Source organism: Drosophila rhopaloa, unplaced genomic scaffold, assembly GCF_018152115.1.
Source record: "Drosophila rhopaloa isolate 14029-0021.01 unplaced genomic scaffold, ASM1815211v1 contig_115, whole genome shotgun sequence".
NCBI lineage: Eukaryota > Metazoa > Arthropoda > Insecta > Diptera > Drosophilidae > Drosophila > Drosophila rhopaloa.
Window position 1 is genome coordinate 19,701,290 of NW_025334990.1, and position 71,548 is coordinate 19,772,837.

The 71,548-nt window shown below is 39.0% G+C and overlaps 6 protein-coding genes across 7 annotated transcripts; 2 read left to right on the forward strand and 4 right to left on the reverse strand.

Moving 5' to 3' along the window:
* Positions 1–19,242: 19,242 nt before the first annotated feature.
* Positions 19,243–19,644, forward strand: LOC108043443 (male-specific sperm protein Mst84Dc). Its single transcript, XM_017122154.1, has 2 exons — positions 19,243–19,338; positions 19,388–19,644. The coding sequence occupies exon 2, from the start codon at positions 19,406–19,408 to the stop codon at positions 19,559–19,561; it is 156 nt and encodes a 51-aa protein (XP_016977643.1). The 5' UTR covers positions 19,243–19,338; positions 19,388–19,405; the 3' UTR covers positions 19,562–19,644.
* A 10,482-nt stretch (positions 19,645–30,126) lies between these two features.
* On the reverse strand, positions 30,127–31,197 carry LOC108043442. The gene is made up of 3 exons (XM_017122153.2): positions 31,059–31,197; positions 30,681–31,005; positions 30,127–30,623 (listed from the first exon to the last, which is right to left on the reverse strand). The coding sequence occupies exons 1-3, from the start codon at positions 31,169–31,171 to the stop codon at positions 30,300–30,302; spliced, it is 762 nt and encodes a 253-aa protein (XP_016977642.1). The 5' UTR covers positions 31,172–31,197; the 3' UTR covers positions 30,127–30,299.
* Positions 31,198–43,397: 12,200 nt separating this feature from the next.
* Positions 43,398–46,496, forward strand: LOC108043440. Of its 2 annotated transcripts, XM_017122149.2 has the most exons (5): positions 43,398–43,889; positions 44,935–45,126; positions 45,182–45,452; positions 45,516–45,672; positions 45,754–46,496. In XM_017122149.2, the coding sequence occupies exons 1-5, from the start codon at positions 43,805–43,807 to the stop codon at positions 45,853–45,855; spliced, it is 807 nt and encodes a 268-aa protein (XP_016977638.1). In that variant the 5' UTR covers positions 43,398–43,804; the 3' UTR covers positions 45,856–46,496. The 2 variants fall into 2 exon arrangements, with proteins under 2 accessions (XP_016977638.1, XP_016977639.1); XM_017122150.1 differs by lacking the exon at positions 43,398–43,889 and having other exon boundaries at positions 45,052–45,126; positions 45,210–45,452.
* A 2,830-nt stretch (positions 46,497–49,326) lies between these two features.
* LOC108043441 lies at positions 49,327–49,852 on the reverse strand. Its single transcript, XM_017122151.2, has 2 exons — positions 49,787–49,852; positions 49,327–49,729 (listed from the first exon to the last, which is right to left on the reverse strand). Exons 1-2 carry the CDS (start codon positions 49,799–49,801, stop codon positions 49,541–49,543), a joined length of 204 nt encoding a protein of 67 aa, XP_016977640.1. The 5' UTR covers positions 49,802–49,852; the 3' UTR covers positions 49,327–49,540.
* A 13,816-nt stretch (positions 49,853–63,668) lies between these two features.
* On the reverse strand, positions 63,669–64,101 carry LOC108041892 (ejaculatory bulb-specific protein 2). The gene is made up of 2 exons (XM_017119943.1): positions 64,031–64,101; positions 63,669–63,976 (listed from the first exon to the last, which is right to left on the reverse strand). The coding sequence occupies exons 1-2, from the start codon at positions 64,043–64,045 to the stop codon at positions 63,788–63,790; spliced, it is 204 nt and encodes a 67-aa protein (XP_016975432.1). The 5' UTR covers positions 64,046–64,101; the 3' UTR covers positions 63,669–63,787.
* A 1,092-nt stretch (positions 64,102–65,193) lies between these two features.
* On the reverse strand, positions 65,194–66,459 carry LOC108041888 (ejaculatory bulb-specific protein 1). The gene is made up of 2 exons (XM_017119941.1): positions 66,431–66,459; positions 65,194–66,370 (listed from the first exon to the last, which is right to left on the reverse strand). Exons 1-2 carry the CDS (start codon positions 66,443–66,445, stop codon positions 65,357–65,359), a joined length of 1,029 nt encoding a protein of 342 aa, XP_016975430.1. The 5' UTR covers positions 66,446–66,459; the 3' UTR covers positions 65,194–65,356.
* Between the last annotated feature and the right edge of the window lie 5,089 nt (positions 66,460–71,548).

Sequence of the window (71,548 nt, forward strand, 5' to 3'; positions counted from 1 at the left end):
TTCTGTCCAGCTCGCTCTCCAGTGGGGGTATGAAGTATCTATCTTAAACTAAAGCGAAGCGCAACAGCTCCTTTCGCTATGAACAAATTTAATTCATCTAACAGCAAGCAAAATATCTCCAAAGCCATAAATTAAACATTTGACTTGAACCTAGAACCGAAACTAAAAATTACAAAACAAGCAAGAAGACAAAAAAGTTTCTGTTGTAGTGAACGACGAATTATAAAATACCTTGGAATGTTTGTTCGCTACTACTAATGATGCTAAAGTATGCTCGTTTAAGATGCTAAGCCATATACGGTTTTTAAGTCAGAGAGGACTATTTCTTGCCAAAACATACTTTACATGCTAGCAATTTTGGATTGAGTTGCAATGAAACAGTCCCCAATTCCCATTCAATAGCTTTACCCTTAGCAAGAGTATAGAAAGGTTGATGGCAACAAATTGCACGTCGGCGTATAAGAAAACACCTCGCTATGCCTGGAAGCAACAGAAAATGTAAAAAGTGCAGACTCAGCCAAAGTAGGTGGTAACGCTTGCTAAATGATCAATCGACGCGATCAAAAGGCACGTTTAAGGCTCTTATTGGTGTAGGCGGAAATATTACTCACTGTTGAGGTGATATGGTTTATTACGTAAGTAAGTCCATTACTTTAGCTATTAATGATTTAAGTGAAACTGAATTCCGGTCTAAAATATTTCACCCGGTTGCTTATAATGTATTTTGTCAAACTTAACATTTAATTGATTCTGCCTTTTTTATTTGGTTAATTATAATATATATTTTGTTGCCCAACATTTTGTAATTTATAACGTCAAACAAAATGCCAAAAATCTTAAAACATTTAATTAATTCTGCCTAAATCATCAGCGAGTACTTCAGATGGATAACCTGTGCGGGCCTTATTCACATTTCATTTTCGAGGGAAGAAAAATTAAAGGAAATTAATTTTCCCAAATGGCAAGCTGATTGATTAGCATAGCGAATGATGATGATGATGTTTTAAAGTAAAATTATCAATTAGGCATTAACGGTTAGAAGGGGACAAAGACCATTGATTTGTGTGAAAAATCACAGAGAATCCTTCAAAGCTCAAATGGAAACATAGATAGTCATCATTTGCCTGGCGACTGGGATGAATTCGCGTCGCAAGTGTAATGACTCTGAGTTAATTCCAGAAATAAAGGGTTGGCAAAGTAATTGCTAAAGGTGGGTTTGTTATTTTAAAGATGCCAGAAAGGCAGAAACCAGAGGGAAATATCCACCATAGTTCTACCCAACACATCAAATTAAATGGCCGAGAAGATTAATCGATAATTCAGACAAGAAAAGTCCAACTCCTAACTATTGTCAACAAATAAGGGGGAAAGTTAGTGTGGGTGTCTGGAAAGATCACAGGTTTTTAACCCTTTCACTATATGTCTCAGTACATAAAAAGTCAACAGATAAATAAGCGAAACCGAGTCACATCGGATAGCAGTGAGAGAGACTACCGCAAGACGCTCAAAAAGTCACTCATACGCTCTGAGGGCCCACTTGGATTTTCTCTCTCACAAGAGTGCGCTGTCTCTCTGCCCCACTACACAGGCACTAGAGTGTTTTCCTCACAGACAGAGCGTCGTCAGTTGGTTTCAACTTCCACTGGAATGTGCTACGTGTAATTTCCCGTGCTGCCCCACGGCTCCCTACTTCAGATGATTCTCCCGTCCGATGGCATATTTTGTTTGTGGATATTTTGTTTCCTCTTACAAATGCACAGATTTTCACCATTCTTTTTTTTGCGCATTAAGTTAGATTTTTAATTTATTTTCTCTCCGCCTCATCTTGCCTCGGTAAAAAGGGCTCGTTTCGTCTTCGCCTCTTTGCCTCGTTTGCTGATGGAAACATTTCCGTTTTGTATTTGCGCAATTTGCTTTTAGCCGCGTTTTGTCGCCAAAATCTGCATAGGAAGTCGTCAGAATAAGAGAGGCTTATTACCCAGGGCGTTTCTTCTGCATACGATTATTATTTATTTTTGCGATGCTGGTAGTAAACATGGGATTATGGCCATCTTTTACTATTGGAAGTCATTGTAAATTTAGATGGCCGATGTCCTCTGTGTCTTCTAATGTTGGAGTGCTCAAAGTGATGGGATATAGAAACTAAGGAACAGAATTTGAATGTTTTATATTTTTCAATTTTTCAATTTTAATTTGGAACCCTCTCGTTGAGGACTGTGGCCGATAAGAGTTTACTATACTTTTACCCTTCAAGTCACTTTGTGGAAGGTTACCTCAGGTCTTGTGAGTTCCCGCTACCTCTCGCCATCATTAATCGAGTTTTGGCGTGCCCCTCAGTCCCTCTCCTCCACCCCTTTCTGGCAGAAATAAATTGAAAAACACATGCAGCTCCCTAAGATATATGCGTGTATATATGTTGGCACACTCACATATGTATGTAAGCATATTTACCAGTGTACGAATCAGGCTTCGTCATCGTCATCATCTCCGTCTCCTCTCCGGATCCGAGCTCCCCGCTCCCCACTCCCCGCTCCCGCTTCCCTTCCAGCTCCACCGCCGGCCACGTATGAGAGTGTGCAATGCGAGTTGAATTCGTCATACACGCTGCGTCGACGCCGACGTCGACTGCGGCTGAAGCGCCAGCAGCGCTGCCGGCTGCGCAGCTCGGCTTTTACTCCGTATTCGCTTCATTTTTTTGCTCCACGCTTTTTTCGTTCCAAGCTCCAGTCGAGGGAAAGAGCGAGCGCCAGGGATAGAAAGAGAGAGCTGCTCACACATAGATACACACACATACAGAAGCGCCTGTTGTTGTTGTTGGTATTTTGCTGCACACGAGTTGCCGCCGTAATACATATAGAGGTATATATATGTGTGTGTGTGGGTGTGTGTCTGAGTCTTACATGATTTTTATTTCCTTTTTCTGTTGACGTTGTTGTTGTTGTTGTTTTGCTCCCCAGTTTTTAGACTCCGCCTTTTTTGTCGTCTGCATGTCTCTGGTTGTGTGTCTTTGCCACCCCCCTACCCCCATTTTCAGGGGCCACCTTTCGGCCCCGCAGTCTACTGTTGTGGGATTTTTAAGCGACGTCGACGTCGCTGCTTGTGCTAGAAGGCTGGAAGGGGTGGAATGGTGTGGAATGGGGTGAAATGGGGAGGTGGGTGTTTAGACGGTGGGTGGTGGGGCAGAGGCTGCCTGGTGAAAGAGTGAATGTATGTAAGAGACTGTTTGGTACTGGGCTTCGGTTTCGTTTCGTTCCATTCGCAATTCGTGTGATTTATTCTCTGTACTCGTTGCGTACTTATGCTCACTTGCCCTGTATATGTGTGTGTGTGTGATTGTGTATGTGCGTGGCTCATTTTAACTCTCATTCATTCGTTTTGAACTTAATGTGTAGCTTGGACTCCGACGAATGGGAAACGAATGAGTTCTGCCTGGTAGCTTGTTTAGGTTTATTTAGCACACGAAATCATACATACGACAGCAGCTTTATGTACTCGTACCTTTCCCTCCTACTTTCCCTATATACTACATGCTGGTACATTGCACACGTATTCTCGCATGTGATTGACTGAAATGGCTGGTATGTTCTTGTGTGTTCATACACGTGATGAAGCAGGAGAGAGACAAACGTATCAGTTATGTTGTGGATAAATTGCGCATACGACATGGTGGTTATACTAAATGCTGTGCGAACAGCTCATTTATAAAAACCGGGTTCAGCCGCACTTATGAGCTATGAGCATTGCAAAAAACGTATTTAAATAAAAGCGATAGCTCAAGCAAACCTCTTTAATTGCCGTTTTCATCTGACCAGTACTCGACACTGTGAAACTACTCTCGTATTCGTTAGAAGGTACAAAGGATGAGAAACCCTTTTCACCGAACCCCAAAGGCCTCACAAAGGCTTCAAATTATTTTAAAAGTACTCGCGAAAGAAGCAGAGTACTCCACTTACAGAAATATGACAGTCAAAGGGTTCTACAAAAGCAGTGCAGTCCTTTAAAGAACTTGCAAATGAAAATGGCAACGAATGAAATATCAAATAATAGCAAGAATGCCGTAATGGGACCGAAAGAAAGTTTAATTTAATTCAAGTCAAGGCCAAGTCCTGAACGGCATAGGGTGGGGTACAATGCGGAAGTTAAAGCGCAAAAGAGCTGGCGTCGCTGCCACAATGAGGAGCTGGAAAACGGGTCACTTTAAGGTCATTCACACTTCGGTCCAGGTCCGGCACTGACCTCGCGATGGCGGCTACTTTATTACTTTAAGATTTTTCCTTGACTTTGAACAACAGTTTGCCTGGATGGCTTTTTTCTTCGTTTTGCTCTGCACCTCGCCGTCTTGCCCAAGTACAATGGACTCCCAGAAAAAGAAAAAGCGCAAGTTTTCTCAAGGTTTTTTTTATTTTCATTTTCGTTCTCTACTCTGTGCTTGGCCATAATGACCAAAAGCCACGTGAAGTTTGCTGGAGGCGTTGCACTTAATGATTTTAAATAAATCAGGGGAGTTCTTTAAGTCTAAATCACTTAAACACATCTTTTTTTAGTTCGGTATTAAAAAAAAATGTTATCCCTGGTTTTTTTTGAAAACGATTAGATAACTGATCTCGTATTGAAATTTTATTGACCCAAATGAAAAATTATTATTTAGAAACAACATAAAGCTATAGGGCGTACCAAATTTTCTCGATTACCAAAGAAGCTCTAACCGCAAGCAAAGTTCTGAATTCCAATCCCAAGCTCACCCTGAGCCCAAGTCATCTGAACAGCAGTTGGCTGCCATTAAATATTCAATTGAAATTTTCTCCGAACTTCCTGTGCCCGACCTGCTCATCCACCATCGCCTTCCGATTTCGATTTGTATCCAAATGTCATTTTTTATTTGGGATCTTTTTTTTTATTTGCTACATTTGCAAGCAGCCTCCACTACGATATATACCGACCCGGATAGACAGCAATATATATGCGCTCGTGTATATATGTATGTAGCTGGGGGCTGCCCATTTGGATACGCAACTCCATTGACAATCCATGTTCCATGTGTTGCACAACGGCCAATGAGAATCCTCGAAGCTGTCGCAGAACTCGCCGCGTCGCCGGATTTAGTTCTCAATTTTTCCCATTTCTATGTCACTCATGCGACGCACGAGTATGGACCCATTGGTGCCTTGAGTGCTTGGAGCTGGACCGCTTGGAGGCTTAGTGGTTAGGGGATGGTGGGTCGTGGGCGTGAGACTACTCTATACTGGCATCGGGGAAAATAAAAAGTTTTTTCAATTGATTTTTGCTATTTTTTGTCTCTTACTTCTGCATGGCACGTACTTCTTTTATTCTCTTTCTCCTTTGCCCAAGGAGTTTGAGAAATTGGTTAAAATCAATTGGATTTGGTGGCAGAAACTTTTTGAGCGACAGCAGGCCGAATCTGGACGATGGGTGGCATTGCTATTAGCATTTTCAATCGTCTCAGAAACGAGGGTTGTGAATGGATTCTGCACATGGGCCTATGGGTTTTGTTTTGCCTGTCTAGTAGCGCATTAATCGGGATTAGCATAATACTCAGTGAATGAAAGCAACTAAAGATGGTACGATTGAAAGTAATCTTAAGGGGAACGATTTACTTCGGGAGTTGAGAAATTGAGTTCGACTTATAATCGCTGGTTAAGTAGTAGGCAACTTTCTTGCACTGGAACCTAATAACCACCAAATATCATTTAGTAAATAGCACGTTATTAAATCAGAAAGTTTTTAAAGTTGAATCGACTCACAATTACCTTTCCCTTGGGCCAATTCGCTGCCATGACAGTTAATCAGTCTTCCTGGTCGCTAATTTGATCGAAAATCGCACAAAATGAACATCACTTTCACAATTTTTTCTATCTCCTTTCTCCGTCGATACACTCTTTCTCTACTTATTCTAATGCAAATGCGATTAAACCGTTTATCAAATATTTCCTGGTTACCTTGAACACCAAGAGCGACAATAACAACAAAAGGCCCGAGTACAACAATGGCAGAGCCAAAGAATCACAACACCACTAAATCAACAACCACAACAAGCCACCCTCTCCCGCATAAGGAAGCAGATAGGAAAATTGGCAAACTCAGGAAAATGCGCCACGCAGAAGGAAAAATTTGCAAGCCGAAAATCAGATTGTGTAAAGTCGAGTTAAGTATCCTTTATGGGGTTCGTTGAGCAGGGCACAGGATTAGGATATGGGTAACATGTTTGCCCAATACTTGTTGGGTCACACCCCTCGTCCTCGTCCTCGTTCCCGTTCCCTCCCCGTCTCCACCCCCGCCATTGTTGCTGCTGATTACGTAATGGTTTGGCACTTGATGATTGTTCTGCGGCGGCATGAAATTGATGTTTTTGCCAATTTTGCAATTGAATTGCAATCAAAGCGATGACGTGAAATAGAAAACCCCCGAGTCGCAGGGGTAGATGCTCACTTCATCGGGGAAGGGAAGCAAGAGAAAGTCCTGTCCTCTGCTCGTTCGCCGTTTGCCAAAACTCTGAATACGAAAGTGAAAGCCAAACTAAATTAGGGTAAGCCTGATTCTTTCCTTCCCTGTTTTTTTTGCAAACATAGAAAGGCCGTCGAGAGGGGGACTTCAAGAGGAGGATGGCTCGTCGTTTAGTTTATTGGCTGTCTTTTGTGAGGGTGAGGGTGCATGTTTGTTTACGTGCAGCGGGTGTGCGAAGTTGCGTGTCATAAATTTTTGTTCCCAGAATAAATTTGCACGCCGACAAAGTAGAGAGCTCTCTTCCTAAACGCCAACCACCCCCCTCCCACGGGGCAGCATGCGGCGCCTGTCAACGGCTCATGGTTATAAAGGGAATTGCCCTGTATCTCGGAGGTATTATTATCTGATTGTCATACAATCCGGCTCTGCAAAGGGGCCTGGGTGGAGTTAAGATTCATTTTGTGGAAAATCGTACATGAATTAGAATACTTTAAAGAATTCCACCTGCTAAGCTATTTGTCAACTAACTCATAAATTTTAAACTATTTTGGGTCAGTTTCCATTAGATTTGCAAAGTGAACCTGGCTAACAATAGCTGGTAAAAAGGCAATAAAAGTGGCGAAAAGGTCCACGCCGCTTCCCAGACCGAAGAGAGCAATGCGATCAAGTCTGGCGGACAGACTGACAGGTAAACCGCGATCTGAAGGCAAGTGGCGCTTCACAGGCATTGCCAAAATGCTTAGTCGAAGGTCCCTGGTCCCACTGCAATACAGAAACGATTATCATCCATTATGAGTAGTTTCCATGGCGAGTCCTCGCCCCCTCTTTGGACCAGAATGCGCAAGAGCTAACGTATGGCATTCTTATGAAAATGTTTGTTTTACTACGTGACCGATAATTCCAACCTCGGTGCTGCTGCTGCCGCTGCTGATCCTCCAGCAGCGATACACACGCGAGCCCTCAAGAGTCCAAGGGGCAGCTTTATTCTTGTTTGGTGTCCAGATGATCTACATGAATGCTAAGGCACTGCAAAGGCCTCGTCTGCTGCGGCAACACGTTGGGCAACAAAGTTCAATTAAGTTGACCTCCTCACCCTTTCCCCTTTAAATCATATGCATTTGCATTGGTCACGTTTCGGAGCATGTAATATTTTAGCCCTTCTTTACATCGCTTGCTTTTATTTTTTTATTTCACAAATAAGTAAGTAATTAGGATCCCAATTTCGGGGACTAGAAAAGAAGACTACCAAAGACTGGAATCGCATGCAAAAAACACAAAACACCAGACAATAAAATATTTTATCTACTTGCAAATTATTATTAATACATACAACGTATTTTATTGCTGGCTAATTCCAGCTGTTTTTTTTCCGCGTAGTCCTTTTTGGGCTTTTAAAGCATTTCCGCTTATTTCCGGATGCTTAATTTAATGGCTGTGCTGATTTCGCCGACTTCTGCTTTGCACACCTTCCCTTTCCTTGTTGTTCTTTATGAGGGGCCGTACCATTCGACCTAGGTCAACCTGCTAAAAAGTCAAACAACTGAACGGCTGCGAAAACCGGTCTGCCGAATTTGGTTATGATTTGCCACCTTAATTGATTTGCGGCCGCTGCCAGGAGCAGCCGAAACGACAACAAAAGCGACAACAGCCACAACAACTTTGAGTAGCCTTTGGCCTGCCGCCCATCACCCCTACGGATAATCGCACCCCTTTACGAATTCTTTTATTATGATTGCCCACCTTTTGTTGCCGCTACCGAAACTGAAACTGACCTCTACCGCCGACCCGTGTCCATTTATTTGTTCGTGCGGTCAGTCTGTTGTCGCTCGTCGACTGCCCGTCGTCGTCATGGACATTGGGTGACCTTTGCTTGTCACCGTTTCCCCGTCTGTTTGTTGCCCTCCGTTTATTTTTGAATCGGTCTGGTGTTGTGGGTCAATTCCTGATTAAGTTGTAATTTGTAGACGAAATTAAAGAGTTGAAGAAGGGATTGAAACTGGTCCTTCCAGACCGGTTCCACAAGGAGTGGCAGTCGGATGTGCGCTAAGTGGTGTTAAATACCAGCTCGTGATACATTGGATGTAATCGAGAATGAAGCAGGCCCATTTACGGTACCCATGTGTATGTAACATTAATAAGCACCAAAGGACCGGTTTGTTTTTAAAATCAAGTGGTGCCTTACGTTCTGTATTTATAAATCTACATTTTGCTTTAATTTGATAAGGTTAAATGGTGCAAATAGAGCAATTCGAGATAATAAATGCAAAAACTGTAAGCAGAATGTTTAATTTGATAGCGGAAAGGTTGATGTGACTGCCTGCAAATAGGGTCGAAAGCGAATATTCCCTGCCCATCAACAGCATGGCTCTGTTCCAATTTGCACGAAACGTGCACCGAGCGTCTGTGGGACGATTAGACCGTATAATGTGGCCTGATCCAAATATGCATCGTAAATTGAGCGGCTCCAAAGGCAAACTCCAGACCAGTCGCAGAACTGGCCAACTGGCTAGTCAAAGGGAATTACTTTGCCTGTGGTTGCCGTTCGTGGATATGTGTGGCATATGTCGGTAATTGCATGTTGTAAAGCTGCCCGTATCTGTATCTGTATCTGGCTCTGATATTGCGACTGTGGCACTCGCCACGTTTTCGTTCCCCTGCACCTCAGCAATTGCATCTGAGTACGCATCGAATTCGCTTAAATTTTTAATAGCTCGTGAAAGCAGACAGTACGTGAAAACGTTAAAGTTTCTGAAGCTAATAGAAAACTGCGGGCTGCCCAAAACAGCAAACGATTTATTATTTGCATTCCGGAGGAATCTATCGGAGTATCCTCTCTGTCCTTTTTGGCGGCGTGCCCACGCCCCTTGTTTGACGAAACCCACCAAGTGTCATGTTGACACTTGACAGTTTAGCAGAATCGCAAGGCAGAAACCGCTAACAAGGGTAAAGGCAAACATCAGCAGAGCATCAGCGGAGAGAAAACAGTTTTTCCAGTGGTTTTTCCGCGACATTGCGAAAACTCGCAAAATCCCAAGCACACGTCGAGGGGTGTGGGGGTTGAGGGTGGGCGGTGGTGTCTTGTATGTGTGCAGATTTTGGTTGGCTGCACACACTTTCTTCCCTTCCATAGGATGTCAACAGAACCCAAGTCCGGGAGCCAGGGCCAAGGGCGCAAAACTCTCCCCCGTTGCCCTTTGCCAAAATGTTTTTATTGGAATTTTATTTTATTTCATTGGATTTTGATGGTTTCATTGTCTGTGCCGGGGTCCGCAGTAATGGAGTCACTGCGGCCAACTCACTCCGACTGCCTTCACGCAGCGATGCAAGCGAAATGCGTATGCAAATTTTGTTCTGACTTTTTCGATGTTTTGGCAAATACCTCAGGGTTCGGGGGGTTTTAATGTGCCACTGCTATGAAGGGGTGGATCGGAGCGCGTGGGTGGAAGGACGATGGTGGCGTTTTGTTTGTTGTTATAAAAAATTACACACGCACTCGCCATGCGATGCATTGCTTGACATTTACTGCTAATGAAGTCAATTGCTGTCATTTATCTTTTTTCTGTGGCAAGGAGTCGCCTGAGAGTTGTGGAGGTGGTTGCTCTTACATTCACTGCACGATTTGATACGAGTGAGTGTGCATGTGGAACACGCTCCAAATTAGCAGAGATTTAAAAATGCCGGACAAATTAATGAGATATTTTCGAGATGGGAATATATTGACACGGTTACATCGTCTTTAAGTATAGAATGTTGATTTCTACGGATTCACTGGTTGACTCCTAATTTTTTAATTTTGTAATCTAAATAAACGGCCAGAATACCGAAAAAATTAACAGGAGTTTCAGTTTTTTAATCGAAACCCTGGGGAATGTTCAAATGTTGGAATGTCATTGGAATACATCGGCTTTTGCAAAAACCCAAATGAAAAATAAAATCAAACTGGAATCAATAGTTTAGGCGCTCAGCTGCAAACAACAGTAATATTTTTGGGTAAATTGGAATATCAATAAAAAATACATTTTACCAAATCAACCTAAAATTGATTTTATAGGTTTTCAGCTGCACAAAACAGTAATTTTCTTACAACAAAAAACACTTAAAAATGTGTTTTAAATACATGTTTTTGATGCCCAAAATCCGGGAAAAATCCTCTCAATTTTTTGGTTTTTTAATCAAAACCCTTGGATATAATGGTCAAATCTTGGAATGTCATACCTAGTTGGATTCGGTACAACATTTCCAATCCATTGGTATTCTTAGAAAACAAATTTTATTTTGTGCCAGTTTTCGCCAAAAATCACCCCTTATGAAAAATTGGAAAATCGGTTAAAAATAAATTTTACCAAATCAACCTGGTATTCGATGTATAGGTTCTAAGCTACACAAAACAGTCATTCTGTTGGCTATGCGTCTTATTTTGGCAAAGTTACAACAACAAACCCTTAAAAAATATGTGTTTAAATTCATCTTTTTGATGCCCCAGATCCGGAAAAAATCAGCTCGACTTCTCGGTTTTTTGATCAAAACCCTTGGAAATAATAGTCAGATCTTGAAATGTCATACCTCGTTGGATTCTGTACAAAATTTCCAATCCGTTGTTATTCTCAGCTAAACATTTTTTTTTTGGCCAGTTTTTGCCAAAAATCATAGTGTTACCCCTTATAAAAAATGCGAAAATCGGTTTAAAAATAAATTTTACCAAATTGACCTGGTATTATTTGTATAGGGGCTTAGCTGCACAAAACAGTCATTCTTTTGGCTGTGCGTCTTATTTTGGCAAAGTTACAACAAAAAACCCTTAAAAAATGTGTGTTTAAATTCATGTTTTTGATGCCCCATCCGGAAAAAATCAGCTCCATTCTTCGTTTTTTTTTATCACAACCCAAAAATTGGCATGCACCTCATAAAATTTTAATGTTGCAAGGTAATTTCAGAAAGTAAGCTACTCATGGGCTAGTTCCATTTTTAGTCGTTTAGTCGCGAATTGGTAGATTGAGGTTTTAAACTAAACTCAAAATCGATATAGTAACAGACGGACATGGCTATATCAACTCGACTAGTCATGCTGAGTAAGAATATATATACAATATATAAACAAAGCTCTGACCAAAATTCTAATACCCCTTTGCAAGGGTATACAAATTGAATTTTAAATATTTTAAATATTTAAAATTCAACATAAATTTAAACAAAACTATTTAATTACACAGGATATATATACAATTTTTTTGCACATTGGAAATTTTTTATATTTCATTTGTTATGCATAAATTTAAGAATCTATCTTTCCAATGGTTTTAAGGGTTTGTGGCCTTAACTAAAAAAATAAATTGTAGAAATCGCTATTTCCCGTTGTTGGAGCTATTTCTCCATTCGCTACTATTAGAATTTCCTGCTCGTTAACAGACCTGCAGTCTATGTGGGCGTGAAATTACCAATCACTCGGATTAATTGCCCACTGATAGCAGAGGCTTTCATACTACCAATGGGCTTGCGGGGCTCACTTTGTGGGCTCAAGTGCGCGTGCTCAAATAAATCATTTCCATGACTTGAGTGTCTGATCCATTGGCGATCTCATTTCAAGTGCAAAAGTGCCGCAAACTAAAAAGTGGACTGAGAAAAAACAGTTGTGGGTGTTTGGAAAACTCGAGTCATACTTAAATGGCTCTAATGGAAACAGAAGTCGTGAAGAAGAGGTGAAGGGGAACTCAATACTTGAGGGTCGTATGTGGTTGGAGTGCAGCCCGTAAGATATTTTAGCAAGGTAAAAACAGGTCTCAAGAAAACCAAACGTCTGGATCTGGACTATATATAGGAACGATCGAAAACTTAATTGAAAAAAAGACATAACTTAATTTTTTTTTTTAAATATACTCAAAAATCAATTTATAGTCGTTTTGTATAATGTAACTGTTTTGTTTTATATAAACTTCGGCTTGCCGCAAATGTTTTCAGGAAGCAACTCTAACCAGCTTGAAGTGCAAAAATCACTTGCAAAGTGTTGCCGAAAAATAGCGCACGAACACGTCGAATTATATTTAAGAAGCTAAATGACCCCAGGGTTCCCCTGCTAAGGCCCAGCGATCACAGGATGGACACAGAGTAAGTATTCACAACTCAATGCCTGCTTAGGCCACGATGATAATGACGATGGTGGCCACAGCCATGGTTAGGGAACTCCGCACTAACAAGTCTTTCTGCAACTGCTTCCTAAGACTCGCCTTACCACCTGCCCCTTCACCTCTTTGGCACCGCATATGTCCATAACGCATACAAATATTATATTTGAGGCTGGCGAGTTCATGTTTCGTGCCAGGCAGGCATCGATGCCTCCACTCTGATATCATTGCCCAGAACGTTAGCTGCGCATGCGCAACTTCCACTTTTAGTGATCGTGGAGTTGCGAATAGGTGGGAGAAACAACCGCCTGGGCGTTTGGGCATACCTGCGTAGCTTTCGTTGTCTGACTATCGTTTTAAGTGTTTGCTGTGTTCCCGAGTGTTTTAGCAAATTCGTTAAATTGCACGTAAGATCCTCTGATAAAATTTCGTTTTATGCCGAATTAGCTAAAATGTTAACTGGAATTCCAACACTTTTTAAAATATGTTTTGTTAACTGCGGTTTCATTATTTTATCACCTAAAAATAGAAACAGACACTTTTCCTAGCCACCTGATAGAAAATCCTTAAAGATAGGTCCTTAAAAGGGGCTGGCTTGACTTCACTTCCCAAACCATTATTTGCTTAAACTGCAATAAAAATTAAGGTGCATGAAGATGGATCGAGTTCCGTAGATGAAAATAAATTGGCATTTGGACAGTGGTTCATACAGTGCAATGAAATCAACCAGAATACGATGCCGGTATGTCTCAGCAATTCATTCCACAGTGGCGAAATTGAAAACAAAGAAACTGAATGCGTGAGGGGCAGCAACGGGAATTAAGAAATCCTTCACCTTCGCTTTATACAAATGACGACCCAAGAGACCAAGGAAAAAACACGCTCCCAACATTAGCTCTGGGATAAGTTTTAAGAAGAGTATATACATACATATACATCATCTACATAAGCAGGGAACATCCAGAGTGTGTTTGAACAGAGCCCGAGAAAGTAGCAAAGTGTGGAGGTACGTCAAAACAGCAGGGCGAGGAGGAAATCATTTACATGTGGCTGCGACATTACAGAAACGTGGAGGGATGATTATTAAATGGGTGGCATGTTTAACTATAAAACGCACGCGACTAGGATGAGGCCCAGGGTGGGTTGGGTGCGAATGAAGGACAGCCGAGGTTTGCGTCGGGCACCCGGCTGGATGCTGCCAGGGAATGGGTACAGACAGAGGGCTCTTCCCAAGTTCGACTGGATGGACACACACAAGGACTGCGGGGGAGACTGCGTGAGGGTGGTATGAGCAGGGCTGGGCTGGGAGCTGAAAGTGGGAGTGGAAGTGGCCCCTCAAGTGGGTCTGGAGAGGCACAAGAAAAAGCAGGCACTGAATTATGCAAAAGATTTACGCGCTGCCTTCCGACGGCTCAGAAACTTTTTTTGGGCGTTGGCAGATTTCTGGCTGACATTGTATACAATTTTTTAGCCGGACGCCGCCGTGGAAATAGCCTATGACAGTCATACACTCACAAACCCCATTTGCTGTGCGCTGCCAGTTGGCAGATACACTGGGTATGATGAGGTGCAGTCTGTGACAACTAAGAAGCTGCAAATTTGTAGGCTACAAAGCCCAGGATTACCTCAGCAGGACCCTGGCCAAGTGGCAAGATGCTTTGCAAGCATTGGTTTAAAGCTTATGAAGCAGTTAATCATTTAAAGTGGGCTTTGATATCCTGAGCAAAGCATCGCAACCATTGAAGGTACTTGAAGCACAGCCAGCTTTTGTCTAAAAATTGTAATTTGTAAATCTTGTTTAACTCCTGATTGCTATCTAACAAATAAATGCTCACTTATTAGAAGCTGTTCACGATCCTTTCTTTGAGTCCCAATAAATCACCTTCCAATATTTTCATTTTACATTTTCCCATATCAATACTAGCCGGCTTTTTCACGAGCAATAATCACTCAATTTAAAAGCAATAAGGCGCCTAGCAGTCAAATGGCAATAAAAATCAATATTTGAACTCTCCGCGTACAACTGATGGCGAGGGGCACAGACTCGTGAACCGAAAATCGTAGGAAATAAATCGCATGCGATAGAAATGAGCGTTGAATTCTATTAAAAGGCAGCCGGAGAAGTTAACCGAGGGGAATATGCAAAAAGGCCTTTGATCGCAGCCGCATGCAGAGAGAATCCCCTTTGATCCCGAAGACGGACACACGACGGCAGGTAGAAGAAACCACAGGGCGAAAATCGTTGAAATATTTCAATTAACTTAAAGTGCGCCGCCGCAGTGGAGGATAGAGTAAGAGAACAGCGGCTGGCGATGTGGAGTCGGTCTGGGGTATTGGAGAATCGGGACTTGGCGTCGACAATAAACAATGTTTTGACAAATCGCTGAAAATTGAGTGCGCAAAATTATTATTTTCAATTTAAAAATCAAAAGCAGGCAGGAGGTGCGCGCGGATCGGATCCCGGAGCACTGTGGCCACGCCGTGTGTGTTGTGTAGCAGCCCTGCAACGATATATGGGTATTAAATTTTGCCGCCTTGATTTTGCTCTTGGCGGGTATCAGTGGAAACTCGTGTTCCTGGCCCAGTTGAAGACTCTGTACGGCTGTGAATGAGGCTGGTTGTCGAATAGCGAATATCGAAACTCTGGGCTGTGCACATCTGACCGCTTCTCACTCGCCACCTTGTCGGCTGTACCCTGGCCTGCTAATGATTCCAAATTAAGAATTTAATATCGAGGGATCGCCTTGACTCACATGGCAATGGTGTGGGCTGATCAGGTGGCTATAAATTTTCAGGGAAACTGCATGGACTGCCCAGCTTTTGGCTTAGGCCATTACTGCCCAGCTTTTGGCTTAGGCCATTACAGTAAATCAGCTAAAACAATTCCGAAAGCTGGTTAACCATTAGCGAGTGTAAGGAACTCTTTTAGCCGCCTGACCTTTGGAATAGTTTCACGCCTGGAAGGCAGCAGAAGTTACTTTGGCAGTTCTGTTGCGGTGACGCCTACTTCAATCAAATTTTTTGATTGGATTGTTTCGGAAGCAAGTCGTCATTAAATCAAATATCATAATTATATAAACAGCTAACGTGCGGGAGAAAGGTCTTTCGGCTGAGCAACGGACCAGCGATTTTGATTAAAATCAAGTATCTAAAATCTTTTGCGTTAGTACCTGCGGGGCATTTTGCAACTTTAAACGGCTCTGCAGAAACTAGGCTCTGAATGTTCACACATTCACTGAGCAGAAACCATGGCTGCAGCCGGAATAGGAGTGACTGCCAAGTGGCAGCAAATCAGTAGGTAAACTGAACGTTAACGTTAACCTGATTACGGTTATTAGAGCCTATAAGAACGCAGGCGGGGAAGCGTTCGCCTGGCCCCTGCGTCTCCCCGCACCCACTGCGGGGGAAGGAGTGGAAGGGGTGTAAGGAGAGGGGTCCGGTCAGGACGAGCCGAGCCGAGCTCTACTGATCCGTGGCGTGAACTATTGAAGTGTAAGAGAGTACACATTATGCTGATTATAATCAGCGATGCCAGCAAAGTTGAATGATTACGGCCGGGCCGGGAAGAGTCCGAGCAAATCGGAACCAAGTACAGCTCATTAGTTGGAAACGGTAAAGAGCAGAGCGACCCATCCAAGAAAATCGATAAATTTAAAGAAAGAAAGAAGACAACAAAATCACCGCCTCGTTTTCCTCTTACGCCGAGCACATGCTAATGAGTGGAATGAACTCAGAATGCGGATTGTCCCGAGTCCGACGACTCCATCCTTGGATTGAGAGAAAATCCAGGCAAAATGAGAGAAGAGCGCGACTTGAAATTAGTTTAAAAATCGGTATATGTACCCGAAAAAAGGAAAATCACTTTGAGGGTTGCATTTGTATATAGCTATGGAAAACTTTTCACGCTGAGCACAATGTTAATTAAATTTTCGTGGAATTCAGTCATTTAAACTCTGTTTACTAAGAAATTATCGCAGCTTATACTTGTTACCATATTGAATCTTAAAATTAGTTACTAGGTTAAATCACGACCAATAATTACATAGGAGAACAGAAGTTTTCTTAATCTATAATATCTTAATATACATAGTTTTATTGCTGTGATTTTGTTATGCCTACCCTACTTAATGACCTACATGAACTCATGTTTTTCCTTTTCCTAATCCATTTTTCTCGTCCTAGTGCTAGGTTTAAGTGCTAGTCAGTCAATCCATGTCAGCCATAATCCATGTCATGATATCCATGATATTCATGTCTGAAACTAAAGCTTTGGTAAAAATGTATCTTCAAAGTGGTATGTCTCTAGAACTGACATATATATATGAATCTGCATTTTTACAAGACTTTAAAGAGTTGTCTTGAAAGCCGTACGTGTACCCCTTTACCACCAAAAAAATTGAATGTTAAATGCTGAGGCTTAATTTTAAACGTGAATATGGAAATGTGTACTTCAAGGATATTGTCAGCTCTCCCCATTTTCTGTACATACAATAAACGCACTATGGTATATTGTTTGTTAGAAATCAAAAATGGAAAAAGCCGACGCTTGTGAGTGCGTGTGTAAGGCTGCGTAATAAACAAATATCGAGTAAAAAAGTGCCATACACAAAAAAGGAAATTGCGTCCCTTTGCTGAAGGGCGCACACAAGCAATTCGTGTGTATACTTTTGTCTGCGTAAAAGAGGAAAAAAATTACGGGCTGTAATTATGCAAATTAGTCCTGAGTCTGTAGCTCGTTGTGGGGCGATTGCGCGATAGCTGAGACCGAGCTAGGTCCCGGGGCTCGAAACAACTACAGAATCTCCGAAAATATTCCTTTCGAATATTTACGGAGCACAACACGCACACTCATTAATTTTCATCAATGAGCAAGCGAACCTAAGCCGCAGCTTAGAGCAGCGAATGTGAATTTTGTTTCTAATTTTTTTTTTGCATACTTACATATATCCTGGATATCCAACCCAGCCAATGACGGCAGGGGACTGTCGAATGTGCTGCGCATCATTAATTTTTAGAGCTTACCCAGATGACAAGCCCGAACAACAAACATCTAGAGCTCCCAGCCGAAAGAAAAAAACGAATCGATCCCGTGATGACGCTCAAGCCACAATCGTAGCTAAGTTTGAAGCTAAGGCTAGCAGAGCTTGAAAAAAATAATAATAAAAAAAGAGCGCAATGACAGTGAATGAGAAAATTCGGTGGGCAGTACCAGACAGCAACTAAGCTGATCCACGAAAAAACTCTACCATCAACAATCGGATTCGGCAAATCCGAGGCCAGAAACAGTGTAGAATATTTATAATTTTGAAGGATTTGTACTTGACGTTTGCCGAATCGTAAGAATACAAATTTTTTAGAAAACAGTCTACATGAGGAGAATGGGAAGAGGGTGATTGTACCAAGAGGCTTTTATGAGATTTTGTAAATGTTAATAGTCATTAATATGAATTGAACTTAATGAATGGTGTCCTCTTCAACACAAATTTAAAATTTGCAATATAATGTCGTATAGAGCGAGGAATCGGGTTTTCCTAATGATATCTAAACACATTAGCGGTATAACATTAGCGGTGCCAGCGCGATTTTACTTTCCCAACTCTAAGGCATGACTTTCGGGGCTTTCACATATCGACCTAAATATAATGCGATACTACACCAAAAATCACGCATTTCCGGCACGTATGGCAGTTCCGGTCAAGCTCATGTCGAACAGCATGTGCTTCCGTCTCGTTTCTCATTTCTACTTGCTCGAAGCCAGTTTAGTTTGGCAAGACCAGCTAAAGGAAAAATGTTTACTCATTTGCTTGGAAAATGACTTTTTAATATGCGACACACTTTGGTGCCTGTGTTGGGTCAGTCCAATTTGAATATTAATATTTATTCATGTAAAGAATCAGAAAATACGCAATAGGGTCCTTGAGTTCAGAATGGCCTAGGCGGAAGTGCGTAGTGGTCATTAGGCTTGGCATTATGAGTGCGCAGCAGGACGCGTGCCGAGTACGGGTACACTAAATGGTCAAATGGTGGTCATTCACATTTACCACATGTGTTTAGGTAATTCACAAAGTAAAGCTAATGCAAGGGCTTAGTCAACCTTTTTAATTACCCAAGAAAGTGCCTGATTTTATGTTAATATTCGTGGTGCCTTTCATTAACATAAGCGTAGAAGTGTGCGAGGTCGTTTGTTATTTCGTGCAGGCATATCTGTAAATTAATGAAAACTAACTCGTTTTTCGCCCTCTTAGTTGGTAAAAGTTGAAAGCTTTGTTTTTGCTTTTGATTATAGTTTCACTATAAACGGATTTCTGATAGCAACCCAAAACTGCTTTATATAAATAAACAAGGCTATACCTAGTGCCAAACGATCTCAATTAAATACCATACTTACATAAGTTTCTTATACTCTACCGTTATAAGTTCGTCCTAGTTTCCGATGTCCCGATATAGAATACATAACATTTATTTTAATGTTGATCAATTATTTGACCTGTCTTTATATATAATATAATTATATATTTAATTTTTGATGGTCGAATTTGGCTTCCTTTCTTAAATAATTACACAGTTTTTAACAAATTAATTTAAGAAATTTAATGAAAACACATTTAACATCGCATTAGCCTTGATTCTCGTTCTGTTTGCTGTCAAATGCTTGTACAGATTCAACATCCAAGAAAAATTCAGTCTTACACCGGCCTTCAACACGACAACATCCAAATTTATTGTTATTTATTGTTTTTTTGACTTCAGTGTACAAGTAAAAAAAAATGTAACTAGATTTTCTCATAATTAAAAGTTTTGTTTAGAATTCTCACAGCCTCCTCATGTGTTGCGGACCTTGCTGTGGAACCTGCTACTATCCCTGCTGCAGTCCTTGCTTCAGTGGTCGCTGTTTCGGACCCCGATGCGGATTTTATAGTGGACCGTGTGGACCTTGTTGCGGGGGCGGATGCTGCAGTAGTTGCGGACCGTCTTGTTAGCGTACCTATTATCTGGACAACATAAAAACTGTATTGTCGTCCTTTCGACGAAGATCAAGTTGTAATAAAGGTGTATGACTTTATTGTCCTGTTTTTTTTTCCTCTGGTCAGCGATTCCCCCTATACGCTATGCAAGAAAATTAGGTCGCTTTTGAGTAACGCCATTTGTCCATCAATTACGTTGCTAATTGCCCAATGACCATTATAAAATCCCCTTGTGTCGATCCCTCTGCGGATAATGCTATTAATGCTAATTTATGCACTGCCCAAAGCGAAAAGCCAAATAGAATTAAACTATAAAGCAGGACAAACACTTCAAAAGTCAGCGGGTCGGCCATAAACCAGTTGACCGAACTGACCGCTTCACATTTGGTTTGCTTGGTCCTGGTCATTTCCTGTTTTACACCTCCTCCCCTGGTGGCTTGCCCTGTGGTCAGTGTGAACACGAGTTAACGAGCGTGTTATGAGAGGGTTGGGTGACAAAGCCAAAGGGACGGGGTCGCATTATCAATTCAAGTAGCGGTAATTAGCTTTAGATTGGTTGAAGGGTCAAGGGTTCATGGGCTTGACCATTGGCTGGCTTACTTAATGATTGATCAAAAGGATTATACTCCAAATCTTACGTTTTCTGGTAAAATATCACTATCTGGCAGCAACTCTCAGACGTGCGTTTCATAAGCAGATGCGAAGCTTAGGTCCCATCCATAAAATCCACAGCATCCACATCAAATTCAAGTCGGAGAGTCGCGTCTGGCGGCGACAGGGGACACATTATTTTAATTTTCCAACATTTTCTTGCATTTTGCCCAGAAAAAACCCCCAAACTTAATGAACGCGAAAAGAACCAAAACGCGTTCGAAGGGTGGCAAAGAAAAGAGAAAACAAAAATGGAAAATGCTTCAGCAGTGGCACATTAAATGAGTCTAAATAATTTATGTCAAATCCAAAGTGTGGGTGCGTAAGGGGTCAGAAGATATTTGGCGGTAAGATTAATGGTGGGGTGGTAAACGATGGAAGGCAAACACCCAAAGCGACATGTGTTTGCATCAACACTGGCCGATGCTAATTTTTTAACATTTTGCTCTGGAGAATTTTTGTGAATTTCTACCAACAAAAAAAGATAAAACAAAACATGTATGAAGCCTTAACTACCCTTTCACTGCAATAATTATTGAGAAGCAGGATATATTTATATTTTTATATATGTCTCTCAAATTATGAAAGGTTATAATTTCTTAAATATTATTTTTATAATCACTGGAGTGGGGTTTTTACTAAGTATTATGACTATACTAAAATCGGAAAGTTATTTCAACAATATTAAAAACTGTGACCATTCAAAAAAAAAACTTTTTTAAATATGTTTATTACTATTTTCAATGTATTTTTTTTGTTTCAGATTAATTTGCAAGTGTTAAGGCTAAAATTAGAGCTCAATGATTATAGCCTTCATAAAAGTGCAGGGTATAATAAGAACCAACCCCTAAAGCTAGACTTTTTGGAGTCCTTCGCACTCCCCAAAATCCAAAACATTTTTAAATATACTTAGTATTTTTTTATTAGAATGTATGTCTGTGAGTTTTGTGCATGTGGTTGTAGGCCGCTTATGTCAAGAAATTAATATTTGTTCTCTGGGCTCTTGGCAACGCGCCCTCAACGCATTTATTGAATGCGTTTTCTAGCGCAACTTGTGTGTATGTATGCTTGCTCATTAAGCAAAAACAAAATTAACAAAACTTTTTTTTACCATCCTTAGACCTTTTTATTGGTTTTGTTTGCACTTTTTCCTTCCCTTTTAGAGGGTTTAATTTTTTCTTTTGCTTTCCATGTGGATTTTTATTCTCACAAAGATTTCAATAAACTTCTGTTTATATCTGTTTCATTTAAAGACTTTAAAATAATACTATATTTGAATTGAGTTTATTTATTTCAAAAAATAAAAACCAATTATTGAATTTTTTATCATAAAGTATCTATGCTGAGCGTCTTATCTTCGCAAAGTGAGCACAGAAAGCCATTAAAAAAATGTTTTTAACTATCTGGTTTTGATGGCCTAAGCCCGGAAAAAATCAGCTTAATTTTTCGGTTTTTTGATCAAAACCTTTGGAAATAATAGTCAGATCTTGAAATGTCATACCTCGTTGGACTCTGTACCAAATTTCCAATCCGTTGGTATTCTCAGTTAAAATATTTTTTTTGGCCAGTTTTCGCCAAAAATCATTATGAAAAATGCGAAAATCGGTTAAAAAATAAATTTTAGCAAATCAACCTGGTATTGAATGTATAGGTTCTCAGCTGCACAAAACAGTCATTCTTTTGGCTGTGCGTCTTATTTTGGCAAAGTTACAACAATAAACCCTTAAAAAATATGTGTTTAAATTCATGTTTTTGATGCCCCAGATCCGGACAAAATCAGCTCGACTTCTCGCTTTTTTGATCAAAACCCTAGGAAATAATGGTCAAATCTTGGAATGTCATACTTCGTTGGATTCGGTACAAGATTTCCAATCAATTGGTATACTTAGCAAAAAAATTTTATTTTGTGCCAGTGTTCGCCAAAAATCATCGTGTTACCCCTTATTAAAAATGCGAAAATCGCTCAAAAAATAAATTTTACCAAATTGACCTGGTATTAATTAACTAGGTTCTTAGCTGCACAAAACAGTCATTCTTTTGGCTGTGCGTCTTATTTTGGCAAAGTAACTACAAAAAACCCTTGAAAAATGTGTGTTTAAGTATAAGTTTTTGATGTCAAAAATCCGAAAAAAAACAGCCCGACTTTTTGGATTTTTGATAAAAGCCTATGGAAAATAATGAACAGATCTTGGAAAAAATATGATTCTTGAGTTTCTATCACCTCTTTTTATTAATTCCTGCTCGAAACCTTAAGCATAGGGGGATACCGCCGTATTGATAGTATTCTTTTTGCCAGATAATCAAGTTTGCTTTTAGTCATGCTTTTAAAATCGTTGGAGCTTCTGCTTTTTGCCCCTAACCCTGGTGACCCTTTCATCAGCGCTTATAATTAGCGGCTCAGCTGACCACATCATAAGTCAGCCTGTACTTCGGCACGTTTTAATAATCTTAACAGTTATGCTGCTATCGTCTGCCATTATGCAAATCAACGCCAACGCTAACGGAAACAGTGGTAGCTTGTGGTAGTCGCTTGCCGCAGCAGTAACTTCAGCATCGCATCACCAGAGGCGATGGTGACCAACAAAAGTCAGCAAAGAACCCGACGAAAATTCACAGCATTTTTATTCGAAAGCCGAGTAATTACGCAGTCAAGTAGAAAAAGTTTATCTCTTGTCGAAAAATTAAAAAATTTTCATTTCATAAAATGAGATTAAAACGCGAGTTCCTTGGTGGCCATGGAGGAGGGAAAGGGGAAGTGGGTGGGGCCGCGTAATAGTTCACTGGGAGCCGCTGTAAAGCCGTGCAAACCGCAAAACCTTGGGAACGGTTTGGCGGGACGTGGGGTTGGGAGGGAAAGAAAAGCTGCCGGGAAGGGCTTAAATCCAGAAAGTTTACTGCCAAAATATTTTTAAGAAAATTACGAAAACGTCGAAGGAAACGAAAAGGAGGCCGGAGCCCAGGGGGAGTTGGAAAGGAAAATAATAATGGCCGCCGGAGTCCGTCAGCGAAAGGGTTTCAGGACGAGACGATGGTGCTTAGAGCGATGAAGGCGAGATGCCTGCGATGACAATCTGGCAACGCCGCAGATCGTGTGTTCGTTGTTGGGGTGTTTGTCCTTCCATGTCCTTACGCACTTTCAACCCTTTTCGCGCTGGCGGGGAAAATTGCGTAAAGTGCGAAATACACTGCGTCTGTATACGAGTACTTACACACACACAGCTTGCTACATTATGTACTCCGAAAATGTTTCATTTTACTTTGTATATATCCCGCTTCCTCCGTACAAGTAGATAGCGACTAAAAGGGTTGTCCTGGCCAGAGAATGTTTCCTTTTGGCAGTTATTGGATTTCAAAATGAAATCCATTTGATGGAAAACGAAGCTTTGATATGTGGGGGAAGCGCGGTCTTTGAAGCTCTGTGTTTAAATAAATTAACAGCCAGCGGGCAGGAACGGAGGAAGGAAGGGATAAGTAATATAGCTGTCACAAGGGGTTTCTGTTTCCTTTGACTGATGTGAATCAAACTTACCATCATATGAACAATCTTATGGTCTAAGACGTGGGTACTCGGAAAAATCTACTATAGAATATATATAGTTATATGAAGTCTAAATAATTAGTTAGCACATATCTAATAAGACGTTTCAGATGCTCTATATAATATTATAGAGGCCTAGGGGCTAGTTTCTTTTTCCGAATAAGGAAGTCCAACTTCACCGGAAAACCAAGCATTCATCTGTTAAGAAAATTGTCGATTTAATTTTGTAACTACTGTAACAGGAACACGAAATAGTTTCAAAGCTAATTACCTATATATTTTCTTTTTAATTGTTTGTCGTTCATAAGTTCAAAGGTCCTTTTATACGAACTCTGGAAAAAGCCTCTATTTAAACCAGTGATTCAATTTATTGCCGACGGTAAAATGAATATCTCAAAAATATCCCTGCCCAAAATATCTCGATCGAAGGCAGCTGCATCAAACAAAAAATCATCAGCTGGAATAGGATTGTTGAAGAGGTAAATAATTTGCATACATGAAACCAATCGATGAGCTGAAAATTTTAAAAGCCGCAGCCGGATTATGACGGCTCTGATTCGAACGACTGACAATCTAAAAGCGAACATAGAATTGAGTTATTTAGCGAACGAAAATGTAAAGGTGCAAGATTAGACAGGACAAAGAAGAAAAATGAATCGCTTTCATATGCAAATTAGAGTGCAATTCGAGTTGAAGGGAAACAAATTAAATTCTGATTTTGATTTGGCACGTAGCCTACAGCCAGAAATATGACGGTGCCTCAGTCAGTACTTCAATAAAAGTGGCGCTCTCGAGAGCTCCCCTGCCTCCCATGCCTGTGTTATTCCCCCTCCTGGTGGATCCCTCTGAAGTCCCTGCTAATCCCTTCCAAATGAAAAACAGCGTGCGGCCTGCAAAATGTGTAGTTAAGTTCCCATCCGCTCCCACCGCTTTATATGTGTGCTTATAAATTTCAGCGTGGAAGACAAAATGGCGTCGCTTCTCGAACTAATCCAATTTATTACAGCTCCATAACTTTTTCCTATTTGCCTTTTCCTTGGTTGCCCTCCGTTCCACACTCAAAACTGACAGACGCTAAATGCGTCTTATTAGATGAACTGTGTGTGGGTGTTTCTATGTGTGCCATGTTTTCCCTCCTTACCCAGCGAACTTTGACTCCAACTCCACTCCCTTCCTCGAAGGGGTCGTCTGCTTCAATTTCAAGCTTCTATCTTTTTGCTTTTTATGATAAATTGCATTTAGCAACCACCGACGCAAAGGATGCCACCACCACCGCCGCGCCACCACCAACCCACTATGCCACCCTCTCCTAGACAAATGCAAGTTTGGGGTGAGCATGCGTTCCCATTGTTGTTGTTAGGATATGGACACACTCGTGTAAAGGATTTAGCTTTCGATTAAATCTAAGGCTCTTCACCCCCGATTTCCATCTTGGAAAATGGCTGACTTTAAATTAAGGACTTTTAGCATTCACACTTTACATTTTATTAGCAATTTAATTGGGCTAAGATGTTCACAAATATATATCCAATCTCAAAGTTTAATTTATTCTATCAAAATTTTGTTTTGGCATTAGCCAAACAGACAAGAAAACTTATTGCATTTATCTTCCTTTATTTTGGTTATTTAAGCTCCAACCGCTCTCCATCGCAGGCCAACAAATTGCGTAGAAATATGTTTACATTTCCCCCGCGGTAAGGTCGCCACTTAAAAACGTTATAGATTTTGCTACATTAAAAGAAAAGATATTTACTTATGGTTATCGGAAGTTTATCAAAAGGATGAATGTCTATATGCTAGCCTGTCTCTACTGGGAACCCAACTTAATTTAGCTCGATTTGCAAGCTGATTTCCCGCTGACAAATATCGCGTGTTTGTCCTTGATCCTGTGGAGCGTTAAGTGCATCCTCGCGGCAGCTCCTTTCGTGTCTGGGAAAACAATGAAAAATTCATGCAAATGAAAAATAAATGCACACAAGCCAAAAGGATAATGCAGCATGGAGCACCACGGAGCAGCGGGAAAATAGAAACACATTTCATGCAATATCGGACTAGGGTGCTTGGTTCATTTTGGTTCCTTTGTCTGTGGCACGAAATTTCAATAAATTATGCAGAAATTTTCGTGGTTTTCGCGCTTTTCTCTTGGCTGTTCTCTTCCTTTATGCAACATTTTACTTGCTGTTTTATTCAAATTTGTGTGAATATTTTATTTTCCAGGAAAACAAAATTTTACGCGCAAAGACTTTTGGTAGAAGAAAAAACGCAGGAGGGAGCATCAACCCTTTTTAGAGCCGACACAGCATCCAGCTGTTTGAATTAATCCCCTTTTGGACGATCCTCGGGGATCTTTGTCTACTGATATTGTATGCTCAGGTAAGCGATATATGTATACACACATGAGGCTGCTGCGTATGCAAATAGGTTTGATTAAAAATTTAAATGAGATCCTTGCCAGGGGACACCTTTTTATGAAAGGGAGAAAACATTGACAGCTGCGTTTTGAGTTCTCAAATTTGTGGATCGTAGGTTTCTGCTTAATTTGATTCACCTCTTGAACTCGAAGGGAGCAAACGCAAAATCCTTATTAAATGGGACAGATTGATATAAGTGTAAAGTGTTTTTATCCACGGACCATTTCATATTTCGTCTAGTAAGGAAAAGTTAATACTGTGGGGAATGCATCTCAAACATAAATATTAACGAAGCCAAAGTCCATTCTGAAGTCTATTCCTTGCATATACACAATTTTCAATTTTTCACTGTTACCCAGATAACTGTGATTCGACCGATCACAGCTTCGTAACTAGAATGAAATTACTACCAGAGCATGGGCACGGGCTTGCTCCTCTCCACAATGTGAAATGTAAGCCTTGTACAGCTTGCGTTTGAATGGTGCCATGCACCTACTTGGTTGCCTTGCTGAGCAGCAGCCGCAGCACAAATGATTATGTTTATACTATTAAAGTAATTTACTAAAAAATGACGCCCTGCCAAAACAAGATAATCCGCGGTCTACTCTTCCTCTCTCTTCCAGCAAAAGCTGATCGTCAAAGTCAACCGCTTTACCTGGGGGTTAAGTAGCTTGCTGTCTACTTAAGCATAATCAAAGTATGGCAAAGCGAATAGGCGATCAAACGCCGATTTCGATCTTTCCTGGTTGCCGATCGCTGGCTTTATCACAACATTTTGCAAAAAAGATGGATAAGTATGGTCAAGTGCGAGCTGCTGACCGGGGCAGGGGTGCCATGATCGGTTTCCATTCGCTGGCTACGTTGGTAGCCAAGGTGCGAGATCTGCAAATAATGTAGCCAACTCCAATGCAGCTGCACCTAGACCCAATCCCCTGGCTGGAGGCTGCGAGGCCAAAGTAGGGGCCATGTGTGCTGGCTTCGAGCTGGGCGATCGTTAACTCGGTTCGTCTCCTATTAACCCCTGCTGCTGATTTGGTGATAACGATCGCAAACCTACCGGTTCTCTGGGTGCAACACATGTTGCACTTTCCACGACGCTCGTCCACCTTTCTGTGTGCTATATTATTTTCCTTAATTTAGAAAATGTTTTCTTTCACTCAAATCAGTATGATTCAAAGTACGCTTTGAACGTTGGCTCTTTTTTTACAATACCGAGTCTGGTCTACAGTCAGAGTACGAAGCAAAATTGCAAATGACTGGGATAACACGTGTTTTGGAACCTATATGGCTGTAATTTACCTGCATTTATTGGATGGTTGGATCAGGACATTAACAAATCCCAGCAAAGGCAAATGGGTTAGTCAAGCCAAAAGTCTTTCAGTTGTGTTTATCAAGCTTAGTACCAACAAAACTGACTATTATCAGTCAAAATACAAATGTTTATTAAATCCATACTCATAAATATGCATGGGCCACAAGGGTATCCTCACAGCGTATAATACAAAAATGGGGACTTCTAATTACGCCAAAGAAAGGGGTTCAGCCTGTTAGAATAAAGTTAAGCAATGGGCTATACTGTGTATGTATATCTATGTATTCGCTGAAATAAATAAATACTCTTCGATTTCATTCATCGGCTAACAAAAAAAAATTAAGTGTCATAAATATGCATGAGAAACCCTATGTGGTAAACGAGTGTATTTATTAAGGTCTTTGATGGAATATATTCTCCTTTTCAGCATTTACCCCCAGGAGAAAGTTGCAGCTGAAAGCTGTTTGCATAGTTGCCGTGTCTAAGCAAATACGAAAGCTATTTAATGAGTCGCGCAGTATAAACGGAAATAGGCTTACAATTAAGAAAGAGAAAATGTTGTCTGTCTGGCTTCATTGGATAGCATTTTCATGTATTTGACTTTGCGGTTCATTGATTAAAATCAAACGGTTTATTAGGGGTAGGAAATTGACCCTGTCTAAGGGCATATACACACTCTTCCTGTGTTTGTTAATTATGTTTTTTGGCTCTCTGATGGATTGCCATTCCTTTAAAGCATTAATACGAGTAGGTGCTCATTTGTTGCATATTTAAATGCTATCGTGTATGTTTCATGACTTGACTTCGCACTACATTTACAATCGCAATGTATTATTTATTCGTTCTTGTATCGTTTTGCCGCATTTCCTCTGGCTTCAGCAGAAAAATGATTTCAATTTTAGATTAGTTAAATGCAAAAAATAACAAAAAGTCCTTGCCCTTTTTCCATCACACACATATTGACAGGCATGTCAATACGGCTTAATATTTGGCTTGCATGGCTCTGGTTACTTAATTTAAAAGACACCCAACGATTATTGGTTTGAAATTGCTTAGAACACGCGAATACGATTTTGCAGTTTTTCTGCGAATGTTTTGTGTATTTACACGGTTGAGTAAATAGGTAGGCGTTGATCCAGAAAAAACGGTTTTTATCGTTTATTTTCTTATAACATTAAATTACTGCATAGGAGGCACGGTCGTACCTTGCACCCATAAGGCATATTAGTCATATACAAAGTCAACCGAACAACCACTTAGCAACTCTTCGGTGTCATATGTCTGTACCAAACAAACCCTCAAGAAAATATCAAAGTAGCCTGAAAGACACAAGTCCATTAATATCATACTCACCCGTACTCGCCACCGTTCCCATTGCTCAGACACATGCAATTCTAAGCTACTTGTTGCTGCTTTCGGGGATGCTGCTGCAATGTGAAGGATGTAATTGTAAAGTTAAGGAGTCGGAGCGGGGGACTCGCCCAGCAAAAACGATGCAGTTTAATACTGCCTCACCTCTCATGATGTGATTTGCATAGCATTTAGGTTGCCAAGTCGGCATCGCATATTAATATATTCAAGTCGTAACAGCGCGCTTTTCTTTCATGCCTTGTTCGGTTTCACATCTCTTATCCAAGTCATTTGTGCTGCGGTAGTCCTCAGTAGCTTGTCCGTGAAAAGGTAAGGTATCAATTGCGATTCTCAGGTGTACACGAAAACCTTTTTTGCGCGCAACAAGTTTCTGAACAAAATTCTCGCCTGATAAATGATATTGCAAACAGTTCTTGACTCGATATGCATAGAGTCGAGGTTGTTGGTCATTAATAACTGCTCTGGGACGGTAGTTACGATGACCAGCAGCTCGGGGTACTTGACAATGCATTGTTGTTTCCTCTTTTGTTTGTGCGAACACAAAACTTAAGAATCTCAAGATAGCCATCTCATGGATACCACTTTTAAACTTATCATAAGTTTTGTTATCAATATCCATATATGTTATCCAAGAACCCCACACAGAACAGAGTACAGTTAGGCGATCTGTAAAGCAATCCACAGCTTCCAGAAGTTGGCAAGAGGTCTGATGATGGATTATTCGTACGTGTTGTGAGACGGGTTTCGAGGATATAGCATAGGACGAGCAGCACCAAAAGCACACGAGACTCATTAATCCTGGTGGCAAACGGGTGACCGGGACCTTCGGCTGCCTTGCCACGACTCATTTGTGCCCGAAACTTTGCAGCTTGATAAATAGCCCGCCACACAAGCAGCACAAGCACACATCCTCGCTTCTCTTACCACATTGCTTAGGGCCAAGTCCCAACCCATGTAAAGTTCAGCCAGAATCTATAATCGGGTTTGCTGCTGAGGCTGTAATGTTTTTTTGCCTTCAACTTTTTCGATAGATAAACACTTAACACGTTTTTGCCAGTGATTTGAATACTCCCTCATGGTGCCTATCATATTTACCAGCCATTCAATCATATTTATGTGCCAACGACCTGAAGAGCTCTTCTGGTAAGGATGTTCCACAGCCCTTTAGCGTTTTGATATACAAATACTTTGCACAGGTTTTCTCCATTTTTCTCATTTGATGCGTTTGTGCTTTGCATTGTTTGTCTGTGTGACGGTCTGCTTTCTACCGTCACGTTATGTCAAATTTATTGTTTGGTTTGTTTTGTGCGATTGTCACGTTTTTGTTTGGATTACCTAATGCGATAAATGTGAGGTTATTACGAACGATGTTAGGAAGCTTCCCTGCTTAAGTTTTTAACTTCAAAATGTACTGTAATCTTTAAAAATATAAACTCAAAACCTCTAAAGTAGCTGTAATTATTTGTCTGATTAAGTGGTGTCGCTGTTACGATCCTCATTGCTGGTGTAATCAGGAGATCGGTTGTCATCCGAATCCGTATCAGTAGATGCTGAGCCTGATGACGACGGGGATGCCCCTTCGGAATTCTCATCCGAACTTGGTGCTGAGAGGACATCGCAATTTTCTTCTTCGGTATCCGATCCCGTTTCTTCAATGCTGACGCATCCATGTTCATCGTCGTCAGAGTCACTAGTGTAGGCCTCTTCACTGTCGGCATTAGAGGATCCAGAGTTCATAAGCGGGTCTCCAGGTATAAAGTTCGAACTTCCTTTACTTTCATTTGATCGACTTCCCTGGGTATGGGATTGATAAATGCTCTTATATTGATCTGGCGACATTTACAGACTCACCAAGAGAAAATTTCGGCTTTGACCCAAGGTCTGGGCGTCATGCAACTGCCTCATTAGTGCGTTTCTCTCCATTGAGTGATACTCGCGTTGAAGATGGCACTCGGACTGCAGCTCTCGGTTCTCCTTGCACAAGTAAAACATTTCGCTTAAGATCTGATGCTGCTTCTCTACTATAGTGGTCACCAACTGTTCAAGATTCTCAATGGTTACCTCGTATTCCAGCAGCTTCTTCTTCAGAAGCCAGTTCTGTGCACTACAATCGGCCAGATCCGAGGTTGACATCGCACTTTTGTGAGTGATTGGCTCTAGTGATTCTGCACCAGCACTAAAAAAAACCAAATGGTAGCAAATTGAGATGCTAATCAAATGAACGCTCACTCTTGTGTGGAGTTGTCGGGTGTAGGGATATCATCAGCAGTGGGCAGTGGAATCGTCACAAGGTCCCTGGGGATATCACCACTGGACGTATAAAATTGGCAAATACAAGACATTTTTCGTTAAGATTTGGAATCTTTGACAGAATCGATTTTCTAGACAGAGGTTGCTCGGTGTTTTGTTCCACCTTTGCGAACACTTGAACCCCATAATACGCTCCTCTTTGCTGATGCTTAACTATACTACACTAATCTACACTGAGTTCCCTCTTATGCTGATACCTCTCCTTCAGTAGACTATTAAATTAAAACTGCATGGACAGATAGGGGTGTGAAGGCCACCCACATCCGCAAGTATTTCACTTCACAGACTTGGCCCCATCACCCTGCCCGCTCCGAGCTCCTGGCCAGTGCACACTTTACGACTTGACATTTTCACACTTTGTTGGCAACGCTTTGGATGCTTCCTACACATTCCCTTCTTCGGGACAGGCAACTGACTTTTGGGTCGTCCCGGCGTCGATGCAAGCTGCACGGACTGTCATTCGCCTGTCCTGCGATCCGGGATGTGCAAATGTGTGGCTTCAGCTGCGAAGGGACTGGAGAAGTGTGGGAGCCTGTTTTTTGTGTGCGTCGGTGGATTGAAGTGCAAAATTGGTTTAAGTGTTTGCTAAATTGGCAGCAAAATGGCTTTTTCAATTTATACTCAACGTTTATGTGCGGATCCGTAGACGGCGGAAGCTGTTCAAAAAGTTAAGCCAAAAAACTAAATATTTTCTTCCCCCATTTTTTGGCAACGAGCTCTGCCTAGCTTGGTAATTGATATTTCGAACTTTTCACCGTTTGTTGACTTTGGGAGTGCTGTGCGGAGTCAGAAGCCCCTGGCTGGTCACTATTACACACCTATAAATAAATACGGCTCAAGACCTTAGCTCATACCACTCCCAGCTTTCGATTCACACGCTTACTATCGACGCTAAATGGTCTCCTACAGAACAGTATTTTTCATACACATATCATTTACAGCAGAGATAATCATGGCTTACACCCAAGCAACTATTGCAAAACACATATACGAGTGCTCGTATTTTACGGTCTATTTGCACCGACTTAGGGTCGGCGAAACCCCAGTTGTTTAAGTCGAATCGTAATCGTGATACCTAAACAACTCCAAATTACACACCAGAGGGCGCTACGCAGACCATGTTAACATAAATTTCTGGAGCCTCCTCAGTTAGGTCCGCGAATAGGTCCGCCCTTGCAGCTTGGCCAACCTTAAACGCTCAACTTTAAACTAGACAACACATGCAAGCGCACATTTAAAAAGGCATAAGTCATACGTGGCTAATAAATTGATTTGGTTAAGTGGATTAGAGTTCAATGCTATGACATATACAGGAGGCTCGCACTCAGGTCGTGAAAAGTGATCTTCGAGAGGCTGGTCTCATGGAGAAAAGGCAGCTTGGACTTGATAGAGCCCCCTGAACGTTCAACGCACACCAACTATTTTTAACTCTAACTATGTAGCATTTGGGGGAAAAGTCTTCTGCCCACGGAGAGAGGAATGAAATTATCGTATCCCCAAAACGTTCGATGGACTCCTTGCAGGCTTAGTCGCACTTCGTACTGAGACGACGTGGCTATGAAAAAAGAAACTCTTAAAATGCCAGTTTGAAGTCTATTATTTGCTGGACACGAGCATATATTGATTGCATCGCAGTCGCCTTGGTCAGGCACAAGATTCAGGAAAGCAAATTGCTTCAACAAATACTCGTACTCCCGAATCGGAGGGCGCGAAGGGGCTGCAGATGTGGATGATGATATTGGTGGGTTGCGGTGTGGTGGGAAGATAGGGGAAGGGGTGGACGGAATCACATGGTAATCGGTGCACTGCGAAACAGAAACCAGAAACCAGAAACATAAAAGCAATCGAAGCCAAGTTTTGGGAAGAGGTGTTCCAAACCCGTTTGCCGGCGCAAAGTGCAGATCCGCTGTGAGAGTCTGCTGAGAGACTTCGTTGATTCGGTATTTTGGTGGCTTCGTGTAGCGCAGCATTTAGCGTCTTGATCGGTTTATCACCGATTAATTAGAGTTTGATAAATACGCGCACGCCGTGAGTATATAAATCATAGCAGCAGAGGCGGTGCGGTGCAGTTAGTCGGCCCAACAACCAGAGAGCTAGTCCCAATGTACAATCCCAGCGAAATTTGCATATCCACCCACCCGCATAAGAAAAGTAGCAGTCAAATTGTAGAGGTAAACATGTTTTATTTTTGCTCGCTTTGCTTTTTGATTTTTCGCCGCATTTAGCATTTTGCTTTGTTTTGGGCTGTCGCTGCTTTTGACGTTGCCACACAAGCAGAGTATTTTGAAAGGCAAGTGCACGGTAGGATGTGGCAAGAGGTGGCTGGGGTGGTTGTGCAAAAGTGCAAAAATATCTTTGAACATTTTTCTGTGTGAGAATTAATTATGAAAGAACGTCCTTTGAGATGCGCTTGACGACCACGATGAGATGGCGACAGCGGTTCTGATGAACAGGAGTTTTATGAATGCTAATTTGAGGTTATTTTTTGGGTTCGAATTTGGAATAGGGTTGCTCAGGAGGGTGATGGCTCTTGTGACCTTAAGGTGCTTCTGATTCCCCTGCAAGCGAATGGGATTGCAACTTTAGCTGGGTAAGAGTTAATGCCTGGCTGACTGTGTTCCTTATACGAATTATAAAAACTGACGAAAAGCTTTAACTCTTAAAAAAAAATACTTGATGGAAGCTGTTTGAAAATTTACTGGTATCGCCTTTTTTACCTACTAACTTTATTTATTTCTCGTCCAGAATTTATAAACCCTTGAGTTCGGGAAATGGTTAAATTCAACTGCTTACATTTCTGAACTAAGTGGTTATTTTAATTCCCCTTTCACTGCCACATTTACGAGAATATGCCACAGGGAATGTCTTATGGTTTATTACCGCAAGAGCTGCCACTGCTAAGCAGCACACAACATAAACTAGGATGGAGGTTATTATTATTCGACGACTACTCGGCACCATGATTGCTACCTTTTTTGTGCATTTGGATGCATTTGCCAGGCGACGTCTTTTATTCTTGCCCATGGCAGTGGCAAAATGTTGACCACTTTCTGCATGGTAGAGTTTTTCACTCCACTTCAGCCTTCGACGTCCACTGCCCTCACTTTTCCGCTTTTGTCGCACTGAAATTGCTCTCGAGATATCTTCGTTACGGAATGAATGACTACTTGGGACTGGTACTTTGCTCGGAACCCAAACTATTTGCGGTTTTTTCTTCACATCCTTTTGCACAATTATCCTGATTTCAATATTACTGCCTCATAAACAAAGGCGTAGTCTGACCTCTCCGGGAAGTGGGGAGAGGGTCCCGAGTCCGAGGATTGTGCACAAAATTATTATTATTTGCCTGCTCAGGAATTTTTAGTTGTTCTTGAAATTTCTTATCCTAGGCAAGGCATGCCTTTCTTGTAACCGTCAAAGTTTGTCTTTTGCATATTGTTTGTTGGTTCGGCTTGAAAGAAAGTGAAATTAAATAACAGGAAATTATATTTGGAATTTATTTCTAAGGAATAAAATAGTTTGAGCTTATGTTAATAATTGTCGTCTTCGGGTTTCTGGGTTTTCTTTTCCACCTTTGTTGTTCGGAACCTTTTCCATTCCTTAAATGCTATCGAAAAAAGCCTCATACCCCTGATAATAAAATTGGCTCAATTTGTTGAAAGTAGCGCCCTTAAGAAACCAGAAATAGCCCAGAGCAATGTGAAGGCAACTTTTACTTGCATGCCATTTTCCAAGTAATAAAATCCGTTCAACGAACCCCTCCTTTGCAGGCACAGCGTGTTATTCTACTCGTATCCCACACTCGTGAAAATTTATCAAATATTTAACTGTCATTTTGGCAATCGCAAAGCGTTTCAAATGCCTTGCTTTTTTACACAAAGCAATTGAACATTCATGAGCTTCAATGTTGTCGAAGAATTTACTAATGCCCAGATCTCTATTACCGCCGAAACCCGCAAAAGTACACAACCCAATAACCCAATATTAAGGAAATTGGCTGACGGGAATTGCAAAAATAAATGGGACGCATGTTGAGGGTGTAAACCCCTCACACCATTCACTTGCGAATTTTCCGACCTGCGAAATTTTCCAGAACAAAGCACTCAACGGAACACGTGACAGTTGTCGCGTGTGTGCGCCTGCAAAACAAGGCTTCGTTTTGCATTTCCCGGTTTTCCGCGATGTGCCAATGTGCAGAAAGTGTGTAGCTGTGGCAGTCAAGTGTGTAATTTGCGGTAACATTTCAAGAGGGTTTTAATAGATTACTTCATTTAAATTTGGAGGAATCAGTTGCCGAGCAAAGTCGAGAGTGTGGGTACAATGGCGATTAATCGGATGTTAACGTCCGTAATAAGTGTTTATTCTTCGAGGAAATTAACTTTTAAATTAACTCACACCACTCATGGTTTTCAATTTGCGGGCTTTAAACTCTGAAATTTATATTCAATTCCGACTTATAGTACAACTTTTTTAACTTATTTTGCAATTAAAAAACAAATTCCTCGCATCCTGCGACTATAAGTTTTTCTATTGCAATAGTCAAAGGGGAAATTGCACAAACCCTTCCAAAAGTACAAAAATTACAAGTCTTGGATAAAAATAAAAGACAGCCCACTGAAGCAAATGCGGATTCTGGATTACGGCTCGTCCTGTGGACTCAGCTGTATTCGCATTTGCATGGCTGGCATCAAATTATGAAGTAAGTAAGAGAGCACTCCATGCATTAAAAACCTTTTAATTTGCTAAATCGCCTTGCCAGACATCGTCGGCAGAGCTCAGGTCGGTCTGCTCCAACCGTCGTCGTTGGATGCTATCGTGGATAAGCGGGCGGAAGCGGATGACGCGGAGTCTGTGCACATTTTTGAGATTTCTAGACGCCTAGGAGGGCCGCCCAGCCTACATCCAGTCCAAATCTCACATAGACACTTGTTCCAACGATTCTTTTCTTTCTTTTTGGAACTGGCTAAAGTTGAATAAGCCATGCAAACACTAGAAATCACCGAGACTACTTGAGTGTACTTTCAACTGCCATCGCCTCCCGTGCTAGGCGATAATTTTCACTTTTGTGCTCGGAGCTAACTTCGAGTTCCAACGGCCCCGAACATGAGGCTCCCTTCTGGCTTCCACTGAATTTTGGCTCCTTATTCAATTTATTTTTGTTCAAAGCCAGAATGCATAAAGGGGGAAAACAAAAGGTATCACAGAATTCAAAACAGCTTTAAATGTGAATTATCCGGGGTATATAAATATATGTTTTTGTACCAACCATACAACTTTAAGCGCCGCCTAAAAGCAGTCAACAGATTAGTTCAAATTGTATTCATTAAACTGCACATAGATGCTAGCTGCATGTGGGAAAGTAATTAAACTTGGTCCGAGCAACCAATTTAACACTTACCATTTAATTCCAGCCATCGAGTGGCGTGTCACTAGTAATTAAGTACTGTCATCGCATGACTCTGCATACAACCAAATCCCTCAGACCACGCACAAAAAGAAGATGCGTAATCGAATTTCGGCAAAGTCTCGAACTCGAACGAAACGCAGCATTTAATTTAATTGACTGGTCGCGGACAGTGCTTTGTCTACACCCCCAAGGACTTGCTCGCCTGGAGCTCAAACCCAATACTGTATTTCTCATTAAAAGCGTATTATGTATGTGTGCCTGCGTCTTCCGTGTCCCAGTAGAATTTTGTCAATTCATTACAAATTATTTGGAATGATAGAAATAAACAGAGGAAAGACGAAAATCAAAAAAAAAAAAGAATTGCAAGCTCATTCTCCTCGTGAAAATCAAAACTTTTTCCTTCGGCGGAGAGAGTTTTATTTGAGTTCGATACAAATGCAAAATTACCAAATCAGTCAGGCAAAAGCGTTGAGAGCCATTTCCAAAATGCCTCAGAAGTTTCGTTTAATGATTTTCGCAGACGATTTTTGCGTGTTTTCCCTCTTGAACCTAGACGGGTCTTGGCAGTATTCTGTTCGCTGTGGTGCTGTAAACCCGTCGTTTTTATCTGGAGTTGAAGTTTTTTGGCACTTAATTTAAATATGTCCATGGAGACCTGAAAGTAATTTCAATGGTGATGCGCCTCAGATTATCTTATTTAAAGAGCCTAAACAAAAATGAAATATTTGACTTATGTTAAGCAACACAAATTTACCAAAAACGCTTTACGATTACAATTTGGAGTATAGATTACTGTGGGCAGTGCATATTTAAATTCAGCCCGTTTATATTCATTTAAGGTGCATACAATGTTTTTAATTTATGATATATTTTGTTTGCAAATTAGCTCATTTTGTTTTACTGCTTTTATGCATCTCTCCAAATGTAGAATGTTACAACAGAAAACTGAAAGCCTTCCTCAATACACAGCACCCAAATTGAAGCTAATTACAAAAAAATAAAAAGAACAAATGCAATTCAGTTACTCAAAACAAAGCACAGCGACACGCGACCACAGACTTGGAAATGAAAGGGCCTGGTCTTTAAAAAATAAACAAGTTAAAAGTGTAATTATTTTCTGAATGCGAATATGGTAGCACCCTAAAATATGAATTTGTGTTTTTTAGGTTCTAAAATATTATTTTTTAAACTTGTATTATTCTAATTGTTGTATTTTTATCTTATAGGTACTATCCTTGAAATATATAGAAAAATATTTATTCAAGCTTTTAAGAGTAATCAAGTTTTGGGACAGCATTCACGTTTAAAATAAAAATTTTGGTACCCAGCGAGTAGACATGTGCATTTAATGTTTAACATGATTTTTCACTCATTAAAATTGAAGCGCAAAAACCACGAAACCCACCGCAGGGTTGGCTTGTGTTTTTGGCATAATTTATGCGCATTTATGAATTTGGGAAAGTGCGAGTGTTGGCTGGAGTGTGGCGAAGTGTTAATTTTGAGAAATGTGCAAAAAACAAGAAACAAAAAGCAGGAGAGGAAAAAACAGACAGATGAGCCAACGGAGCGTGCGGTTCGTTGACTGCGTGCAAGCGTTTCGCACGCTTTTTAACGCGCCGCAATAACTCCGGCTCTGAGGACACTACTTCCCATGGTCCACTAACCGACAATGGGAACGTCGAAGTCAGCACAGAATACAACCAAGTCACAAAGCCAAAGTGCAGACCAAAGGAATGTGACTCGACTACCGATTTGAAAACCAAGCTGAACCCATAATTCATATGCGCCACAAAGTCTGCAGCAATCAAATTGGCATTAAATATGCAGCGAGACGAAATATTGTATACTCTTCGATCGAAAAGAGCCAGAGTTTTGAGTCTCCTCTTCACTGTTTTTCCAATTGCAATATCAAAGCTTAAGCACTCCCTTTTGTGTGAGGGTACGGATATAGTGACTTGGGAGGATTGCTTTCCCCCCGAAAGCAACTGAAGCTGCGCTCCTCTTACTAGTCAGAAACCCGCAGTCACAGTCCCGGTTGCCATCAATGCCCAAACGACATAATTGCAGCCTGTCTGCGGTGGCTAATGCAAACAAACATGGGATTATGAGACTGAGAAGCCCGAACGAAATTGATGATGAAGCTCGCTCCCCGCCTGACCCGTAACAAGTAGCTGGCGAAATGCTAAAAAATTGGGTCTCTACGTGTTTCCACAGCAACGCAGATCGTGCCGATAGCATTTTATTAGCTCCGCCGCAAATTGTTCTGAACTTAGGGTTGAACTTCCACAGCCTAATGCATTCGGATAAGTCCAAATGCATTTAAACTAGTGCAGCTCAATCATGTGCGTTGCGTTTGGCGAATCGATTGGCCACGCTTCAAACCCCAAGCATGTAACTCACGAGCTCTTCAGTTGTACGAAATTATTATTCCACCTTCAACAATTTGGCTCCTGTTTTCGGTATTTGCCGTCCCAGCATCTTCATCATCATCAATGCAGCCCCTGTGCAAATTTTTCATGGGAATTTCATACGTGATAGATTGTTTTGCACTGCACTTCAGCCACCTAAGCCTTCCGCAGGTTGTTGTGTTGATTGGTTTTCTTGCATCTGTGATTGCCAAGCTCTTACTTCATCGTCATCATGTGGGACGTGACTGCGTTCAGATTGTCGGGACCTGAACAAGAATGCATCCTGAGTACGCATGGAAATGAGTCCCTATATTCAAAGGATAAAAGTAATCAACCTATGGGTTTGAATATTTGACATGCGCAATCTTCATGAAATAAAAATCAAACCAAGTACACTTCAGTCTGTAACGTTTCCAAAAACTTATGTTCTGCGATTAAAAGTCGAGGTTAACAAGCTACAGGAAGAGCTTCACAAGACGCCCCATCGTGGACATGACCCCTACTAGAAGATCAACAGGTGGTACGCAGTAAGCTGTTCTTACTCCTACCCAACTAGACTGGTAACTTAAATACCATATTTTCAGCCCACATGTAATCACATTATACAAATTGTGGAACAAGCAAACTGAAAACCCTGAAATAATTCTCTCCAAAAGTACGTAGCTGATCCTAAATCTAGAAGTAAATGTTTATCGGTGGGTAAATAGTCAAAGAAATAAAACGATGAAAATTTGCCCCTTTCTGGTACAGGAGTCGTGATCAATGGCCACGAGGCGACCAGCACATGAGCAATTGATGGCAAGGACCATCTCCTGGTGCCGGCCAGGAGACTGACCACCTAAAAGTGTCTGTTTCGAGTCCCTTCCTCCAGCTTGTTTTAGTTCAATTAAAGATTATGCCAATAAATTGTGTGCAGTAAGTCGTTTAATTTAAATTATGCAACAGTTCCTGTCCCTCAGAGGACTGTCGATAGCGGCTGGACCGGCAACCTCCATCAGCTGCATCATGTGTCATAACCAAGTTGTAAGGCGCCGACAAAAGTTCAGGCTCACCCAGGGATGGCCGCGTGACACAACCTCTATGTGTGCAGGAGCGAGAAGTAACTTCGACGTCTCGAAAGTAGCAATCAGACTGAAAATTTGTATTTCACGACTTGACACGCGCTCATCGATTGCTTGGAGATCGGAGCATCACGGGCGCGCAGATGCAGATGCGGATGAAGACTCAGTTCCAGTTCTCGGATTTCCATGAACGACACCACCGAACCGAGACATCGGCAGGCGCCCGCCTTCTAGTGCCTAAGATTTTGTCTACAAAGCGTAAGCAATTTTTATGCTCATGTTGCTCGTAATCACCGCAAGCCGCAGGTGGTAAAAGCAGTCGTGGATAACCCCAAACCGTCCACCTCTGTGGCAAGCCATGGCAGACACCCGAACGCATCTCCCCGAGAGCGGCGCTTCGCTGATTGAATTGCACTAATTGCGAATTAAAGCTCGGCATTTTGAAGAAAACAAATTGCATGGGTTTCAATTGAATTGCAGAATCCGTGCAATCCTTACACCGTCCCACCACCCTCTCCTACTGCCACCCTCTGGAGCTACTAATGAATGCTTCCTACTCTTGGTGCAGCTTGTTTGGCTTTTATTTCGCTTAATTAATTGGCACCGCCAAATGTCTAGAGTTTACAAAAAGGTCATGACTGCGGCATGGCAAAGCAAGGGAGCTGTCAACAGCCAATGTGGCGTCCCCTCTTTTTAGCTGCAGCTCCAAAAGGCAACCAGAAGTCGAGAGTCAAGTGTCCTTAGAGAATATTTGGCTGCATATTGCAATTCTTTCATTTTTCGGCAGTTTCAGCAAAAAAAAAGAAAAAAACTAATTTTTGTTCTTCCGACTTGTTGTGTTGATATTTTTTATTCTCAGATATACGCGATGAAGTGGTGAAGGGAGATTGCAAAATAACCTTTTACATGTTGCTCATGCAAAAGGGTTAATTATAACCCCCAAATGATTGCTAACGAAAGATGGTTCAAGAGGAATTCAAGTGGATTTTTTTTTGCCAAAAAACATGCAGCTATGTTAAAGTAGCATACAAAATTACCCAGCCTCAAGATATACGTTTTAAAAAATGAAAATTTACGTAAATTAAGAGTAAATGTAGTCTGCTAGCACAAGGCGCTAGGTAAATAATATTGAAATAATTTGGCTTAACTTTAGGTACGTTATATCAAAATGTTGGGTCTAAAAGGGACTTTGTCTGCTTCTTGACATCCTGAAAAATTGCTTTAAAAAAGGTTGGCTTAATACTCAGAAAATAAAAAGGAAAAACTTTCCTTTAACAGTGCTTGCAGCAATCTCAATTATGAAAAGTCCAGGAAACACAATAGATGATTCATTAATTGGGTGCTCTTGGCTTTCAGTTCCCAGTCTGTAGTTAACAAAACAAAGCATTGCCAAAATGCTTTAAAGAGGTGCTCGCATTAACAGCGGAAAGGTATGTGCATAATATAACGTGCAAATAGAGCAATACATTCTTTTTATACGATTCTTTTAGACCCCTTTGGTAATAGTAAAAAAAACTTTATTAAAATTGACGAGACTTTGATTTGGATAAAATAAAAATCAACACATTATGTTGAGCAATAATCAATGAGCTATAAGTCATAAAGCTGTCATAGAAATTTAATTTTTTCTTTGAAAAGGGTATACATACTTTGTCTTGCCGAATTTTTCTTCCTTTCTTGTATATTGCTAACGGTCAGCCAGACGCCACAAATGATTTTTGTCTGCTTTCATTTTCTAATCATACATGCATCGCTCGTTCGGGATCAGACTCAGCTTCAACCAGCAGCGATTTTCCAATTTTCACATGCGAATTATCAAGTGGACGCTCGTCTTTGCGTCTGCTACACGTTCTACAGTCTTACATCCAAAAAGTATCCGTGCTTACCAGTGAGCAGATACGAAATTTGAGTGATTGATAGCATGTTATGAGTTAACATGCTATTATTAGACCACAAGATGCTACCAAACAATAGCAACAACGGATAAAGCGAGCCTGCTACAGTCAAATGTTTGCTCACGACTTTTAGTGGAACCCTCTCAGGGATTTTTTTTTACATATCTGCCAAAAGTGGAAAATTGTGAAAAGAAATTGAGCTCAAATAATTTACGTGCTGAGTTTTCTTGCAAAAGAAATTGATTGTCATGCCTTAGCTGCCGTTCGGGGTGGCCGCATTAATCTTCACAAATCATTTTTGATTGTACCAATAAAGGTTATCATACATTAGAAGACTTGTTGAACTTTTTATCTGGTTTCCGTTGGCGCCAGTTCGTCAACCGTGTGTTCTTTAACCATATATTTTCGATGTACAGATTTCATTTATTAAATTCATATTCAGAAGTTGTTTTTAAAGCCAATGACAACAGATCTATCTTATCTGTTGATTGCCAGTAAAAAAAATATCAGATTTTTACCAATACTGAACATTTAAAATGTTAAAGAAATGACGAAAATCAGCTCAGTCATTCGGAAAACCAGTTTGCAAGAACAGAATTAGGTAGACAGCCAGAGTAAACCTGAAATATATTGGGTGTGTAAACAAGTCTTCAATTGTCGTACAATATCTTGAGGCAATGAAAGTGTGCTTTTGCAATTGATCCACTTTCAAACTACAAATTAAATGGCCAAGGTGCGATAATTATATTGTTACCATTTCTATACAATTTTATTCCATTTCTACTACAATGTGTTATAATTGCAAAGAGAGCCTCTCAAACCAAAATTTGCTAAGTGCAATAGCCTCAAAACACACTTTGAGATCAAAACACCATTTAAGGTGCCGAGTAAATTAAAATTTTATAAATTCCCTCGCCTATCACCGCCCAAACAAGCACGACAGCGAAAAGTGAGAGTCTCCCTGCAAGCAAAATATAAAGGTGATCTGAGAGAAATTATAACAGAGCTCCAACGAATCGCCAAATCTGATGAAGATAACTATGTATAAAATACTGGTTTTTCTTCGGTTTAAGCAGTAACATAATACCAAAGAAATAAAACACCAAGCACCGTATACCCTTCGCAAAAATCAAATATTTTTTAGTACTTATCAAATCAAGCCATCAAGATTTTATATCAGGTGTACACAACTAATATAAATACACATTAAAAACTTTCCCACTCGTTTTGAGCTGGTGGTTTTTAAAATATATTATTTACGTTCGATCGCAAGCTGTCAGCGTAGTCAACACTACCCCTTCGAAGCATACATTAGCATAAAAATGTCTTTTTAAAGAGACGCGAGGGCAGCCGACTTTGAAGCTCTTCGTACTTGTCATCGGCGTCTGGGGCCCGTCTCTGGCCTGGCCGACGTGTGTTGGAGTCGAGCTGCTGGAGCTGCCGATGGGCAATAGTCGAACGATCGGCGTCTGCTGGTCCGCTTAGCATGCGCAGGCGCTACCGTTTTCTTGGCCAGTTATATTTTGGCCATTAGCACGTACGGAGTTGCGACTGCGCCTTGTCTGCGACAAGTGAAAAAAACCCATCAATGCTAGTAAACGCAACTCAACTTTATAGAAACTAAAATTGAAGTTTATGTTTAACACACTTTCGTCGGGTTTTTGCACGAAAACGAAAGTTGCGTGTCTCAGTTGAGTTTATTACTTGGTGTTTACGAATAACAGTACTGAACAAAGAAGGAAAAGCAGAAGAATAAGCCGATCGCAGTAACGAAATACCTTTAACATATTTAAAGACGACCGAAAGACAAAAGCGTGTGAAATCACCGACTACAAAGCGGGTCAATAGCAACCTTCGTTTCAATTACGTTTCCTGATCTGATCGTCGTGCCAAGATGCCAGCGGCCAGCTCACATCCACGTCTGTTCTTCTATTTACTATGTGCTGCCTCACTCCTAGCCGTTTCGAAATCAGACACCGGTAGTACAAAGAACTCTTACTTTATGTCTTACTTCTACTATTTAGTTATTAACTTTATTAATCCTTTTGCCATGCCGATATTTTATCGTTTCGTAAAAGTTTGCCTTACGTAAAACAATGTACAGAATACGAAGTAGCTGTATGCTCTCTCGATGGATACATAGTTCATAAGCTTGTAAATATTTTAAGGCTTAAGATAACGAATTTTGATGAAAAATGGTTTCCCAGAATACTAATCCACGTTATGTTGTAAAATCAAATTGTGATAATCGTTATGAGGCTCTGTGTTATTTAAATGATACAATAAAAAACGTTACTTTGTATCATTATGTGTGACGGTTTTTTATTTATTTTACATGTATATATTTTTTCGTACTATTTATTGCGCTTCAAAAACTGGTTTGGTATTAATAATAAAAATATTGGGTTTTTGACACTATAATTATGTAACTAAGAAATATTACTTTAAAAATGTAATAATTTAAAAAGGTGAAAAAAGACTTTAAGCAAAGTTTCATCTTAATAGCTTTAAAACTGGAAGACTGATTTGTATCACTACACACTTTTAAAAAGACTTTGAAATTGATACACATTGTTTCGGACTCTCTACAAAAACTCTCTGCTGTCCATGATCTTGACCACTTAACGCACAATATAACGAACTCGTTGGTTCCGTTGGTTTCATTGACATCAAATTTGGCTCGAATCTTCAGTTCAGATAACTCGTTTTTGCACTCAAGGTTAATAGTTGAAACTGTTAGACGCTCGCTGTGACTCTTGGGTTGCCGGCTACGTCAGTTGGCTTGATGCGGAACTGTTTAACATAATACGCGGAAGTTCGATGTGACTGATGGTGCAAAAATTTGTTTGTTTATATTTTTTATACTTTTTCTTTGGTCAGTAAAACATTGACAGACTTGAGCTACTAATCTCGATTTAAGAAAAAGCATTCAAAGAATTGGAATATTACATTTAAGCAACATATAAATAAAAATATCTCGGGTCAATAGATGTTTGAAAACGAAATAGGTTTTGATTCTCGTAGTACAAATACAACCACCAACGGAAGATTTGGCGTACGACGCTGCTTTGCAGCTTGGCTTACTGAACCATCGACTTAACCTACTCAGTCTCGAGGAAGAGTCCAGGCAACTCAGCTTACCAAACGTAACACTAGGTAGTCTGGTCAACCGCATACCCTGTAGTTGTGACACTGGGCTGTGCAAATGCTGTGCCGGTAAGTTAGCCTAATGTTTAGCAATATCATCTGAAACGAACTCAATCTTATTTAGGTTTCCTTTCGGTTATTGGCATGAACAGTTGCACAGAAGTCGCGTATCGTCCTGATGAGTTTTCTTTTGAGTTGCGCATGCGGGTTAATAACAACATTTGGTTCCGGCAAAAGGTCTCCGGCCAGAATCCACCTCCTTTCTGCTTCAGGCCGCCACGTTTTAACTTTGCCAAGGCCTGTATCCAGTTTCATGATATCTGGTTTGTCGGGCGTAATATGCACGTCTGCATGTACATGTCTGGGGAGTTTCAGGGGTTTGAGTTGTTTGAGAGGTAAGATCTACGTCTGTGTGAGTCGAGGCCACCAAATATAAAACATCTTCTGGTCAATTTCAGAAACTTTGATTGTCTTTTGTTTGGTGATCACGGAGTTAAAATCGTACCCCCAGAACAAGGCTACCCGGTTAGACCGAACGACGTCGACATTGATGATGGAGACGATGAGATCGAGGAGTACGATGAGAACGTAGTCCGGAGTTTAGCAGAGAAGATGGTCGGTTAATATTTTCTGATGCTTAGATGTACTTATTTATTTCCAAAATAACCACTAATTACGATAATGTAATCTAAACAGAACCCTTGTATAATTTATAATGCTTTGAATAACGATCATCTTGTTTGCAACATCACTCGAATGAGAAATCCCACCTGTTGCATTTCGCTCGTCCAAAACTGAAGTGCGAAAACTGCAAAATGACGTGCTCCATTCCTCGCCTGTCCTGATCCATCCCTGCCAATGGCACTTGCAGCCAGCCCATTGAAACACAAAAAAGGGGAAATCAACACAACCAACAATTTGTAAAGGATAATGCAACCTTAGGCTGCGTCTGCACCGCATGTGCAACACCTTGCGGAGCGAGGAGGGGGCAGGACTTTGCATTGAAATGCATATGCACAAGCACGTTGACTGTTGCACTTCGTTTGACTCGCAGTTGACTGTAATAAAGGACTTTTAGGCTGCAAGGATGCAGTCCGCAGTGGTAGCTGCAGCAACAGGACAACCGACAGCCCTGCGTCAAGAGGAGGAGTAGAGTATTATTTCGCACTTGACTGCTCTGAATGCGAGTCAAGTGGGGTGCAATAAAAGCGTATTTTCACGGCTTATGAGAACCTGGGCTGGTCTGATGCATGCAGTTGCTGTGCAAATAAAAGGCGATACAAGTGGAACAGACACGTTAACATTGCATCTCAAGTACTTAAGTACCATATTAGGACTTTTCATTATTCGCTTTTTGATTAGCTTTAACTGGTCATTTATTGTTAAGCCTTCAAGTAGTTAAAAAGGCAGTAATTTAAAATCTATTTAAATAACAATAAAGTAACCCCTGGTCAATGCATAAAAGGTGTGACCCTTAAGCTGACCAAAAAGCCCCTCCAAGGGAATAGTCCTCATTTAAAATGCAAATGTGAGTGAGTGCTCATAAAATGCATTTAGCGCTTGTAATTGAATTGTTTACACAGCACACACGCGACAGCCAAACATGAAACTGACCATTCCACTGGCCAGGACAACCAGACACTGACCCAGAGGGGAAGTTCACAAGGGGAGGGGGCCGGACTGGCTGGACAGGACGACCCTCTTTATTCACTGCTGATTGTTCGTTACCCGGCGCAACAGGTATGAACTCAAATCACTTAGGGCATTGGTCAGTTGATGCGATTTTCTGCGATACCGCCTTTTCTTCGGTGTTGCGCCATTCCCTGAGGTCAATTATGTTATTTCCGGTTTCATGTGGTCAACAGGGGAAAAATATTTATATTACCCCAAGCAGTAAACCGGATTGAATGTTACTTATTCTGCCCCTCGATCAGATTATAAATAATACAGAATGGTAATTGAATAGGACACGATTCCGGGCTGTTTTCAGGCAGTGTCTATCAGGGGTGTTGAATCCAGCGAAATAATTGATGAATACACACACATATTATGCCTGGGAAGGAAAATTATTTTCTTCAAGTTAAATTTTAGACTTTTTCTTCTTTGCACGACGAAAAGAAAAAATTGAAAGCAGAATTTAAAAACTACCCCCAAAAGTAATTAAAACACTCGGTCGTTTGCCCCAGACGAAGACGGTGGCTGCCTCCACCTATAAACGAATGTTAATCAAAGCAGAACATAGAAAAATACGTAAAGTCTGCATGGACAGAGACCCTGTCCTTGGGGTTTAATTTCTTTTACATTTTTGAATTTGGCTTACAGCAAATGTGGGTGGGAAACTGGACGCTTTGAGTTCTTAAAGGATGACGCGGGAAAAAGCAGTGTTAACCGACAGAGATTTTATTTTTATTATATTACTATGCAGATATACCGAAAATTTATATGTGAATTTATCATTCCCGATCGACAGAGTTTTTGAACGAATTTGCTATTCTTTAGCCTCGCTGTCATGAGTGTGGCAGTGTGGGGGTGTTCGAAAGTGCCGGCATTTGAATACATACATATGTAATTTATGTGACTGCATATATTTACATTTATTACATTTAATTTTCTTTAATTTAATAATAACTTCAACATGCGCTGTCAAAATGAATACATCCTTGATGTATTAATGTGTTTGTGCTGTGCCAGAAGATTTTAGGAATATTGCAGTAACAAGCTAACTTCGGGCGGAGCCGAATATACCCTTGCAGAATATTCTGTAAATTATATTCTCCAAAATTATTCATATGATGCACTATTAACACTCAAAAAAAATCCCAACTTCATAACTTATAAGCACCAAAGTTATGGCATTTTCAATCGTTCAGTTATATGGCAGCTATAGGATATAGTCGGCCGAACCCGGCCGTTCCGACTTATATACTGCGTGCAAAGGAATGAAGGGTGTCTTCAAAGTTTCTATTCGATATCTTTAAAACTGAGAGACTAGTTTGCTTAGAAACAGACAGACGGGCAGACGGACATGCGTTTATCAACTCAGGAGGTGATCCTGATCAAGAATATATATACTTTATAGGGTCGGAGATGTCTCCTTCACTGCGTTGCACACTTTTGACCAAAATTATAATACCCTCAGCAAGGGTATAAAAATCCAATAGGAACATGGTAGGGATATGGTAGAGGCAAGTTCTATATGGTAAACAGTATTTTCAGTCTATATCTATCAACAAACATTTCACAATTCGAACCATTATTTTATTTTATAACCCCCAAACCCGCATTATGATCTGTAAATATTTTTAGATTCACAAGAAGCGATCATTCAATAAGATTGTTAATCTGGCAAATAGTAAGTCATTAGACTATTGAGTATATGTCAATTTTACACAGATAGAACCTTTAAAACTGTACGCTTAGAATCAGCAAGGAATCTTTTCACGGCAATAGCTACAGAGGAGTTAGGATACGCAAAATAAAATCGAAAGGATACACACACAACCACGAGAGCCACGACAACGACAAAGTACATACACAGACACGAAGTCCCTTACATAAACGCGATTTTCATGCGTGATGAGCGGGAAATTTCCCCTTTCTGGCTGTAAATAAGCGTCTACATAAGAAAATACGCGAAGGCTTCCAGTTTTTGGGGTGGTAATGCTTCCAAAGGGTTAAAATCTGTGCCTTTCGAAAAGCAGAAACATGCGTGAGCTGATGGTACGTGTGTGTCTGTATTTAAAGGCGTTGCCAGCCTGTCGCTATAATTATTTAGGAAGCCAAAGAAGAAGGCGAAACAAAGTCATTTACATAACTAACGAAGTGGGTGAACAGAGCGATGAAGGAATCGCGGATGGGGGGGTTTTTTAGCTAAACAAAAGAGCGGGGAAGCTGGACGTTTGGCGCGTGCTTGCGGCTTTTGTGGCCAAAAATGAAAATGGCCACCGACGCATCTTATATGTCATATGTTCTCAATCTCTAATATAAATATGCTAATTACTACTCCACAAAATTTTGTAAATAATTACAAAGCTAAGGGTTTATATATGTCAGCAAAGCAAACATATATAAAGGTTTTCAATTGTTGTATTCAGATTTGCGAAATAAACTAAACTAAAAGCAAGGGCAGGCAAAACACATTTAAAATCCTACGTGATTGATATAACAGAATGCAAATTAATTTTACTTTAATGGAGTAATTCCTAGAGCGCATAGTGACTAGTTTACCTATTGTGGTGTTTATCAAAACACATAAACATCTACATGTGCTTAAATCCGTAAAAAGCAGATGCCTTTATTTATTTTTGATTGCTTCTCACACTCAATCCTTTATCCATTTTTATTGCTATACATTTCAATTTAGTAAATATTTTCCATAACAATTGACGATCAAATTCAAATACTAATTTACAATTCATGTTCTTGTCAGCCTGGTCAAAGTCAAAAACAAAGTGGTGAAGGCTTGAACCACAAGTCGGGGAACTCACCGACCAAAGCCATATCCCACAGAAAATTCGCTGTTGGGTGTTCTAATACCAAATCCGGATCTTGGGACATTAGCATTTATACCCACGGTAGCACCTCCACCAAATGCACTGGCAATACTTCGAATTAGCTGATCGATGGATCCAAAAGCACTATCAGTCAGCAACGACAGAAGAAGAATTAGAACCTGCCAGATAGTCTTACAGTTAGAGTTATACAGATATATTTAATAAATCAATCTTACGAAAAGGCGAGTCATCCTGCAAGGTTTGTTCAAGTGCCGTCTTTATGATAGTTATACAAATGATAACAAATATTGTTAGAATTGCGTTTATATAGCAAAAACCTAAAAATTTTGCAAATTGTACGCAAATGTCATTCGTTCGTAAAATGGAAAGAGTTTTTTTATTCAAGGGAAACAGACACAAGGTTAATTAGAAAGTTTAATAGCTAAATAATATTTCCATAAAACTCATCTAGCTTATACATATATTCATTTCATAGAATATTGTAAACATTGATTTAAAATAACTATTTTTAGTTTTTATAGGTTTTGTGGCCAGGTATTGAACAGGACAGACTTGGACGTGTGTTACACCAAAAATGTACATTAATTGAGGTATATTTGTGTTATGGACGTGTGTTACACCAAAAATGTACATTAATTGAGGTATATTTGTGTTATGGATTGCTAAATCCGACTCTGGCCACAAAAATGTTCCACCAAGTCAGCCTTTTCTGAAAACTGACCAAAAATTTGAAAAAACGATAGACAATTTTATATTACGTGCATTATTAAAACTAGTAATATTACATTTGGACAACAATTTTGTGCTTAGAATTTAGAATCTTAGAATTTTTCCACTCCCCTTCTGCCCCCAAAATTATGAAAAATATAATATTGTGAGCAATTTTCTACGCAAACTAGTCCCTCAGTTTTAAAGCTTAAATCTGCTTGAAACATTCCCAAAAGTTGTCTTTCTGATGCCGGTGGTATATAAGTCGGAACGAGCCGGATCGGGCGACTATATCATATAGCTCCCACAGGAACAATCGGAAAAATAGTTCAAAAAAATTATAACTCTGTTGTTTTTAACTTTTTTTTGTTCTTTGAGATTTGGTAATATTTAAATATTATAGAATTATGGTTTTAATTAAATTAAAATCTGATAACAATGTACCACTGTATATTAAGTGGATCGCAGCTTATTTCGTGCAGTTACCTAAAAAAGGTAGCTGTCATAGAAACGATGGCAGAATGCAGCGTAAAATATATAGCTTCATTGTTTTTAGTATTATAGGCATAGGAATCGAAATGTAGTCGATTTGTAATATCTTTCTTGTTTCTTAATATCCTTTCTTGTTTCTTTTAAAATTGCATTGTCCACATTGTTGTGGAAAAAGTTCGAAAAAGCATTGTATTGCCTATTCCATACAGCGAAAAAATCCATGTTAGAAAAAGTGAGGCTACCTGGAAAAATTACATTTCCACCAATAGTGCGGAAAAGTGCAGATTAAGACTAACTGCTATGCATTCAGAATTGACAACGCTACAACATACACTTGGACGTACTTCAAAATAATGCAAAACTCCTTTCCAAAATCCTATCCAAAGTTGAAATTTGTATAAACACGCTTAATTTAAACAATTAATCATATTTAACATATAGTCCAAGCCTGGGAAATCCATATTTAAGAGTTGGTGCGTTCGTATTTTGAGTTGTATGTGAACAAATAAAAATCAAAGACCACAGCAAAATATTATGAAAACTTGGCAACAGCTGTTATGATAACATTTAAATAGTTAAATATTAACATTTTGAGTTTGAGGCATAATAGTGTTATGTTTTCTTAATACGTTGACACTAATTTTATTCCAATTGGAACCTTTTTGAAAAATGCCTATATGCCAGATAAAGTGCTCATTTACCCAATAGTGCAGCGATTCAAATAGTTTTCATTAACAAATTTTTCTTTTTAATGCGATGATATTAAATGATAAGTGCGACTATTGTGCGATTATTGGATATTGTGTTGGATATTAGTTAGTTATATTATTTTTTTTAATAATTCTGCTTTAAAATTCTTAAAATTGTATGGAAAGAAATGTTTGAAAGCCTAATAGTTGCAATATTTATAAAAGATTTTCGAAACCCATAATCCTTTACCTGTTATTGAGTTTCAAAAATAATACAAAATACATATTATTATCTTTTCATTTAGATTTACTTTCTCAAAACGTAACTTGGTAGAACATACGTCGGATTCGGAATCATCGCAGCTATAAAAACAAGGCCTCATTATTGTAAAGAAAAAACACAAGAAAACGATTAACATGGTATAAACTTTATTATCTGTTTGTTTTGATAAAACATAAATATTCTTAGCTTGTTTTTGATCAAAATTCGCTATAACTTTTCTCCTCTAAATAACTTCTTTTGTGGCAAGGAAATGCGTTTCTTTAAGCATAGGAACTGTAGCTCTTTTATAAGGTAATTTGAAATAGTTGTTTGTCATGTGATAATATTGTGACAACACATCTTAAAAGAATTAAACCGCAATCATTTTTAAGTAGCACTTTGAAATCGGATGTATGACAGAAAAAGTATGGGCTGGAAATGCACGTTATAAGACACCTTTCGATACCAAAATAAAAACCAAGAAGTATGCCACTTAAAGTTCGGGCTTGGTTTTAGCTCACTTTTCTGCAAAGCCATTTTTTGAAAATTTGGAAAGGGGCAACATCATAAAAAAGTATGAAAAATCGACCCCAAAATACAAAGCAAGCTGAAGACACAGATTTTTGGAGAATTGAACCACAATCATTTATAAGTTTCCCGCTTTGAATTCCGATGTCTGTAAGAAAAGTTACGGGCTTGGAAGTGCAGGATTTAGCTCACTTTTCTGCAAAGCTTTTTTTCGAAAATAAAGAAAAGGGTAATAGAGAAGGAAAGAAAAAGAAAGGAAAGCTAACTTCGGGCGGAGCCGAAGTTGATATACCCTTGCAGAATACTCTGTAAATTATATTCTCCAAAATTATTTATATGATGCTTTCTTAATACTCATAAAAAATCACAACTTCCTAACTTTACAAACACCAAATTTATGGCATTTCCGATCAATCAGTTATATGGCAGCTATAGGATATAGTCGGCCGATTCCGGCCGTTTCGACATACATATATACTGCGTGCAAAGGAAAGAAGGGTGTGTGCAAAGTTTCAATTCGATAGCTTTAAAACTGAGAGACTAGTTTGCGTAGAAACAGACAGACGGACAGACGGACATGGCTATATCAACTCAGGAGGTGATCCTGATCAAGAATATATATACTTTATAGGGTCGGAGATGTCTCCTTCACTCCGTTGCACACTTTTGACCAAAATTATAATACCCTCTGCAAGGGTATACAAATTTGAACGCAGATTTTTAATGAATCAAATCACAAGTCTTAAGAGGTATGCCACTTTGAAATCGGATAAAATTTGGTAAAGTTATAGACTCTCGAAGTCCAATTGGAAGTAACCTTTTTACAAGCCAGCGGAAACTTAGAAAAAACTAACATGAAAATGGGTCAAAAATTTGACTAACGTAAAAATGAAAATTTTGAAAGCAGATTTTTAGAGAACCCAATTACGAGTCTTTAGAGGTATGCCACTTTGGGATCGGCTTAAGTTTGGCAAAGTTATGGACTTTCGATGTCCAATTTTGGGTCATCATTAAACAAGTCATCGGAAAATAAGAAATAACTAACATGAAAATGGGTCCAAAATTTGACTATCGTTAAATTGAAAATTTTGAATGCAGATTTTTAGAGAATCCAATTACGAGTCTTTAGAGGTATGCCACTTTGGAATCGGCTTAAGTTTGGCAAAGTTATGGACTTTCGATGTCCAATTTTGGGTCAACGTTAAACAAGTCATCGGAAAATAAGAAATAACTAACATGAAAATGGGTCAAAAATTTGACTAACGTAAAAATGAAAATTTTGAAAGCAGATTTTTAGAGAACCCAATTACGAGTCTTTAGAGGTATGCCACTTTGGGATCGGCTTAAGTTTGGCAAAGTTATGGACTTTCGATGTCCAATTTTGGGTCATCATTAAACAAGTCATCGGAAAATAAGAAATAACTAACATGAAAATGGGTCAAAAATTTGACTATCGTTAAATTGAACATTTTTAATGCAGATTTTTAGAGAATCCAATTACGAGTCTTTAGAGGTATGCCACTTTGGAATCGATTCTAGTTTGGCAAAGTTATGGACTTTCGATGTCCAATTTTGGGTCATCATTAAACAAGTCATCGGAAAATAAGAAATAACTAACATGAAAATGGGTCCAAAATTTGATCATCGTTAAATTGAAAATTTTGAATGCAGATTTTTAGAGAATCCAATTACGAGTCTTTAGAGGTATGCCACTTTGGAATCGGCTTAAGTTTGGCAAAGTTATGGACTTTCGATGTCCAATCTTGGGTCATCATTAAACAAGTCATCGGAAAATAAGAAATAACTAACATGAAAATGGGTCCAAAATTTGACTATCGTTAAATTGAAAATTTTGAATGCAGATTTTTAGAGAATCCAATTACGAGTCTTTAGAGGTATGCCACTTTGGAATCGGCTTAAGTTTGGCAAAGTTATGGACTTTCGATGTCCAATCTTGGGTCATCATTAAACAAGTCATCGGAAAATAAGAAATAACTAACATAAAAATGGGTCAAAAATTTGTCTATCGTTAAATTGAAAATTTTGAATGCAGATTTTTAGAGAATCCAATTACGAGTCTTTAGAGGTATGCCACTTTGGAATCGGCTTAAGTTTGGCATAGTTATGAACTTTCGATGTCCAATTTTGGGTCAACGTTAAACAAGTCATCGGAAAATAAGAAATAACTAACATGAAAATGGGTCAAACATTTGACTATTGTTAAATTGAAAATTTTTAATGCAGATTTTTAGAGAATCCAATTACGAGTCTATAGAGGTATGCCACTTTGAATTCGGCTTAAGTTTGGCAAAGTTATGGACTTTCGATGTCCAAATTTGGGTCATCATTAAACAAGTCATCGGAAAATAAGAAATAACTAACATGAAAATGGGTCCAAAATTTGACTATCGTTAAATTGAAAATTTTGAATGCAGATTTTTAGAGAATCCAATTACGAGTCTTTAGAGGTATGCCACTTTGGAATCGGCTTAAGTTTGGCAAAGTTATGGACTTTCGATGTCCAATCTTGGGTCATCATTAAACAAGTCATCGGAAAATAAGAAATAACTAACATGAAAATGGGTCCAAAATTTGACTATCGTTAAATTGAAAATTTTGAATGCAGATTTTTAGAGAATCCAATTACGAGTCTTTAGAGGTATGCCACTTTGGAATCGGCTTAAGTTTGGCAAAGTTATGGACTTTCGATGTCCAATCTTGGGTCATCATTAAACAAGTCATCGGAAAATAAGAAATAACTAACATAAAAATGGGTCAAAAATTTGTCTATCGTTAAATTGAAAATTTTGAATGCAGATTTTTAGAGAATCCAATTACGAGTCTTTAGAGGTATGCCACTTTGGAATCGGCTTAAGTTTGGCATAGTTATGAACTTTCGATGTCCAATTTTGGGTCAACGTTAAACAAGTCATCGGAAAATAAGAAATAACTAACATGAAAATGGGTCAAAAATTTGACTATTGTTAAATTGAAAATTTTGAATGCAGATTTTTAGAGAATCCAATTACGAGTCTATAGAGGTATGCCACTTTGGAATCGGCTTAAGTTTGGCAAAGTTATGGACTTTCGATGTCCAAATTTGGGTCATCATTAAACAAGTCATCGGAAAATAAGAAATAACTAACATGAAAATGGGTCCAAAATTTGACTATCGTTAAATTGAAAATTTTGAATGCAGATTTTTAGAGAATCCAATTACGAGTCTTTAGAGGTATGCCACTTTGGAATCGGCTTAAGTTTGGCATAGTTATGAACTTTCGATGTCCAATTTTGGGTCATCATTAAACAAGTCATCGGAAAATAAGAAATAACTAACATAAAAATGGGTCTAAAATTTGACTATCGTTAAATTGAACACTTTTAATGCAGATTTTTAGAGAATCCAATTACGAGTCTTTAGAGGTATGCCACTTTGGAATCGATTCTAGTTTGGCAAAGTTATGGACTTTCGATGTCCAAATTTGGGTCAACGTTAAACAAGTCATCGGAAAATAAGAAATAACTAACATGAAAATGGGTCAAAAATTTGTCTATCGTTAAATTGAAAATTTTGAATGCAGATTTTTAGAGAATCTAATTACGAGTCTTTAGAGGTATGCCACTTTGGAATCGGCTTAAGTTTGGCAAAGTTATGGACTTTCGATGTCCAATCTTGGGTCATCATTAAACAAGTCATCGGAAAATAAGAAATAACTAACATAAAAATGGGTCAAAAATTTGTCTATCGTTAAATTGAAAGTTTTGAATGCAGATTTTTAGAGAATCCAATTACGAGTCTTTAGAGGTATGCCACTTTGGAATCGGCTTAAGTTTGGCAAAGTTATGGACTTTCGATGTCCAATTTTGGGTCATCATTAAACAAGTCATCGGAAAATAAGAAATAACTAACATGAAAATGGGTCAAAAATTTGTCTATCGTTAAATTGAAAATTTTGAATGCAGATTTTTAGAGAATCCAATTACGAGTCTTTAGAGGTATGCCACTTTGGAATCGGCTTAAGTTTGGCAAAGTTATGGACTTTCGATGTCCAATTTTGGGTCATCGTTAAACAAGTCATCGGAAAATTAGAAATAACTAACATGAAAATGGGTCAAAAATTTGACTATCGTTAAATTGAAAATTTTGAATGCAGATTTTTAGAGAATCCAATTACGAGTCTTTAGAGGTATGCCACTTTGGAATCGGCTTAAGTTTGGCAAAGTTATGGACTTTCGATGTCCAATTTTGGGTCATCATTAAACAAGTCATCGGAAAATAAGAAATAACTCCCATGAAAATGGGTCAAAAATTTGACTATCGTTAAATTGAACATTTTTAATGCAGATTTTTAGAGAATCCAATTACGAGTCTTTAGAGGTATGCCACTTTGGAATCGATTCTAGTTTGGCAAAGTTATGGACTTTCGATGTCCAATTTTGGGTCATAGTTATGAACTTTCGATGTCCAAAAATTTGTCTATCGTTAAATTGAAAATTTTGAATGCAGATTTTTAGAGAATCCAATTACGAGTCTTTAGAGGTATGCCACTTTGGAATCGGCTTAAGTTTGGCAAAGTTATGGACTTTCAATGTCCAATTTTGGGTCATCATTAAACAAGTCATCGGAAAATAAGAAATAACTAACATAAAAATGGGTCAAAAATTTGACTATCGTTAAATTGAACACTTTTAATGCAGATTTTTAGAGAATCCAATTACGAGTCTTTAGAGGTATGCCACTTTGGAATCGATTCTAGTTTGGCAAAGTTATGGACTTTCGATGTCCAATTTTGGGTCAACGTTAAACAAGTCATCGGAAAATAAGAAATAACTAACATGAAAATGGGTCCAAAATTTGACTATCGTTAAATTGAAAATTTTGAATGCAGATTTTTAGAGAATCCAATTACGAGTCTTTAGAGGCATGCCACTTTGGAATCGGCTTAAGTTTGGCAAAGTTATGGACTTTCGATGTCCAATTTTGGGTCATCATTAAACAAGTCATCGGAAAATAAGAAATAACTAACATGAAAATGGGTCCAAAATTTGACTATCGTTAAATTGAAAATTTTGAATGCAGATTTTTAGAGAATCCAATTACGAGTCTTTAGAGGTATGCCACTTTGGAATCGGCTTAAGTTTGGCAAAGTTATGGACTTTCGATGTCCAATTTTGGGTCATCGTTAAACAAGTCATCGGAAAATTAGAAATAACTAACATGAAAATGGGTCAAAAATTTGACTATTGTTAAATTGAAAATTTTGAATGCAGATTTTTAGAGAATCCAATTACGAGTCTATAGAGGTATGCCACTTTGGAATCGGCTTAAGTTTGGCAAAGTTATGGACTTTCGATGTCCAAATTTGGGTCATCATTAAACAAGTCATCGGAAAATAAGAAATAACTAACATGAAAATGGGTCCAAAATTTGACTATCGTTAAATTGAAAATTTTGAATGCAGATTTTTAGAGAATCCAATTACGAGTCTTTAGAGGTATGCCACTTTGGAATCGGCTTAAGTTTGGCATAGTTATGAACTTTCGATGTCCAATTTTGGGTCAACGTTAAACAAGTCATCGGAAAATAAGAAATAACTAACATGAAAATGGGTCAAAAATTTGACTATCGTTAAATTGAACATTTTTAATGCAGATTTTTAGAGAATCCAATTACGAGTCTTTAGAGGTATGCCACTTTGGAATCGGCTTAAGTTTGGCAAAGTTATGGACTTTCGATGTCCAATTTTGGGTCATCATTAAACAAGTCATCGGAAAATAAGAAATAACTCCCATGAAAATGGGTCAAAAATTTGACTATCGTTAAATTGAACATTTTTAATGCAGATTTTTAGAGAATCCAATTACGAGTCTTTAGAGGTATGCCACTTTGGAATCGATTCTAGTTTGGCAAAGTTATGGACTTTCGATGTCCAATTTTGGGTCATAGTTATGAACTTTCGATGTCCAAAAATTTGTCTATCGTTAAATTGAAAATTTTGAATGCAGATTTTTAGAGAATCCAATTACGAGTCTTTAGAGGTATGCCACTTTGGAATCGGCTTAAGTTTGGCAAAGTTATGGACTTTCAATGTCCAATTTTGGGTCATCATTAAACAAGTCATCGGAAAATAAGAAATAACTAACATAAAAATGGGTCAAAAATTTGACTATCGTTAAATTGAACACTTTTAATGCAGATTTTTAGAGAATCCAATTACGAGTCTTTAGAGGTATGCCACTTTGGAATCGATTCTAGTTTGGCAAAGTTATGGACTTTCGATGTCCAAATTTGGGTCAAAGTTAAACAAGTCAAATAAGAAATAACTAACATGAAAATGGGTCCAAAATTTGACTATCGTTAAATTGAAAATTTTGAATGCAGATTTTTAGAGAATCCAATTACGAGTCTTTAGAGGCATGCCACTTTGGAATCGGCTTAAGTTTGGCAAAGTTATGGACTTTCGATGTCCAATTTTGGGTCATCATTAAACAAGTCATCGGAAAATAAGAAATAACTAACATGAAAATGGGTCCAAAATTTGACTATCGTTAAATTGAAAATTTTGAATGCAGATTTTTAGAGAATCCAATTACGAGTCTTTAGAGGTATGCCACTTTGGAATCGGCTTAAGTTTGGCAAAGTTATGGACTTTCGATGTCCAATTTTGGGTCATCATTAAACAAGTCATCGGAAAATAAGAAATAACTAACATGAAAATGGGTCCAAAATTTGACTATCGTTAAATTGAAAATTTTGAACGCAGATTTTTAGAGAATCCAATTACGAGTCTTTAGAGGCATGCCACTTTGGAATCGGCTTAAGTTTGGCAAAGTTATGGACTTTCGATGTCCAATTTTGGGTCATCATTAAACAAGTCATCGGAAAATAAGAAATAACTAACATGAAAATGGGTCCAAAATTTGACTATCGTTAAATTGAAAATTTTGAATGCAGATTTTTAGAGAATCCAATTACGAGTCTTTAGAGGTATGCCGCTTTGGAATCGGCTTAAGTTTGGCAAAGTTATGGACTTTCAATGTCCAATTTTGGGTCATCATTAAACAAGTCATCGGAAAATAAGAAATAACTAACATAAAAATGGGTCAAAAATTTGACTATCGTTAAATTGAACACTTTTAATGCAGATTTTTAGAGAATCCAATTACGAGTCTTTAGAGGTATGCCACTTTGGAATCGATTCTAGTTTGGCAAAGTTATGGACTTTCGATGTCCAATTTTGGGTCAACGTTAAACAAGTCATCGGAAAATAAGAAATAACTAACATGAAAATGGGTCCAAAATTTGACTATCGTTAAATTGAAAATTTTGAATGCAGATTTTTAGAGAATCCAATTACGAGTCTTTAGAGGCATGCCACTTTGGAATCGGCTTAAGTTTGGCAAAGTTATGGACTTTCGATGTCCAACTTTGGGTCATCATTAAACAAGTCATCGGAAAATAAGAAATAACTAACATGAAAATGGGTCCAAAATTTGATCATCGTTAAATTCAAAATTTTGAATGCAGATTTTTAGAGAATCCAATTACGAGTCTTTAGAGGTATGCCACTTTGGAATCGGCGTAAGTTTGGCAAAGTTATGGACTTTCGATGTCCAATTTTGGGTCATCATTAAACAAGTCATCGGAAAATAAGAAATAACTAACATGAAAATGGATCCAAAATTTGATCATCGTTAAATTGAAAATTTTGAATGCAGATTTTTAGAGAATCCAATTACGAGTCATTAGAGGCATGCCACTTTGGAATCGGCTTAAGTTTGGCAAAGTTATGGACTTTCGATGTCCAATTTTGGGTCATCATTAAACAAGTCATCGGAAAATAAGAAATAACTAACATGAAAATGGGTCAAAAATTTGACTATCGTTAAATTGAACATTTTTAATGCAGATTTTTAGAGAATCAAATTACGAGTCTTTAGAGGCATGCCACTTTGGAATCGGCTTAAGTTTGGCAAAGTTATGGACTTTCGATGTCCAATTTTGGGTCATCATTAAACAAGTCATCGGAAAATAAGAAATAACTAACATGAAAATGGGTCCAAAATTTGATCATCGTTAAATTGAAAATTTTGAATGCAGATTTTTAGAGAATCCAATTACGAGTCTTTAGAGGTATGCCACTTTGGAATCGGCTTAGGTTTGGCAAAGTTATGGACTTTCGATGTCCAATTTTGGGTCAACGTTAAACAAGTCATCGGAAAATAAGAAATAACTAACATGAAAATGGGTCCAAAATTTGACTATCGTTAAATTGAAAATTTTGAATGCAGATTTTTAGAGAATCCAATTACGAGTCTTTAGAGGCATGCCACTTTGGAATCGGCTTAAGTTTGGCAAAGTTATGGACTTTCGATGTCCAATTTTGGGTCATCATTAAACAAGTCATCGGAAAATAAGAAATAACTAACATGAAAATGGGTCCAAAATTTGATCATCGTTAAATTGAAAATTTTGAATGCAGATTTTTAGAGAATCCAATTACGAGTCTTTAGAGGTATGCCACTTTGGAATCGGCGTAAGTTTGGCAAAGTTATGGACTTTCGATGTCCAATTTTGGGTCATCATTAAACAAGTCATCGGAAAATAAGAAATAACTAACATGAAAATGGATCCAAAATTTGATCATCGTTAAATTGAAAATTTTGAATGCAGATTTTTAGAGAATCCAATTACGAGTCATTAGAGGCATGCCACTTTGGAATCGGCTTAAGTTTGGCAAAGTTATGGACTTTCGATGTCCAATTTTGGGTCATCATTAAACAAGTCATCGGAAAATAAGAAATAACTAACATGAAAATGGGTCCAAAATTTGATCATCGTTAAATTGAAAATTTTGAATGCAGATTTTTAGAGAATCCAATTACGAGTCTTTAGAGGTATGCCACTTTGGAATCGGCTTAGGTTTGGCAAAGTTATGGACTTTCGATGTCCAATTTTGGGTCATCATTAAACAAGTCATCGGAAAATAAGAAATAACTAACATGAAAATGGGTCCAAAATTTGACTATCGTTAAATTGAAAATTTTGAATGCAGATTTTTAGAGAATCCAATTACGAGTCTTTAGAGGCATGCCACTTTGGAATCGGCTTAAGTTTGGCAAAGTTATGGACTTTCGATGTCCAATTTTGGGTCATCATTAAACAAGTCATCGGAAAATAAGAAATAACTAACATGAAAATGGATCCAAAATTTGATCATCGTTAAATTGAAAATTTTGAATGCAGATTTTTAGAGAATCCAATTACGAGTCTTTAGAGGTATGCCACTTTGGAATCGGCTTAAGTTTGGCAAAGTTATGGACTTTCGATGTCCAATTTTGGGTCAACGTTAAACAAGTCATCGGAAAATTAGAAATAACTAACATGAAAATGGCTCCAAAATTTGATCATCGTTAAATTAAAAATTTTGAATGCAGATTTTTAGAGAATCCAATTACGAGTCTTTAGAGGTATGCCATCGATGTCCAATTTTGGGTCATCATTAAACAAGTCATCGGAAAATACGATATAACTAACATGACAAGAAAGGAAAGCTAGCTTCGGGCGGAGCTGAAGTTGATATACCCTTGCAGAATATTATGTACATTATATTCTCCAAAATTATTCATATGATGCATTTTTAATACTCAAAAAAAATCCCAACTTCCTAACTTTAAAAACACCAAAGTTATGGCATTTCCAATCGTTCAGTTATATGGCAGCTATAGGATATAGTCGGCCGATCCTTATGAAATTTGATAGGTCAGATTGATTGTCCAAAAATAAAACCCATAGAAAATCCCAACTTCCTAACTTAACAAACACCAAAATTATGGCATTCCCGTCAATCAGTTATATGGCAGCTATAGGATATAGTCGGCCGATCCTTATGAAATTTAATAGGTCGGATTGATTGGCCAAAAATAAAACCCATAGAAAATCCCAACTTCCTAACGTCGGAGATGTCTCCTTCACTGCGTTACACACTTTTGACCAAAATTATAATACCCTCTGCAAGGGTATAAAAATCGACCCCAAAATACAAACCAAGCTGAAAGATTTTTGGAGAATTAAACCACAATCATTTATAAGTATGCTGTTTTGAATTCGGATGTCTGTAAGAAAAGTATGCTAGTTTTAGCTCACTTTTCTGCAAAGGCCATGTATTAAAAATTATGAAAAATCGACCCAAAAATACAAACCTAGCTGAAAACACAGATTTTTAGAGAATTCAACCACAATCATTTAGAAGTATGCCGCTTTAAATTCGGATGTCTGTAAATGCTGGTTTTAGCTCACTTTTCTGCCAAATCACAGATTTTTAGAGAATTAATCTACAATCATTTAGAAGTATGCTGCTTTGAATTGGAAGAAAAGTTACGGGCTTGGAAATGCTGGATTTATGTCACTTTGCTGCAAAGCCATTTTTAGAAAATTTTTTAGAAATTATTAGAAACAAGAAAGGAAAGCTAACTTCGGGCGGAGCCGAAGTTGATATACCCTTGCAGAATATTCTGTAAATTATATTCTCCAAAATTATTTATATGATGCATTCTTAATACTCATAAAAAATCCCAACTTCCTAACTTTAAAAACAACAAAGTTATGGCATTTCCAATCGTTCAGTTATATTGCAGCTATAGGATATAGTCGGCCGATCCTTATGAAATTTGGCAGGTCGGATTGATTGGCCAAAAATAAAACCCATAGATAATCCCAACTTCCTAACTTTACAAACACCAAAGTTATGGCATTTCCGATCAATCAGTTATATGGCAGCTATAGGATATAGTCGTCCGATCCTTATGAAATTTGGTAAGTCAGACTGATTAGCCAAAACTAAAACCCATAGAACTTCCTAACTTGCTAACTTTAAAAACACCAAAGTTATGGCATTTCCGATCGTTCAGTTATATGGCAGCTATATGATATAGTAGCCCGATCCGGCTCGTTCCGACTTATATACTACCTGCAATAGAAAGACAACTTTTGGGAAAGTTTCAAGCAGATAGCTTTAAAACTGAGGGACTAGTTTGCGTAGAAACGGACGGACGGACAGACGGACAGACGGACGGACAGACGGACGGACAGACGGACGGACAGACGGACATGGCTTGATCGACTCTCCTGGTGATGCTGATCAAGAATATATATACTTTATAGGGTCGGAAATGTCTCCTTCACTGCGTTGCAAACTTTTGACTGAAATTATAATACCCTCTGCAAGGGTATAATGAGGAAAAATCGACGCAAAAAAACAAAGCAAGCTGAAAATAATAGCAGCACTTCGAAAAAAGAAGAATAATTTTTACCGACATAAGAACGCTAACATAAGTTTACAACAACAAGCTCTACCGCAATTTTTAATACAAACAATTAATTGAATTTTCTATATAAGCTTAGTGTACTAAAAGATATATCGTTGAATCATTTATAATTTTATTAATTTTGCATTGTCATAATTAAGTATTCATAAACATTTGCATTTTACATGAAACTACCCGTCCACATCGCAAAACAAAAAGAAAGGATAAAATCAATAGAATACAGGACGATAGCCATACCCAAATGAAATCTCGCCGTTAGGTGCACCAACAGTGTACCTTCTGTTGATGGGCAAATCCACTCTGGCACCTCCCCCGAATCCGCCGGTAATGGCTCGTATCAACTGATCGATAGCGCCAAAAGCACCACCAGTCATTAACGTCAAAGCAATCACAAAAACCTTACAAAATGCATGGGTAAAATTAGGACGATCAATTAAAGCGAGTATACTTACCAAAAGACGAATCATTATTAACACTGAAGTGTAAAGTGCCTTACTTTAAATGTTTATTCCAGATGATAGAGAATACAAACCGACTCGGGCTTATATAGCAAGCTCTTAAACATTTAAATGTAGATTGGAAATATGTTAATACAAATCGTAAACTTCTTGAGAGTTGTCTTTACAGACCCTGACACAAGGTTAATTTTATTGTTTGAGTGCATTATATAGTGCACCAATACTTTTAAACAAAATTGTCTCTCTATGTTCTTACACAAATCATGCTTACTTTTGAATATCATTACCCAAAAAGAACAGAAAGGTACTATCTAAAAATAAGTGCACAGATTACAAATTTGTACATTTGAATACTGATTCTTAAGTCCGGTTTTTTGTATTATTATGAGCTGCAGTGCGTTTTCCTAGTCTTTAAGGTATTAGTGTTGTGTCACTTTAACATCAGTTAACCATTGGTTAAGTTTGATCTCAAAATGTACGGTTCTTAAGTTCTTAAAATAGTTTAAAAAATTATACAAAAAAGAACTTGTTCAAAGGTCGATCGATTTTTTTTAATGATTTAAAAAAACTTTCAGGTGAAATCCATTTTGAATAAGAATCCGAATGGTCAAATTATGATTTATAGCAGAAGATTTTGGGGTCACCCTTTTAGAAGCCACCTGATTCTTAGAGATGGAGAACTATAAAATGGTTTAAAACTCTTAAAAGAGTGTAAGGCCAAAAAACTAATACTGTTTCTCAGAAATTTAATCTGCTATAACACTTTGAAAAACAGTTTCAAAAGGCATCGTTATAGGTTCAAGAAGTGCTGATTTGTGTCATTTTATAGGATCCTATCGGATACTCAAAAAAAAGCTTATATACGAATTTGTTAAACTTATGCCCCACTATTCGACTCCGGTTACTCAGTTACCCAATTTAAATACCAATATGCCCCCATCAGATGTCCTCATGTGCAATTCTATTGGTGCGCTAGTGGTGCTATCATGTAAGGCCTTTTATTCTTTGTTTCTTAATAATTACTGGTTTTAATTGAAACATTTTTGTTGTGTCGGCTTTGACCATTATTCCGCAAAATCAAACTTGTGTTGCTCTGCTCTATAATCTGGTACTCCAAAGATTAGGCCAATCCCTTACCTGAATTGAAAAGTATATTATTGGAATGCTGCTTAGTTTTATTAATGGGTATTACAATTACAAAGCTTGGCCAAGACAAATGTTAATTTTACCCCGACAGTTGTCGTTCTTAATACTAAAAGTTAAGCCTTAGCGTTAAACCGTCAGATCCGTTATTCCGTTGCATAAGTCGATTCCTCGGTACTATCCCAGCACTCCCAAGAGAGGAGACAACAGTCCCAATATGCCTTTTGGCGATGGCAATGTGCCTCCGAGATCCAAGCTGATGGAACCTTGTAGTCCGCGACCGAGAAAACCAAACTTATCACCAAAGAGCGGAATTCCTGGATTAGTTACCACCGGTGTCGAGGTCGAAGCAGAGAATCCGAATAAGTTTCCTAGTCCTCCTAGCAAGTTTCCGAATGGGGTGAAAATTCCAAAGGGGTCCAACGAAGGCCCGCTAAGGAATCCAGTTCCGAAAAGTCCATTTTGGCCGAACAGTCCCGTACCAAGCAGTCCACCGTTCCCGAAGATTCCGCCGCCTCCACCTACGGAACCACCCACTCCGCCGCTGATCGGAAAAGGTCTACCAGGGAGTGATCCACCGGGGAATGGTCGACCAGGAAACGGTCCTGCCGGGAATGGTCCACCAGGGAAGGGTCCGAAAGAGAATGGTCCACCCGGGAAAGGCCTACCCGGGAAAGGGCTACCCGGCAAAGAGTTTCCCGGACGGCTTGGACCAAAACCTCCGGGTGAACCAGGGCCCCCTGGTGGGCTGTTCGGCGAGTTAGGACTGCTTGGTGAAGAGGGTCGAGGCCACCCGAGGCCAAAATTGTATCCTGGAAAGCCCGGTGGAATCAGGTAAGGATCGTAAGGGCGTTGGTTCTTAATTATTGTGATTAAGTCGCTTCCCTGGCCGACTCCAGCTGATATTTTACTGTATCCGGGTCTCATGATATCATTTCCAGCCAAAATATTGGCAGCTTGGGCTGCTTGTAAGGCAGTGGCCAGCGCTGAGTAAGGACCTCCGGCTCCATAAATACCACCATCAAGTCCCCGAAGTCCTCCCGGATTAGCTCCAAAGAGAACATCTAAGTATCGTAGGGGCGCCATCTTGATGTCAGCCAAACCCTGGATGGCAGATTCGCCCTGACGGGCCAACTCACTGATAACAGCATGTGAGCTATCCCAGAACAGGATCAGCGAAAGGACGAGAATCTGTAAGCAGGACTGTAAGACTCAGTCTTTTTCCAGTAATATTAGTATAAAGGTGTTTACCAATTGTCGCACCATAGCGAAAGCTCTTTGCAACTGATGAACTGCCTTTCGTAAGTCTTGTTTTTATAGTATTTGTATATGGTAATTATAATATAGATGAGAAATATTATGCAAAAGTAGACTTCTGAGCTCAGACAGCAGACCAAGTGTTCAAGTTTAAGGTCATACTACCGTATGGAATTGTCAAAGTAGATCGGAATATGTGTACGATTCGAGACAGATGTTTTAATTTATTATCAAACTTTATAAATATTCCCGATATGGTCATGTTAACTAAATCAAACAAAAACTCTTAAAAGTCGTCACCTTCAACATCCAAAATTTCTGATATCAACTTTTGTAAAAAATATTTTACAATTTAGTATTAACAAAGGCAACATTTTTTACATCGGTGGATATCACTGCTTTCTTCACAGGTTGTGGGGCCTAGCATAATCCAGGGCAGCTTGCTCCAGGTTTCTGCTCATCATCTCAAAAATATCTTTCAAGTTCGCTGCCTTTCTCGTTAGTCGTTTATATTTGTTTTTCTGTACCTTTGGTTTCCAGGACGAACAATGCGTTGGTAACTCACGACTCTTAGTCCTATCCAAAGATATTTCAACTACTACTACTACTAACTTAACTAAACCAATTTTACGATATTTAAGTTTATTTATTCCCACGTCAATAACCGTATCCATGCTTTGGGCTCTTCCAAAGTGTCAGGTTTGTTTAAAGAAAATATTTACAAGCACCTTGACACTTTAAAGGATGCTTCGCACATACAACAACCAAAAGAACGGAAAAACTGAAAGCCAGATCGAAGTAAAGAAAGATAAATAGAAGGTTTGCTAGCTGACTGGGTGGTGAGTTTTTGGTTTGCCTTTATAAGGATTTCCATTTTCAATAAGAATAGGAGGGTGGATAGACCTTCAAGATGCAAGACACGAATTCAAGGAAGTGACACACAAAGTTTAGAGTTGAAGTACTTGAATACTTCGTTTTACGTAGACCATCTCAAGGTACTTCCACCCTCTTTGATAAGCGTGAGCACCTTTCAATAATATCCTCCCAGCTTAATATTGAAAACTGCATCATTTGAATGTGTTTTTATTGACGCGCCCTCAAGGGTGCCCGGATGTGTTGTCCTTTGGGTTTTTCATTCTAATATCCGCCGGTGATAAGTTGAATTATTGACAAGAGTTGGCTCCAGGGCCAAGAAGAGTATTGGTCGATGTCCAGCCATCTGTGTTTTCGATGTCCTGCTCTGCGTCGGAACTTTGCCCCATCTCTGGTCGGCTGTCGGGCGTTGATTCGATTTTTGGTCTGTGGTGCTGCCATGCCGCCCGCATCAAAGGAAGTTGTGATATCTTTTATCTAATAATATTTTTGTACTCGATGTTGATTTTTATTGGATTTAATTTATGCTGATTGACATAGTAATGTATGCTTTTATAAGATATTGACGCTTTCTTATCAACCAAGTCATTTTCTGCGTAGCATTTGCGAACCAAATACACTCTAACTTAGTTAATATTTTTAATTATTGTTGGTTTAGGTTTTCAGCTGCACAAAACAGTCATTCTCTTGGCTGTGCGTCTTATTTAGGCAAAGTTACAATAAATAGCCCTTAAAAATGTGTTGTTAAATCTTGTTAAAGCCCTTGGAAATAATGGTCAGATCTTGGAATGTCATACCTCGTTGGATTCAGTACAAAATTTCTAATCCATTGGTATTATTTTGGCTATTTTGGGCTTTCGCCAAAAATCATAGTGTTACCCCTTATAAAAATTGCGAAAAACGCTAAAAAAAAATTAATTTTACCAAATCAACCTGGAATTTATAGTAGAGATTCTCAGTTTTTCGTGACCCACATCCGGAAAAAAACAGCTCGATTTTTCGATCAAAACCCTTGGAAATAATGCCAAGTTCCGGAAAATGCCAATCCAGGAAAACTGGCACTAAATAACATTTTTTGGCTGAGTTGGAAATTTATTATTATTACTTAAAATATTCAATTAGGTATATATTAGGTATATGATGTGATATGAACGAGCAGACATACATGGCTAGATCGACTTAATGATACTAATAAAAATTATATATAGACTTTATAGGGTCGGAAATGTCTTATTGCTAACATCTGACTGAAACAAGGGTATACAAATAGTGTCCCGTTGTAAGGCGGTTATACTGCTTTCAAAACCAACTAATTGAAAATGAACCGACATTTGGACACACGCGTATATATCATAAATGTCAACCCATTAGACCTTCTTTTGCCAGGATGATGGCCAAAGTGCGAGAATGCGTGTCGTATGTAAATTAATACAAATGGAGAAATGGGATAATTTTGGCAAGAGAACCAAACATGCAAAGGACATCAAAAGGGCACACGCAATAGTCCGAATTAGAGTCTTCAAGTGCTCATAAACTACATGCACATTCCGAATGCGCGTTAATAATTTATGTGGGCTAATAGACGACAAGATAACCATCATATGCAGGGAATCCACATCATGCCGGTTTAACTATCTATTTATTTATCCATTGTAGCTTCTGTTTAAAGGGCTACAGGGGTGTCACTACCCGCTGGCCCTGTGACACCGTCAACCCTTTTTTTCCTTGTTCTGGGCGAAAATTTATGGGACATATTTTATTGTCCTTTCGACTAACGAGTAGCCAAGACCTAAGTGTATCAGCTTGAAAATGAGACTTCTTGCAAATTTGTATAGACGATCTTGATTATTTATATAATCAAGGTAAACAGTTCAGTCCTCCCTCCTCTAAGCCAATTTGTTTCCTTGTTTGCATATCAACATGACACACACACGAAACGTCCATTCACTGTTTCCGAAATTTAATTAACAAAAGGGTCAATTGTCGCGTGTGGGCGGCATCCTTTTGCCCAACTTTGTCAAACCTCTATTTGTGAGCAAACAATATTTTTGATTAATTTATGAATTTTCGTGTGAAATTTTTTGTTTCTCTATTTATTTATGCCCTTATGGATCAACATTGCGTGCCACTCATAAAAGTTCATGTTTATTTAGAGAACATTTTGGTAATTACTTTCATTATTGTTAATAGTTTGTAATTGCACCATAAAGGTATTAACCTGAATTGTAAAATATTTATAGTGTTGTTCATCAAGAACTTCAATATAACATTTTATTGTTACAAAGCGCGCTTTTGTTAAAATTAAATGATATTTTTCAGATTGGATTGTATAATACCGTAGGCATTTGTACAGTTATATTGGTATCGCATTACTTCAGGGGCGACCTAGCGACACCATAAAAGTTTCGCTAACTATTTTCAAAATTAAATTAAAACAAAAGGCCTTTTCTCAAACACTCACACATTCCTCGTCATCCTCCTATCCAAACTGTTTTAATCTTTGCATGTCAAATCGTCCCTTTCCAGATGGAAGTTGAAAAACTTTCATAGACACACAGCAAAATCAATAAATGACTTGTTAAGTTTTCTAGCCTTTGTTTTATTTTGTGTCAATTTAAAGTTTTCTTGTAACCGAAATCGAATTTTATTTTTAAACGTCACATTTGACTGAAACCACATTAGCAAGCTTTTCCATTTTAAAAATTCTCTATGCAACTTAATGCACTGAACTTGTTTCCCACCTAAGCGTTACAATGCGGTGTCCAGCCATGAATTTTTCATGGACATTTTTAAACTGCTTTGGCCGGGCAAGGCACACAGAAAGCTGTAACTGTTATAGCACAGAAAATCCCGTCAGCAAACAGTGCAGTGGAATCAACCCAAGATAGACGCGGCACTCGGAGCACACTCAACGACGCTGTCACTGGCAAATGTTTACCCAGTCGCATGAGTAGGAGTCAGAGCGGAGATGGCATGAAGCAGGGCATGAATAATAAATGCTCCAGTTGGTCGCTCCGTCCAGTTGGAATATGTGCTAAACTGTCAGAAAGTGGAGACATGTCGAGCACTTAGTCATACACCGCCATCTCACACCTACACTTACGATTTGTACACACAACCGAAGAAAACCCTCTCCCCTTATGTGAGCTTTCGCCACGGTAATTAACTTTACAAATCGCATGCGAGGGTGTGATTAATTATTCCAAAACCGGACACTCAAACTCGCAAACCGGACAGTTAACCCATTTCGGCATCGATAAGGGTTGAACGCACAGCTGTGGAAGAGGCGTTGCGGGGGAGTGCACCGTGGCTTTTGACACTTAAAATTTCGAAAAACACATTTGATGAATGTTTGCTCATAAGGCGTAAATTGAAACTATTCTTGACCATGGACCCAAAACTTGTGGCCGTTTGACCACATGCCACTTAGCACATGGTTTGGCATGCGGACCCCAATCATCCAACCCCAGCTACTCACATCCCAGTATTCTTTGGACGGTTGCACATATGTTTCCCAGAAAAAGGGTTTTCTACCGGTCAGTTTTCTTATCAGAGTCAAAATTTCGCATTAATTTTGACTTGGTCAACACTTCATTAATCACACCCAGCCAGGCACAAGTATTCTTATGTCTTGTGGTCAAGGACATGTGCGTGTGTGCAAAAGTTTTATTAGATGCTTATCGCCAAATTGAAAATTGGGTGCACGATGTATGCCTCTCGTGGATTAAAGGCACGCACACAGCATCCTTTTCGGGATTTCTAACCCTCATAATCGAGCAATCCCTTATTGTTTTGGTATTCCTTATTTCATATTCAAATTTACGTCTCCACTGATCCTTGCTTATATTTACAACAGCTGTTTATTTCGGCTACAAATATTTAAAGGTGGGTGAGACGAAAACAGGAAGGGTTAACTTGGGGTTGTTGACCGTGACAGCAATGCCTATTTTCTCTTGACGCAGAAACATTTAAAGATGAAAAGTATGTCAAAATGTGGTTTTAGTTCTTTCGAAATAAATCAACATAATATTTAATGTTTCGCCGACTTCCTGTACTTTTAATTTACCACAAAAACCTAAAAATTGGGAAACAAATAAAATTTTAAAAAGCAAACAAAAATTACTTTTAAAAACTTAAACAGTGGAAAAACTTGGTTGCCTAGAGTGGAAAAAACAAGCAAAAACTTATAAACTTATAAGCACATAATAATACTCGCGTATGTCTGCATGTAGCGGCATA

What these genes read in the sequence shown, in the direction of transcription:
- LOC108043443 (XM_017122154.1), top strand. Translation starts at nt 19,406, where the DNA reads ATGTGTTGCGGACCTTGCTGTGGAACCTGCTACTATCCCTGCTGCAGT.
- LOC108043442 (XM_017122153.2), bottom strand. Translation starts at nt 31,171, where the DNA reads ATGTCTTGTATTTGCCAATTTTATACGTCCAGTGGTGATATCCCCAGG. An exon ending in CCCGACAACTCCACACAAGA is followed by an intron (nt 31,006 to 31,058) that starts GTGAGCGTTCAT and finishes GGTTTTTTTTAG; the next exon opens with TGCTGGTGCAGAATCACTAG. An exon ending in AAAGCCGAAATTTTCTCTTG is followed by an intron (nt 30,624 to 30,680) that starts GTGAGTCTGTAA and finishes TCCCATACCCAG; the next exon opens with GGAAGTCGATCAAATGAAAG.
- LOC108043440 (XM_017122149.2), top strand. Translation starts at nt 43,805, where the DNA reads ATGCCAGCGGCCAGCTCACATCCACGTCTGTTCTTCTATTTACTATGT. An exon ending in CGTTTCGAAATCAGACACCG is followed by an intron (nt 43,890 to 44,934) that starts GTAGTACAAAGA and finishes TGATTCTCGTAG; the next exon opens with TACAAATACAACCACCAACG. An exon ending in GGAGTTTAGCAGAGAAGATG is followed by an intron (nt 45,673 to 45,753) that starts GTCGGTTAATAT and finishes TAATCTAAACAG; the next exon opens with AACCCTTGTATAATTTATAA.